At 36.4% G+C, this 72,089-nt stretch overlaps 1 protein-coding gene and 1 pseudogene across 3 annotated transcripts; one reads left to right on the top strand and one right to left on the bottom strand.

Annotated features, from left to right (window-relative positions):
- Window positions 1-22,946: 22,946 nt before the first annotated feature.
- Window positions 22,947-42,489, top strand: LOC114278316 (cell division control protein 48 homolog C-like; annotated as a pseudogene). The gene is made up of 8 exons (XR_014358409.1): window positions 22,947-24,088; window positions 34,315-34,917; window positions 36,471-36,623; window positions 39,475-39,541; window positions 40,197-40,261; window positions 40,368-40,569; window positions 41,242-42,029; window positions 42,169-42,489. The product of XR_014358409.1 is annotated as a cell division control protein 48 homolog C-like (transcript).
- Window positions 42,490-46,715: 4,226 nt separating this feature from the next.
- Window positions 46,716-54,824, bottom strand: LOC114284284 (putative disease resistance RPP13-like protein 1). 2 transcript variants are annotated; one of them, XM_082915096.1, is made up of 5 exons: window positions 50,261-54,746; window positions 49,880-49,945; window positions 48,993-49,188; window positions 48,083-48,171; window positions 46,716-47,105 (listed from the first exon to the last, which is right to left on the bottom strand). In XM_082915096.1, the coding sequence occupies exon 1, from the start codon at window positions 54,578-54,580 to the stop codon at window positions 50,276-50,278; it is 4,305 nt and encodes a 1,434-aa protein (XP_082771222.1). In that variant the 5' UTR covers window positions 54,581-54,746; the 3' UTR covers window positions 46,716-47,105; window positions 48,083-48,171; window positions 48,993-49,188; window positions 49,880-49,945; window positions 50,261-50,275. The 2 variants fall into 2 exon arrangements, with proteins under 2 accessions (XP_082771222.1, XP_082771221.1); XM_082915095.1 differs by lacking the exon at window positions 48,993-49,188 and having other exon boundaries at window positions 50,261-54,824.
- Window positions 54,825-72,089: the final 17,265 nt, after the last annotated feature.

Raw genomic sequence — 72,089 nt, forward strand, 5'->3', positions numbered from 1 at the left:
AACATGCAAGTAACAATCTTCCATGAAAACAATTTCAAACTCATCAATATAGGCATGCATGCATGGAATGAGCTTCAATTCAGCATATAAGAACCAATTCTAGGCTTAAATCACTAGAGGCTCAAGAACCATGCAAGAATCAACTCAAATGCACAATCAAGAAGGTAATTACTCTACCTTAAGTCTTGTGTTCAAGTGTAGAAACTCAACTAGGCAAATCTCCTACAATTTCTTCAAGTCTTCCAAGTCAATTCTCTAGATGAACAATCTTCTCTCAAGACTCTCTCTCTCTCTCTAGTCGGTTGCTCTCAAGGAAAAAATAGGCTGATGAAATGTTTTGTTGTAATGTAATAAAACTGAAGGTGTAATACAAGTGGCCCACTAGATGGCACTAAGGTAAATAAGTCAAACTCTTTCAATTTGGCTTAAATTAATCTAGTTTAATCATACCAAATCACATTTCAGATAAATATGCTATAAAATCTTATAAATTCTAATGATCATAAATCACTAGCCAATTTCAGATTCGGCCGCCGATAAGGCCTTCAATTCGCAATTTAAACATAAAACATGGACAGATAGGTTTAACAATCAACAGATAGATATGCATTTAAACTAGCACATTTAATCAATCAGTTCAGTATTTCAGTCGATTCAATTATTTATCATAATCAGTCTCAGTTTAGTAGTAATCAGTTGGGTTATCAGTAATCAGTGGCGAGTGTTATTACAAGATGCCATAACATACATGGTAGTTAGAAATATTTAATGAGATGCTTTTTAATTTTTTTTTATTATCTGGTGTTTTATTATACTTTCAATATTTAAAATTGAATGTGTTAAATGAAAATAAATTGTTTTTATTTAGGTTTTCATTTATATTGATAATTATGGTAGACTAAAGTGGTAATAGGGTGGTTTTGGATTATAGCGAGAAAAAGAAGAGATTTTTTTATGGAAAAAAAAAATAAAATTATGGGTCTTATAGTAAAAGAAATTGAGGCTGGGTTAAAAAGAGAAAGCATTGAGAAAATAAATAAATAAATAAGAAGTAATGGTGGTGGGTGTAGACATTCCATTTTGATCGACCCTAAGAGTTGAGCACTTTTCTACCCCTTTCTATATATGTCTTTCGGATTGGATCACCCCTCACTGAGAGACCGATGATCATGGAGAAGTCATAGTAGGTCATCGTCATCTCCCTGGTGGATGAGAAGTGAAAGGAGTTGGTGGTGTCCTACCATCTCTCCACCAAGGCGCCATGAGAAGCCCTCAAATAGAGATGTTCACTTGGCAGAGGGTGAAGGGATGTACATCAGTGCCTAGTCAAGCTACTTCATTAGTAGGCTGGGGTATATTCCTGGAATGGGATTGGGAAAAGCAGCAAAAAAAGGTATCGAGCAGAAAAAAATGAAAAAATGAAATTGAAAAAAAGAAAGAGCTCGCAAGGTTGAAAATCAAGAATGACGATTTTAGCAAAAGTTAGGGCATGAAAGGATCTTTTTTCAATTATGTGCAATGTATGAGATATGAGATTTTCAAATTTGATCAGTGGGTTAGGCATATCATTTTGAGTCGAGTCCCGGGTGATATTACAGTGGGTTTGGGTTAGACAGAGAAAATAGAGCGTGTTTGTTTTGAGGGATAAGGGTGTGGGATTGGACTATTAGTCCCACCGGACTAATAGTCCATTGTTTGTTTGCAAAATTTTGCTCCGGACTATTAGTCCCACAAATATAGGACTATTCTATCCCATGGGGGGGGTGTGGGATAGAAACCATGGGATTGCTATCCCATGGGATTATTTGGTGAAATGTCCATTTTACCCTCCATGCTATTACTTAGTAAACAATTAGAAAGGGTAAAATAATCTTTTGAACATTTATAAATTATTTTTTTAGTGTTGTTAATTTAAAATTATATATTAAATAAAAAAATTAAATTATAAATTATAAATTTAATTTAATTAAAAATAATAAATTAAAAATTATGGCCTTATAAATTAATTTTTTTTAGTGTTGTTAAAAAATTAAATTTACATATTTCTCTAAAATTATTTTTTTAGTGTTGTTAATTTAAAATTATATATTAAATAAAAATTATAAATTATAAATTAAATTTGTTTAAAAATAATAAATTATAAATTATGGCCTTATAAATTAAATTTTTTTAGTGTTGTTGAAAATTTAATTTATATATTAAATAAAATTATTTTTTTATTGTCGTTAATTTAAAATTATATATTAAATAAAAAATATAAATTATAAATTATAAATTAAATTTAATTAAAAATAATAAATTATAAATTATGGCCTTATAAATTAAATTTACAAGGATAAAATAGTCTTTTGAACATTTATCCTTATCCAATCCGTCTAACCAAACATTGGATTCATTAAAAATAGTCCAATCCAGACATCTAATCCCATGACTAAACAAACATAGGATACAAATCCAGTCCAACTAAATAGTCTGGAGACAATGTATCCCGAGACTAACAGTTCAATAGATTACAATCCCCTCTTATTCAGTCCGTCCAAACAAACGCACCCTAGAATTTAAAAAAGAAATCGATGGAAATTGAAACGGTTGATGGAGGTGGGTTTGGGTTATACAATACATAAATAAATAAAATAATTGTTAAGAAACATACGGAGACAATTGGCTGAACACATTTATGGTGGTAGTCTTTATAGATGTATAGCCTTTCTAGCATAGTAAATATTTCTACTGTTTGATTGTTGTAATAGAAATTTCACTGTTTAAATTTCTCCTATAAATTGAGGAATTATTCCGTCAATCAGAAAAATAAGAAGTGAAGCAGAAAGGGCAAAGTAAAGATCAAAAGAGAGAGGGTAAGAATTACACTCAAATGTATAGTTAAATTATTAAATAAAATAACATAATTAAATGCTGAAGATCTATAATTAAAAATTCTTTAAAAAATCAAAAAAGGATTCTGAAAAACTCAATTATCTTTATATCTTGTATTCAGTTTATTATTTTGTTTGCTTTAATAAAAATAGTATGGTGGAGGGATGGTGGCACAGGTGGTGGATTTAGGTAAATGAAATAAAACAGATTGAATAAAAAATAGTGGTGAAGGTGGATAATGTGGAAGTTTGGTTGGAGTCAGGGTCGGCCCAACCTTCTTGGGCCTTAAGGCAAAAAGTGAGGCATTTTACTATTTAAATGTTAATTATAATTTTTTATATTTTATTTTTATTCCAAATTCATCTTTCTTGTTTTTTGTGATGCAAAACTTTTGCAATCAAAATTTTCTAATGTGTTTTTTCAATTGATAGAATTAATTCACTTAATCTTTTTTTTTTTTTTTTTTTTTGTAACATAGTTGATTCTATGTATGATTTTATCAATTTTAATTTTGAAAATTTTCTTTATGCATAAATAATTGTTATAAGTATTGTTAATAAATTTCAATTGATAAAATAGTTAATCCAATTGATCAAGTTTTTTTTTTTTGGTAGTATTTCATTAGTTTCTACATCTTTTTAGATAAATTTTCACCTTAACTTTTTGTTATTATTAATATTTTTTCTGTCAAATTTTTTTTAATGGTTGATAGAATTGTGAAAGTAATTATACCATATTCCATGAATTCCACGTTGGTTGTGTACCCAACTAATAGTAAAAGGCTTTTAGGTGTCGTTTGGTAACACTTACGTTTTCAGTTTTCTGTTTATATTTATAAAAATTTAAAAAACTCAAATAAAAATTTGTTTGGTAAAATTTTTGATTTATAAATCAGTGGTCTCAGTTTATAAATTTGGCTAAAAAATGAAAACACAAAAAATATGTTTCCATTTTGAGTTTTCAGTTTTTTTTTTTTTATCACCCAACATTAGCCACCACCCGCCACCATTTTCCACCACCGTCTTCCGCCACCACCACCCACCCTCCACCACCACCCACCTACCCGCCACCACCCGCCATCCGCCACCCACTTGCTACCACCACCCACCACCCACCGCCACCACTACCACTACCACTACCACCACCATCCACTCGCTACCACCCATCACCCGCCACCGTCACCCACCCACCCACCATCACCACCCATCCGCCACCCACCCGCCACCACCACCACCACCACCGCCACCATCACAACCACCACCACTACCCATTCGCTACCACCCGCCACCGTCACCCACCCACCCACCACCACCACCACCCGCCACCTACCCGCCACCCACCACCACCCGCCATCGGCCACTCACCACCCGCCACCTACTCGCCACCCACCACCACCCGCCACCCACCTGCCACCACCACCTCCTACTTACTACCACCCGCCACCCGCCACTGTCACCCACCCACCCACCGCTACCGCCACCACCCACTACCACCAGTTACCCACTACCCACCGTCACTACTTTCCACCACCGTTTTCCGCCACCACTTGTCATTTCTCACTCTTTTTTATAATTTTAAATTTTTTTAAACATTTTGTCAATTACCAAACGCGTTTGTAGTTTATGTTTTTCTAAAAATAAACAAAAAATAAACAAAAATCAATTTATAAAACTTTTATAAATATAAACTGTACGGGGAGGAAATAATTCTCCTCGTATAATCCTGTTGACCAAATCCACGCTCCTCCGTATGACGTCGCTTTGTCACCTGAAAACACAAACGTGAGCTAGCCGGCGGGTGTGTGCCGGAAACCTCTCCGATGCCTAAGTCAGTAAGCTTGACAAATAGACAAAGCTCTGAGTTCTCAGAAAGAATGTGTTCAATTACCTCCTCCAAGGTGGTGTTTGTGAGCTTTTATAAGTTTCCCGTGGCACAATCCTGGTAGGACTTGTATTTCTCCATGCAGAGTCCTCCTAGGATTCATTCTCCTAAGGATAATGCTTATCCTTTTACACCCTCCCCCACTGCTTAAACCAAGTGGGATGGTTTTCTTCATGGCCGAACTTCCACATGACCGAAATAACACTGACTATGCTGAGCCACATAGAAGGCCGAACTATCCTTAGCTCGGTCTTCTCCTCTAACTCATTACTTCGGCTGCCCTTGTTCAACTTTGGTGTGCTTAGATCAAACTTCCAAGTAGCAAGTTCTGACTGACTTAACCAGAGTGTGTCACGACCGGACTAACTTCGAAGCCGGTCTTCCCAGAACATATAGCGACCGGACTAACTCTGAGACCGGCATAACTCCGAGTTGCCTCTCGACCGGAGTAGCTTTACTCCTCCTTGGGCCGAAGCAACTATCTCTTCTTGAGCCGGAATAAACTCACCTCCTCGGGCCGAAGTAACTTTATTTCCCCAAGGCCGGAGTAACCTTGCCCTCCAGGCCGGAGTGTTCAGTACGGCCTTTTTACCTAGTCCTCTGCGTTTTGGGCCTCAAAACCCAACTCGAAGCTCGGCCCAATTTTTCCCAAAAATTACCCTCTCAATTGCCCCTTAATCCCATCTGTGCAACATGATTGGGATTACCAGCCTTCTGGCCGAGCTAGAGTTTGTTACGCTTTCTCAGCCGAGCTAGAAACCCTTTAGCCTTTCCAGCCGAGCTAAGTTTACCTCGGGTATTACTATGTCCGGTCAAAACGTCTCTTCAATCACGGCGACTGTAACGCTTCCCATTCCAGTGACACGTGGCAAGCTCTGATAAGCTGTGGCCAACTGTCACGCCGTCCTTCAGAATTTTTGTACTATTCCCGCTTCTTTTTGCCGCCTTTTTCTCTCTCCCTTTTACACAAAATAACTTTCCCACTTCTGAATCATTTACCTGCATCTACCTTCTCTCTCTGTCTTCATCTTCTTTCCGTGCCTCTTCTTCCCTACTTAAGCTTGTGTTCTTGCTGCCACCGTTTCCGACTCCAGTCTCCTTTCTCTCTTTTCTGGTAAGAAAATCTAATCATCTTGCTCTCTATGTTTTCGTATTTTACTTTCCATGCCTTGTATGTTTTTTGCAAACATTTTTCTCCATTTATCTGCTTTGCTCTCGTACTTTTTATGAAGAAACCAGCAGAACTCCATGTATGTATGAACTATTCTGTAGGAAAATAGTCTTAAATCCAAAATCACCTAGCAACCGGACTAGGATACTGTTTATGTCATGTATGTAGATAGATTCAGAAAATAACCGAACTAGAACTTGTAGGAATGTCAGTAGCTTCTTCTGACCCACTCTAGCCAAGATAGGATCCCCGAACAAGCTTGCACTTACTGAACTAGGTACTTCGGTCTATAACCGAGCTAAGATTTTGGGGCCAATCCGGCTTTCTTAGTTCTTAAACCGAACTCAGAAAGCCGCCCCTAAGGGCTCAACCGAAGTAATTTTCCTCATACTGTAACCGATTTAGGCCTTGGGACTAAACCAGCTTTCTTAGTTTTTTAGACCGAACTCAGAAAGCTGCCCCTAGACGTTAAACCGGTCTAAAGTGCTCAAAACCGAGCTAACAAACCTTCTGAAGAGCCGAGGTAGAACCAGCCCACTAAGCCGAAGTAGGATTTGTATATCTTGCTTATAATTTGTAGCGCGGTCCAATCGATCTGTGCTTAACCCCTTTGTTTTCTACCTTGCAGACTTAGGTTGCCCAGGCACTCCTGCGTGTGCTCAACCGAGCTACTGAGCCAAATTTTTATACCGAAATAATTTATTCGTAATTTATACAACAAATGGGTAAGTATAGATATTTAGTCGAAACCCCTGGTGGCATGGCCGAATTTAGGCAAGACTACCAGATTCCTGATGATGTCCAACTGGTGTTGGCCAAGAAAGATGCTACTCCCTGGGACAATGAAGGCTTCGTCCCTTTTACCCTTCAATCCATAATAGAAACCGGACTACGGTTTCCTGTCCAACCGCTAATCTGCGAATTTCTTAGACAGACTAGGTTGTGCCCCACCCAACTGTCTACCAATACATATCGTATCATAATGGGAATAGCCGCATTAAACCACCAAACCGGACTAAATCTTGGCCTAGCCGAAATATTCCATCAGTATTCCATCGGCTCAAAGAATGCTGGGTGGGTCTATTACCTTAGAATTCGCCGCCGCCGAGAGAAGATAATTAAGCACACTCCGGACAAAGATCTTAACGACGATGATTTTTTTTGGGTCTCTGGGAACTTTGAGGATTTTCAAGCTCAAATTCCTGGCCGACCTATAAATTGGAAAATGGGAGAGCCTGGTAATTTTACTTCGGTCTTCTGCTTTGTGTGTTATCTCGGTTGTTTAGTCTATTAGCCGAACTAACACTTCTCTTTTTTGCAGATTTCGCCCATCTCCATTCCTTGTATAGCTATCCCAACCTCGGAGTCTTGCGGGCTGCATTTCGGATTAAAGAAAGAGACTGGGCCAAGCTTCTAAATTTCGAACCGACCTACCGTTACAGCGGTCGACGGAAAGCAAAGGTAACCGATTTTCTTCTCGAGGAAGCACCGGAGCCGGACCCAACTTTGCCCGAGATAAGACTTGTCCCTCTAACCGCAGAAGAAGAGATGGCGAAAAGGAGCAGAGTTAGGGCCCTTCTCACCGAAACAACTAGGCCCGAAGTAACGCCTCCCAGTCAATCGCAGCCTGCTGTTGTCGCCCTCCCTTCCCAACAGCCATCCTCTTCCCGCCGAACCAAACGTGCCCGAACTGCCGAAACCGAACGAGTTTTGATTGATGAAGAACCTCCTATTCAGCCGAGCTTACCACCGAGCCCCCAACCGGAGTCTTCCGACCGAACCATCGGCTGCTGGGCACCGAAACTAACCTTCAACGACCGAGACATTCTAGACACAGACTCGGTCGTTGCTGAGAAAGACCATCTGTTGGCCATCAACCTGGCCAAGAGCGTGTGTCTGCCCAAAGACATGGAACATCACCAAAAACAGCTAACCACCGAGCTGAAGTCCATCCGGTCTGCTACTAAATCCATGATTCTGGTTAGTGACTTCGGTTGTTTTTCTGTTTATGTTTCTTTTTCTTTTTAACTCTTTCTTCGGTTAAAGGGAAGTTGTTTGCTTTGTCAGGCTATTCAGAAAAACCAAATCACCCACAGGAAAGTACTGGAGCTGAGGAAAGTGACTAGGCAAGCAGCGGCCGAGGCAGGGGCGAAATCGGCCGAACTAGAAGAAGCCAGAAAGGAACTGGCCGAACTCCGAGGTGAGGTCGGCCGACTGACCGGAATGGTTAGTTCGGCCGAAGCTGAAAAACAGAAGACTGCCATAGTTCTGAAGGACAAGTACTTGCGCGAATTGTTAAAACTTGAAAGAAAGAAGGATGCCGAAATAAAAGAGAAGGTAAAGGAAGCTGACAAACAAGGCTTCAAGAGGGCAGAGGATGCTTATGCCCAACAATGCAATGCGGCCAAGGATCTGTTCTTTAAGTGCGGCTGGAGGGGAGCCGTTGAGAAGCTCGGTCATGATCCTCAGACCGAGGTTTTCAACCCTCCAGCCTACTTTATACCGAACTCCCTGATGGAATATGCCACGGCCATGCAACAGCAGTTCCTTGAGGGCTCAGATGATGAAGATTCTGATGAAGACTCTGCCCCTGAGGATACTTCGGTTTTGAATGCAGATCAGGTAGTTCGGTCGGAGCCCGTGGTGGAAGATCTAACTCTTGATCAACCAAGTGAAACCGTGGCTCCAGCCGAACCCGTTCTTCCTTCTGAAAATGTTGTTGCGCCCGAAACCGGTCTTCGGGTTGACGCCGATGCTGCCTTCGACGCCGAAATAGATGAACTTTTCTCTTAATTTTCTACTCTTTTCTTTGTAACCGAACTAAGCAGCCTTGTAATGACTTCTTTTTGAATGAAAATTTTACTTCAACTCTTATTCCGGTTGTGATATGTATGCTTGTACTTTGTAATGCCTTCACTTACTTGAACTGTTGTTTCGGTTTTAGGCGGTTTAAACTATACTTACCAGCCAACCACTCCTTAGCCGAAATAATTACTTCGGCTGAGGAGTACACAGTGTTGGTTCAATCCAGCCAACCACTCTTCAGCCTTACACTTACTTCGGCTGAGGAGTACATAGTGTTGGTTCAATCCAGCCAACCACTCTTCAGCCTTACACTTACTTCGGCTGAAGAGTAACAAGAGTTGGTTTATTCCAGCCAACCACTCCTTAGTCATGCACTTACTTCGGCTAAGGAGTACAAAGTGTTGGTTTATTCCAGCCAACCACTCTTCAACCATACACTTACTTCGGCTGAAGAGTAACAAGAGTTGGTTTATTCCAACCAACCACTCTTCAGCCATACACTTACTTTGGCTGAAGAGTAACAAGTGTTGGTTTATTCCAGCCAACCTCTAAGTTAGTTTTTCCGGCTAACTTATAGTATTTGGTTATTCCGACCAAATGTCCTGCAGCCTGGATCCTTATCCTGGGCTTAGGAAGGGTGTTGGTTTAATCCAGCCAACCTCTAAGTTAGTTTTTCCAGCTAACTTAGAATAACATGTTTGCAATATACTTAAGTCTTGAAAGCTAACTTTTACAAAGAGTAATTTGTGCCAAAAAGAATTTCTCATTTTATTGAAGGAAGAGAAAATTACATGTTTGAAAAAGAAAAGCTAAAAGTAAAATAACTTGAGATTGGCCGTATTCCATGGCCTAGGGATTGCCTTGCCATCCTTGTCTTCTAGGTGGTATGCCCCTTTGCCTGCTAATCCAACCACCTTATAAGGACCTTCCCAATTTGGGCCTAACTTGCCGTCTCCTGGGATTAAGGTGTTTCCCATTACTTTGCGTAGTACCCAATCCCCAATCTTGAATTGTCTTGGATGAACCTTTTTGCTGTATTTTCTGATTAACTCTCGTTGATATGAGGCGATGTGGACTAGCGCTCTTTCTCTTCTTTCTTCTGCAAGGTTGAGTTCTAAGGCTATGGCTTCTCCATTTAAGTCTGGATCAAAATTTTCGCTTCGAATTGTGGGGAGGCCAACTTCTAGTGGGATCACTGCCTCCATTCCATAGGCTAAGGAGAATGGTGTTTCTCCAGTTGATCGCCGAGGTGTGGTGCGGTAAGCCCATAAAACATGAGGAAGTTCGTCCGCCCACTTGCCTTTTGCTTTCTCTAGCCTTTTCTTTAGTCCATCCAAGACGACTTTATTTGATGCTTCAGCCTGCCCATTTGCTTGAGGATATGCCGGTGTGGAATTGTAGAACTCTATCTTGTATTCTTCACAAAAGCTTCTAAAGATCCTGCCGTCGAACTGAGTTCCATTGTCTGAGATCAGTGCTTTTGGTATGCCAAACCGAGTGATAATATTCTGCCAAACAAACTTCTTCACATCTTTTTCTTTGATTGACGCCAATGCTTCTGCTTCCACCCACTTTGTGAAGTAGTCTGTTGCTGCGAGAAAGAATTTTCTGCCCCCGGGTGCTGTTGGAAGTGGTCCTACTATGTCCAAGCCCCACATTGCGAAAGGCCATGGGCTAGTTAAGGGTAGGAGTTCTCTTGCTGGTTGATGTATTTGGTGCGCGAATTTCTGGCATTTTTCACACTTCTTCACATATTTCTCTGAGTCTGCTTGCATATATGGCCACCAATATCCTTGCGAAATAGCCCTGTAAGCGAGCGACCTTCCCCCTTGATGACTTCCACACACCCCTTCATGTATTTCGAACAAGAAGGCTTCTACTTTGCTAGGATGAACGCACTTGAGGTAAGGCCCAGAAAATGACTTCTTGTATAATGCCAAAGATGGAGATAGCCAAAATCGCTGCGACTTTGCCCTTATTTTGTTGGCTTCTTTTTTCTCTTCTGGTAGGATGCCGTCTTTTAGGAACAGGATGATGGGATCCATCCAAGAAGGGCCTAATTCAGTGCAATATACTTCTTCTGCTTCGGGGTTTTCTATGCTTGGTCTTGGTAAGAAGTCGATGAGTAATGGATGAGGGATTGATGTATCTGCCATTGAGGCCAGGCCTGCTAGCTCATCCGCTCGGCTGTTTTCCTCCCTGCCAATTTGTTCTATCCTTACCACATCAAACTTCTTGATCTCTGTTCTGACTAACTCCTGGTACTTGGCCATTCTGTCGTCCTTTGCTTCGTATTCGCCAGAAATTTGGTTTACCACCAGCAGAGAGTCACTGTATACCATTAGTTCGGCTGCTTTCATGAAGTGTGCTGACTTGAGTCCTGCGATAAGCGCCTCATACTCCGCTTCATTGTTGGATGCTGGGAAGCCAAGGTTGATTGCTTGCTCTATAACCAGACCGTCTGGAGAGATGAGGACTATGCCAAGCCCTGCGCCATGTCGGTTGGATGCTCCATCCACAAAGAGCTTCCACATCTCTCCAACGAATAATTTCCAGCAAGTGGAAGGATCAGATGATGCCGTGAGGTCTAGAATGGTATTTTCTTCAAGGTCCATGTTGGCTATCTGTCCTTCGTCCTCTGTTTGAACTGTTGGTGAGCCTTTGTTTGTCTCTTCCTTGCTGTTCTTAGCATGGTCTGCCTTGGTGCTTGATTGACTACCTTCTACTAGGGGTTGCGCTATTCCGGCGTCAACTTCCGTCCCTAGTTCGGTTGTGTCAGTCAGGTCGACTGGGCAGATATGATGACTTCCAGGGGTGAATTCTGCGACGAAGTCTGCCAAGGATTGGGCTTTTATTGCGGTTTTAGGTTGGAATTTGACGTCGAATTGTCCCAATTCTACTGCCCACTTCAAAATTCGCCCACTAAAGTTCGCTCTTTCAAACAGAGCTTTTAGTGGAAAGGCTGTGAGGACGACTATGGTGTGGGCGTGAAAGTAATGTGCCAACTTTCTGGATGCCATCATTAATGCTAATGCTAGTTTCTCTAAGGGCAAGTACCTTGTTTCGGCTCCCAACAATGTCTTGCTGACATAAAAGATGGGCAAGTGTTGTATTCCTTCTGCACGAACCAACACTGCGCTAACTGCGTGCTGAGAGACTGCCAGGTATAAAAAGAGTTCTTCACCAGGTACTGGTGTAACAAGTAGTGGTGGGGAAGACATGTACTCCTTCAAGCTTTCCAAAGCTCGGTCGCATTCTTCATCCCACTCAAACTTAGTTTTTAAGGCTTGGAAGAATGGTCGTAGTCTGTCTGACGACCTGCTTATGAACCGGTTGAGTGCAGCTGCCATACCAGTGAGATGCTGCACTTCTTTGACTGAGTTTGGTCTCTCCAACTCCTGGATTGCTTTGATCTGGGAGGGGTCTGCTTCTATACCTCGGTTGGTCACCAGGAAGCCCAAGAATTTGCCCGATCCAACTCCGAATGCGCATTTGGATGCGTTGAGGCGCAGCTTGTGTTTCTTCAGGATCTGGAACATCTCGCCTAGATCTTTCAGGTGGTCATTCTCATCCTTGCTTTTGACCACCATGTCGTCGATGTAAGCCTCCATTGTTCTGCCTAACAATGGTTCAAACATTTTGGTGACCATCCTTTGGAATGTCGCCCCTGCGTTCTTTAGGCCAAAGGGCATGACCTTGTAGCAATATAACCCCCTTGGTGTTGTAAAGGATGTAACCTCCTGGTCTGGTTCATGCATGGCGATCTGGTGGTAGCCTCTGTATGCATCCAAAAAGCTAAGTCGGTTATGCCCTGCCGTTAAGTCCACCAGTTGATCTATCCTTGGTAGAGGAAAGCTATCTTTCGGGCACGCCTTGTTGACTGTTTTGTAGTCGACGCAGACACGCCATTTACCATTCTTTTTTGGCACTACCACTGTGTTGGAGATCCATCTTGGGTAGTGTACCTCTCTTATTGCTCCTGCCTCCAGCAGGTTGCCTACCTCTTCTGCCACTATTTCGGCGTGGTGGAGTGCCGATCTGCGTATGTGTTGAATGACTGGTCTGGCGGATGGGTGGACATTGAGTTGGTGACTGATAAAGTTTGGATCAATACCTGGCATATCGTATGGCGTCCAGGCAAACACTTCGATATTAGAGGTCAAGAATTCCAAGACCTCTAACCTCTCAGCGCTGGATAACGATGAGCCAAGCAAGAAGAACTTATCCGGGTTCTTCTCATCTATCTTCACCTCCACCAAGTCCTCCACCGCTTTCTGATTAGCCTCTTTGCCGACGTCCGCGAATAGTTCATTACTTTCTGGTTCTTCCACCGAATGAACGTGTCCTTTGGCAGCTCGGCTTCCATTCGCTGTGGCGAAGCATTGTTTTGACATGATCTGATCGCCATAAACTTCTTCAATTATGCCGGTGTCGTTAGGGAACCTCATTACCTGATGGTATGATGACGCTACCGATCGCATGGCGTGCAGCCATGTTCTGCCCAGGATGATGTTGTAAGTGGAGGGGACCTTCAATACCCAGAACTCCACTTGTTTTGTTACACTCCCTGCTCTGACTGGAAGGATTATTTTGCCGACAGGCCATTCTGGCATGGAGTTGAATCCAATCAGGGGAGAAACTGCAGGCGCTAAGTCTTTGTCTTGCAGCTTTAGTTGCTTGAATGTGTCGTAATACATGATCTCACATGAACTACCCTGGTCAATCAGAATCCGTTTGACGTCAAAATCCTTGACTCGGAGAGTGACAACCAGGGCATCATTATGGGGGCAGTAAATTCGATCCAAGTCCTTATCTGAAAAGGACATGACATTTGTGGCCTCTGTCTTTCCTTTCTTGATGGCTGGTTGGGCGCTTCGTACTTCTTTGAAGTGCTCAACCTTTTTGATCGAACCTCTCAGCTCGCATACATGCTCGGGTTCTACAACTCCATGTATTACATTGATGATACCTTGTGGAGGGGCGTTAATTGGCATTCTGTTGGGATGGTCATTATGATCTTGGGGGGCCGGTTGCGCTCCTCCTTTAATGTATTTGTCCAAGTGGCCTGCTGCCGCCAATTCTTCCAAGTGCTGTCTTAGTGGCGTGCAATTCTCAGTTCGGTGCCCCTTTTCTTTGTGGAAGGTGCACCGTGATCTGTCGTCGTAATTCTTCTGAGCTTCCCCAAGCTTGGCTGGCCACTTGACAAAAGGCTCATCCTTGATTTCGCTCAGAATCCGATATATTGGTTTTTTGAACACCGTGGTTATGGCAGTGCGGATTCTCAGCCATCTTTTGTCTGGGTCTTCTCCGTTATCTCGTCTGCCACGCCCGTTTTTGTTACTTCGGTCCACCGTATTAACCTTTGCTGAGGTTTTCTTTTCTGGTACCGCGGCCGCACTTGATTTGGCCTTGGAACGTGCGCCATCTTCTTCTACCCTGATGTGCTGATGCACTCTCTCCATCAGGGCCTCCATGGTGAGGGGTGGCGTCATTGTAATTGAATCCCTTAGTCTATTCCCTACTGGTAGGCCTCTTTTATACTGTGCAATGGCCAGATTGGTAGGGCAGTCTCCAATCTGGTTGAAAGTTTCCCAGTAGCGACTGTTGTAAGATCTGAGGGTCTCTTTTTCACCCATGTCAATGGAGAGCAACTGATCTATCTCCACCGGTGTTTTAGTATTCGTCCGAAACCTCGTTACGAACGCTTCTGCCAGTTGGGCCCAGGAGGCTATGCTGCCCTCTGGGAGCTTTTCGAACCAAGTCAAGCCTAGGTCGCCAAGACTTGACGGGAAGAGTATGCACATTAAGGCCTCGTTTCGCCTGTACACAGCCATGACTTGGCGAAAGTGGCTTAGGTGTGAATACGGGTTCGTCTTCCCTTCATATGTATTGAATTTTGGCTGAAGGAAGCCTGATGGTAGGGGTGCGTTTTCGATCGCTGGGACAAACGGCGAAGTCTGTAGTCTTGCCAATGCCTTGTCCGCTGGTTCGTAGGCCGGTCGCGGTATTGGCATTCCAACCTCGATGCTTCCATGCGTTCGAGGAGCCAACCGTTGTAAGGCCGAAATTCGGTGTGGATCCCTTGCCCTGGCATCCTCCTTGCATCGTGCTTTTTCTTCGAGCACGGTTCGTAAGTCGGATGATCGGGGTAAGTCCGTCTGTCTAGATCTGGTTTGGTGCGAGTGTGAAGGCCAATACGTGCTCCCTTCAGTGTATGATCTTTCGGACCTCGTCCTCTCAGGCCTGGAGTGACGAGTTCTGGAAGATAAGGAGTGAGTGTCGCCTGTCCTGAGGCTTCTGCTCTCTCCTTGGGAGGGTGTAGTGTTCCTACTACGATTCTCTGAGTGGCGAGGGGGCGTTTTGTGCTTGTGCCCCTCTCCTGTCGCCACGTCTTTAGTCTTCATCTGGTGTTTCAAAGCCTCCATGTCCGCCGCCATCCTTCGAATTAGTTCATCTTGCTCCTTCACGCGATCTTCCAAGGCCTGAGGATCAATCCTCCTCCTTTGTCTGTCAGGACTTTGAGAATGGCGAGGGCTGTTATTCCGCCTTCCCCTGCCACTCCTCCTGGAGTTATGTTGCTGGGGCTCTAGATCTCCCATTGGAGGGACAGGGGGTAATCCTTCTCACCTTGCGCCCCCGTCTGGTGTTAGCCCGTCGACGGCGGACTGTGGTGGTTCTTCAATGTGTGCCATTGATTTGAGAAAAAAGGAGAAGCTTGGTCAAGAGGTTTTTTTGTTCTTGTCTGTTCTTCCCACAGACGGCGCCAATTGTACGGGGAGGAAATAATTCTCCTCGTATAATCCTGTTGACCAAATCCACGCTCCTCCGTATGACGTCGCTTTGTCACCTGAAAACACAAACGTGAGCTAGCCGGCGGGTGTGTGCCGGAAACCTCTCCGATGCCTAAGTCAGTAAGCTTGACAAATAGACAAAGCTCTGAGTTCTCAGAAAGAATGTGTTCAATTACCTCCTCCAAGGTGGTGTTTGTGAGTTTTTATAAGTTTCCCGTGGCACAATCCTGGTAGGACTTGTATTTCTCCATGCAGAGTCCTCCTAGGATTCATTCTCCTAAGGATAATGCTTATCCTTTTACATCCTCCCCCACTGCTTAAACCAAGTGAGATGGTTTTCTTCATGGCCGAACTTCCACATGACCGAAATAACACTGACTATGCTGAGCCACATAGAAGGCCGAACTATCCTTAGCTCGGTCTTCTCCTCTAACTCATTACTTCGGCTGCCCTTGTTCAACTTTGGTGTGCTTAGATCAAACTTCCAAGTAGCAAGTTCTGACTGACTTAACCAGAGTGTGTCACGACCGGACTAACTTCGAAGCCGGTCTTCCCAGAACATATAGCGACCGGACTAACTCTGAGACCGGCATAACTCCGAGTTGCCTCTCGACCGGAGTAGCTTTACTCCTCCTTGGGCCGAAGCAACTATCTCTTCTTGAGCCGGAATAAACTCACCTCCTCGGGCCGAAGTAACTTTATTTCCCCAAGGCCGGAGTAACCTTGCCCTCCAGGCCGGAGTGTTCAGTACGGCCTTTTTATCTAGTCCTCTGCGTTTTGGGCCTCAAAACCCAACTCGAAACTTGGCCCAATTTTTCCCAAAAATTACCCTCTCATAAACTAAAAACGTAAACGTAAAATCCATATAAGTTTAAATTTTTCCGATGGATACAAATCCCTTCTCTACATCCAAATCAACAGAATCAAAAAATCCGTTTAAATGCTACTTTTTCCCAATCCCAATCGAACACGGCCCATTTTCCTTAATAGGCTGTTTCAAAACTTTATTCTCAAAATAAGGTGAATTTTTACTTTATTTCCAACATAGGAGTTTTGAAAACACGTTTTTAAAAAAACTTGCTTCCAAAAAATTTATTTTCAAAATACATTTTTTCGATTTTAAGAATGATTAAAATAATAATAATAATATAAATTTATTTTTAAAACACGTTCTTACGGAAATTATAAATTACCAATTTTTTTATGTTTTATTTTCAGTTTAAATATTTTTATTTTTTTAGCAAAAATGTTTTGCATACATAAAGCGGGTTTTGTAAGCACATTTTTTTAAAAAATATTTATAAAACGTGTTTACAAAATATGTTTTTACAAATTTTATTTTTATTTTTATAAAATAACTCACATTTTTCTCCAACACTTATTGAGGCCAAAATAAAAGAAGTGTAGCAGCAGACGAGAGGGAAGAAAGAGAGAGCAGGAGAGAACAGAGAGAAGAAAGTCCACTGGCAAAGGAGAATCTGCAATCAATTGCTTGACAATAATTGCTAATGATAAGTGCTTCAAATTTGTTTTAGCCCATGCACTTAAGTTGAAATATTAGAAAAATGTCTAATATTTGCATGTTCATGTATATATATAAGATTCAAGTGTAAAAATATATTTTGTAAATACGTTTTCTATTGTCTTCAAAAATGTACAATTTCGAATGTTTTCTAGTGTTTTCAAAAAGAATAAATGTAAAAATGTACATTTCGTAAATACGTTTAATAAAAAAAATAAAAAGTGTGCTTATAAAACTCGTTTTATGTTGTATTTTTATTATTATTTTAATCAAATTTGAAATTGAAAACATATTTTTTTTTTAACTTATTTTTGAAATCTCCTTTATATTATGTTGGGAATAAAATAAAAATTCATTCTATTGTGGGAATAAAGTTTCATGAACATCCTACTAAGGGAAATGGGCACACTATACACCCCGAAACTCCTCCAAGTCTAAAGATGCTCATGAGGTGCTGTCATCTCCACCTCAATCCAGACTTCACATTTAAAGAGCTTGCACGTGAGTGGGCGCGGGTCGGTTGCGGCCACGAAACCTCCAATTCGCCATCCGTCCGTCAGATTGGCGAATTGAAGAAAATCAATCCGCATCCGTCCGCCAATCCGGCGGATGTGGATTGAGCGGATTGGCGGTTTGGCGGATGGATGCGAATCGGTTTGGCGGTTTAAAATTTTATAAATTTTCAACATAATTCAACTTGTGCACTTCCTTAAAAAAAAAAAGAAAAAAAAAAGTATTACAGTCAATGACTTAAAAAAGTATTACAATCACTGTATGCCTTATCCAAAGAAAGAAAGTTTGAAACTTTAGAATATCACGATCACTGTATGCTTCATCCACATATTACAATCACAGCATGATTCATCCCTATAAAGTATTACAATCTGTGATTCTTAAAATATAATAACAATTCAAACCACCAAAACCATAAACAGAGCAGTAGTAGAGATTGAATGTCTCTATATTGTTACATCTACATATGTTTTTGAAAACAAAAACCAACCAGCATATATCATATTTTTTATTTATTATTTTTAGAGTTAGATTTAAAAACTAAAAAATATAGATGAATAATACGTTTATTTTTTTCAATTCAAAAATATATTCAAGTTGAAAACTTTTTTTCAACAGAATATTTAAACTCTTTTTCAATTGAAAACACAAACATAATATTTAAACAAATTGAAAATACAAAGTCTTATAAATTACTACAGGTGCTCGCGATTTGGCGGTTTGGCGGTTCGGTTGCGGCCAAAAAATCTTAAATCCGCCATCCGTCCACCAAATTGGCGGATTGGAGAAAATCAATCCGCAACCGTTCGCTCATCATCACGCATCCGTCCAAAATGTGGCGGATCGGTTCGGTTCGGTCGGTTTTGGCGGATCGGTATATCCGCTGCTCACCCCTATGATCAAGGTTCTTCCTCGACCAGATCCATGTCCTTATAACTTGAGATAGCCCTTGCATGCTTTGGTACATATCAAAACAATTGATTAATTATATATATTAAATAATGTTTCAAATTGTAAAAATAAAATTTTCATTTTCACATCTCATCAATTTTAGTGGACAATTTTTTAGTGAATTTGTATCGTAGTTGATCCTCAGGCTGAATTCTTTCATTACTGTCACGACCCAAACTCGTCCCTATGGGTTTAGCACCGTAACCGGCCAATAATCCGTGATTACCGAAGGTCTGCTTAACAGTAATGATAGTAATACAGAGTAAAGGGGCTAGCGGAACCCAAAACAGTAAATAAAAGATGTCCAATGAGCTGTGACAGTCTGAATGCAAAAAGATTTTTTATAAACATGCCACATTGACAACCAAAACATATATATATTCAACGTATACACAAACATCCATGTCAGGGATCAAATCTCTAACTATAACTGTACAGTCAAGTCTTGTTCAACTATTACAAAACAGAAACAAAAGGGTAAATCTGAACACCCCAAAACAGCCGTGGCTTGGATGGACTTGGAACCTCGAGGCGAGGCACATAGGTTGGCTTGACAAAACAAGAGCTAACCCGACGTTCCTAGCTCCGGTCCGGTGCCTGGACACCTACATATATATATATATATATATAAACAGTGAGTTAAAGCCCAGTGAATAACAGTTATGTAAAGGGGTTAAGAATGAATGCCCTTTCAGTAATTAAACAGTCATATCAGTCACTTAGAAACCATAGCAGTTATATGTGGTGCATCCCATAGCAAAACAGTACAGTAGGTCTTAATAGACCGAACAATTAGTTGATGGCCATCATAACAGTAACAGTAGTGGTTCCAAACATGGGAACCGACAGAGATCTCTGTGACAGTAGCAGTAACAGTACAGTAATAGTAAATTGCTATGGATGCCACAGATACAGTTTACAAATCGGACAAACATTCATTCATTAAACAATAATGTTTCAGTAAGTAGAACAATTGATCATTCAGAAAATAATCATAATTGAACATATCTTTACAACATTGTTACTCACAGAGCACTAGGCTATAGACAAGCTAACGAGCGTCTTCGGATGCCAACCCTACAGTTGCAGAACGAGCACACACTTGGGATTAATAACTTAGCCCCTAATTATACATGGTGTGGTTTTATAACATTATCCTCATTAAGATGCCTTAAAACTTGGCCTAGGATGGAATGAGGATGCAAAAATGCACTTTAAAACACTTTTCAAATTTTTGCTGAAACAAGGGTCTCGCTCGAGCGTGGCTTTCTTCGCTCGAGTGAGCTTGCCAAAACAGAGGGGTCGCTCGAGCGTAGACTTCCTCGCTCGAGCAGTCTGTAAAAATGCAAAAGTACTGAATGTTGAAAATCCCCGCTCGATGCACGCTCGAGCTTGAGACACAACTCTTCGCTCGAGCGTAGGTCTCGTCGCTTGAGCGTGCGTCTGCGTGCACCAAAAACCTGAGAGCTTGCAATCTACGCTTGAGCCAGCATTCCGTCGCTCGAGCGGAGCTCTGAACAAAACAATGGTCGCTCGAGCGTGGAAGCCAAATATGGAATTTCCAGATTTGCCTTCAAAGCTCAAACCAAGCATTCAACACATCAAAACTCAACCTTTTTGGGCCAATTTTCTGGAAAACACTTGCAAACTCATAGTATAACATGTCTTTGAAGATCAATTTGTAAAATCAAGTCCAAAGGTAAGCCAATTTGAACACAATTTCAAGGAAACTTGAAGAACAATGTAAGAATATTACATGCAAGTGTTCTAATGAATTCCAATGCTCCAAAATGTAACCAAATGCAAGTTTGAACTCCAAAACATGGTGAATTCATGGACTACAACCAAGATGTGGACATGCATGTGGAAATTCTCATGAAAACAACCTCAATTTCAAAAATGTGTACATGCATGCATGAATAAGCTACTCAAATCAACTCTTTAAATCAATTATTGACTCTAAACACCAAATTTCCATGAACCATGTAAGAAATAGCTTAAGTTCACAATTAGGAAGATGATTCTTCTACCTTAGGCCTTGAATCTCAAGTGTGCTAGCTCAATTTTGCAATTAACCTTCAAATCTTCTAAGTTCAAGCAAAACTTGTTGAATTCAACTTTGTTCTCCTACTCTCTCTCTCTCATATGGTTTGGTCTAAGAAAATGGTTGAATAATGGTGCATCAAATGTATAGATTAAGTCCTCAAACAATGACCCTAAAGTGGCCCACTCAATGGCATTAAGGTAAATAATTAGGTTCAATTAATTTAACATTAACAATGCTAATTTAACCATTCCAAATCAACTTTGAATTAAACCTACCATAAAATCACATAAATTCTAACTAGCATAAAATACTAACCAAATTCTGATTCGGCTGCCGAGAAGGCCTTCAATTTGCAGTTCGAAATTAAAACGTGAACAGATCATTTAATGATAAAACAGATAGAAATTCAACTAATGCAACACACTCATGCAATCAGTTCAGACTTTCAGCTTAATCAATTACTTATAATGCTGAATCACAGATTAGCACTAATCAGATGTGAGTGTTGTCACAATTACACTCTATTTGAGAATCTAAGAGAGAAAGATAGAAATAATTTCATAAGTTACGAGCAAAAAAAATAAGTATATATATATTTTTGTAATTTCTTTTCCTCTTATTTGATTAAATAGGAAGAAAAAAAAGATATTGATTTATCTCCTATCTTATTTGGTTAAACAATAAAAAAAATATTACAAAAATAATCTTTTATAAGTATTATTTTTTTTTGTTTCTTTTATATTTGAAAAGACAATTTTGATATTATAAAAAATAATATATTCTTCTAATCTCTCTAATTTAAAAAAAAAAAAAATGCATTCTATTTATCAATACTCATTTAAAAACAATGAATTAAAAAAAAAGGAGAAAATATTATTTTGTTTCCAAACTATCATTCAAAAAATCAATTCGATTCTTGTTTTTTTTAATAATGTCAATTTTACTCGTATACTATTTGATTTTAAATCAATTTTATCTCTATCGTTAGCTATTGTTTATGATCAATTGTACATAGGGTTATCCAAACCACATAACCCGCCCAACCAAAATCGATTTGCATGCAAATTGACGGTTTCGCAGACACAATGCGGGCGGATGCGGTTTAGAATATGGCATGATTGTGGGTTTAACCCGCATTCGCAAGAACCTGCCGCACTTAGACTCTTTTTTTTAAAAAAAAATTATTTATAAAACCTGGACCGTTATTATTTTATTATTACATTTTGGATGAATGTAAAAGTTAATGAAGAATTAATTTTAGGTAAGCCTAGGATTTTGAATGATTTTATTTTAATTGTATTGCTGGGTAGTAGATAGTAAATGAGATTGATGATCTAGTTTAGGATTTTGAAAGATGCGGTTGTGTTAGTTTATGAGTTGATTTAATTTACTTTAGTTGTATTGTTGGGTAGTAGATAGTGAATTAGGTTAATGATCTAGTTTAGGATTTTGAAAAATGTTCTTGTGTTAGTTTATGATTTGATTTAAAAGTTTAGAATTTTAAATGATTTGTTTGTGTTAGGAATTGATTTTGTTGTGTTTTTAATTTTATAAGTTTTAATTCATTACTTATTATTGTTGGAATATTTTAAAAAATGGGGGGAAAATGACCAAAAATAAATATTTACAAAATGAAAAAAAAATGCTCCAAAATAAATTTTTAAAGAAAAAAGTCTAATCCGCACACTACTCGCACATCTGCGAACTCTATCCATACAAACTGCAACTTGTACTGCGGGTGGTTGCGGGTTAAATTTTCCCCAAACCACATTCATGCGGGCAGGTTCGAACCGATTCGCAAACCGTCCAAAACTGAATCGCGACCACCCCTAGATCAAACGGAAATTACCGACGTGACATTAAAATTTTGTTTGATTTTTTTTTAACTCTCAAACTATCTTTAAAATATCAATTAAATCCTCAGATTTCATTTTATTTAAGGGTTTAATTGATATTTTGAGAATAGTGTGAGAGTAAAATAAAATTTGGGTGCCATATTAGCACATTTTATTTGATTATAGACATTAATTGACGGTGAGATAGAGTAAAATTAAGTAATTTAGATATAAAATTGATATTATTAAAAAAAAGAGATTGAGTTGATTTTTGAATGATGGTTTAGGTTGGAAAATCCATCATATTTTCTCTAAAAACAAAATAGTGCAAAAAAAAGCTAGTTTATTATCTTTTTTTTTTTTGACTTTCTCTAAAAAGCCGTGTAAAAAAAAAAAACATAAATAAATCAAATAAAACTATACACATTAACTGATACATCAATTAATATATTAACAAATATTGCATAATTTTATTAAATTTAAATATTTATAATTTAAGTAAAATAAATCAATAAATTAACTTTTTTTCATACTCTCCAAAATGGCAAAATTTTCGTTTCTCAAATCGCTGGAGTGAACTGGTTCAAAACAAAAAAAAAGAATCGCTGGAGTGAACCTGCCCCCACTGAACTGACTCACCCGAGTTGCCAAAAACCCTAACTCAGTTAAAAACCCTTGAATCCTTCTCACGTTTCTCTCACTCTCTCTCTCTCTGCACTTCATTTCCCTCGAGGCTTCGATCTGAAGCCCAGAGAGATGAAAATGGGAAGTAGAAGAAGAGGCGGTGGCGGCGGTGATGGTTCGCCGTCGACGGTCTGCGAACGAGTTCTCTGCCGCCGCATCGAGTCCTGCAAGAGCAATCACGCGACCGTCGACGAACTCGTCGCCTACCTCCGCATGAACTTTCCCGAGTATGGTTGACACAAGCTTCAACCTTTCACCAGAACCGTTCAACAGACCCTAGAACACCACATGAAGTCCAAGAAAACCATCAAATCAAGCAGTCTAGGCCGTCCTTCAACATCAAATCACCACGAACACGAAGATAATCATCGTCCCGCTCGTAAGAAGACGAAGAGAATAGATTCGAGGGACGAGAGGCTGCAGCAATTGGAGAATCAGCACATTCGGATGAATCAAAGGGGCCAGTCTACATCTTCATTGGAGTGGGTGTCGGAGTCGGCAGATGGGACAGACGGTGCGGTTTCGACCTTCGAAGATGCGGTTTACGGGCAGAAATTCGAGCCGGAGTTCGATTTGATGAAGTCGATGCTGCGTGATAGGTACAGCGAATCGAAGGACGCCAGTAAATGAAGAATGTGGAATTGGAGGTTGTTAATAATAATAATAAGGCTACCAAGGAGGTTGATTTGTTTGGAGGTGATAGTGGTTTTGGGAAAAGAGATGCAAAAGGTTTTAGTGGTGGTGGTGAGGAGGAGGAGGTGATGGGTAAGGATGGGCTGAGATTTAGGGACTTGGGTGGGATGGAAGGAGTTGTGGAGGAGTTAAAGATGGAGGTGATTGTTCCACTCTACCATCCTCAGTTGCCAAGGTGGCTTGGGGTGAGGTCGATGGCCGGGATTTTGTTGCATGGGCCGCCGGGGTGTGGAAAGACTAAACTGGCTCATGCCATTGCTAATGAGACCGGAGTTCCATTCTTTAAGATTTCAGCTACTGAATTGGTCTCTGGTATTTCAGGTACTAATTGATTTTTTTGCTTTAGTTATTTATGAACTATATAATGTTTTTATATGGAAATGCTAGGTATTTAGTTGTTTGATTGTGTAATGCTGAACCCCCTGTATTTGGATGTGTCATAGGAATGGAGTTAGGCAACAATTGTTAAGCCACCACTTTCCCATTAAATGATTAAAATTATCAAATAATATATATATGTATATATATATTTGTATAATTTAATCTTTGAAGACTCTTATATAATTTAATCTTTGAAGACTCTTACAAGTTACAATCATCCAAAATATTTAAAAGTCATCTAAGTTACACATAAAACATAAGGAAAACATTGTGCATCTAAGTTACAGTCATCCAGAGTTTTTTTTTAAAAAAAACTTGCAGTCATCCAAAACATTGTGCATCCAAATAATAGTATTATAGTCATCCAAAAAGAAGCAAAAAAGCCATTCATTTCCTTGAGCCAAACCATGAGCCATCTAAAATGAAATTATTTAATGAGGAAAATACTAAAGTCTTAAACTTAAAACAAGTAAACATATATTAACAACATTTAACAAAGGGGAAGTATTTTACCAATGATATTAAACTTCAATAAAACTACTCTCTGGACCCGGACTTGGACTTGGACTTGGACTTGGACTTGGGCTTGGGCTTAAACATGAATTTGATTTGGAAATAACTACACATAAAATATAACACAACAAAAACAGGTGGAGTGAAGATAATGAATTTTGAATAATACAAAATAAATGAAATTTAAAACAAAATAAATAATGTATATATTATCCGAATCATATGATTGTTCAAATTCTTTAACATCATCCATTGCTTGTCGAAGGCATTTTGAAATGTTACTTCGGAGCCAATTTTGTGTACAAACAAGAACTTCCACCATCTTGAGAGCAAGTGAATTACGAAATGGATTAAGCATACGACGTCTTGTACTAAAAGCCGACTCAGAAGCAACAGTGAAAACAGGCATTGCCAACACATCTCGTGCTATAAGTGATAATACTTTATACTTTGTTGCATTAACCTCCCACCACTCCAAAATGTCAAATTGAGTATTTTTTCCACCTTTCTCAATATCACCAAAGTATTTGTCCAATTTCGACGTACTCTCACTATTAAAAAATTGCCCCTCAAAAAATGAGTTAAATTGAGAGTTCACAATAGAGTGTGAATCATTTTCATCTATCACCATATCTACTGTTTCATTTACATTGGAGGCATGCACATTTGTTGAATCAAGCGTAGCATAATAATCATACAATTGACTCAAACAAATTTTCACATTGTCTAACATTTTTTTCACTTTAACCATATCTCCACCAAAAATTGTTGAAAAATAAAATTGCAAGTATGTCATTTTTTTTTGAGGATCAAGCACAACCGCAACATACAAAACGAGATTGACTTTATTCCCATTTTTCCAATACTTGTCATACTTTTCTTTCATTTTCTTTGCCATTGAAGACAAAGTAGGATCATTGTCTTTGATTAATTGTCCAATCATATTTTCATTGACAAAAATTTCAGTGTAGAATGTATTTGAAGCAACAAATAAAGATCCAAAAAATCTCTTTGTTGCATTGTAGAACATTCTAAGAAATTTCAAAAATACCCTACAATTATCCCAATCCTCGGCTGTAGGCATCTCTCTCCTCTCACCCCCTTCATTATCTAAAAAGTAGTGTTTATAATTGTAGTACTCCTCACCCATTCTTTGAAAAGTACTCTCAAATTTTTTTGCCACCTCCGACATAAGATTTGTGGAATTCTACCGTGTTGGCACATCTAGGTACAAGAGACTCTTACTCTCAATTTTCAAACTTTCCACATACTTTTTAAAAGTGTCAAGGCGGTTTGGAAAAGATCTCATATACCTCACTACACGACTCACATTCGCTATACGAGACTCAAGATCCTTCAATCCATCACTAACAATGAAATTTAGAATGCGCACAACAGCGCATATGTAAAAATTCATGGCCCAAGACAGTTCCCTTTCACAGTTTTGTAGTTCGTTTCAAGAATCTAATGGTTCGATTATTGGAACTTGCATTATCAACAGTTAAGGTAAAAAGGCCATCAATGTCCCACTCTTTTAAGAGTGCCTAAATTTTTTTATGAAGAGTTTCTCCTTTGTGGTCTTCAACAGTTAAGCAAATTCTACGCCTCTTCACAATTTTTTTCAACCTCTCTCTTTCATTGGTGTATATGTCTACAATGTCCCTAGCAACGGTATATCAAGATGAGATCTTGAACTTAAGTTGCATGACATTACAAAACCTCTTAAAATCAACCCCGTCCACAAATTTAAAGGGCAATTCATCAATTACTATCATTTCGGCAAGATACCTCCTAGCAACTTCTATAGAAAATGACGTAGTCACAACATCAATAATACCCTCCCCACCAACTTCTCTAGGTTGAAATTCCAATGTTTGTTGCCCATGAGTATCCCTATATGGATACTTTGTACAATTTTTCAAATGACTTAACAAATTACTTGTTCCATGGCTCTTAGAGCCTGCCGTATATTCTTTCTTACAATACTTGCACATAGCCCTATCTTTTCCATCAATATCCTTAATCTTTTCAAAATGATCCTAAGCCTTTGATGTTGTTCTCCCACTACTACTAGTTTTGGCTAGGGATGGTCTAGGAGGGGGAGCATTAGGTTGGGTAGAGGAGTTAAAAGAAGATGATTCAGGCTCAACATTAGGACTCACAAAAAATGTTTCTTCGCTTCGAAGATCCATGACCAAAAAATTATTAAATAAACTGCCAAAAACGAATTAAAAATATTCAAAATATGCTTTTGAAATCCAGACACTGTACACAACTTATAAATCATGTTCATACAAATTTGTGATTGTTTGCAAATCTCCACTTAATTGCAGTTCATGAATCTATTAAAACATAAATCACAGTGAAAATAAAAAGAGCAAGTACAAAATATCAAACACAAAATAGAAGCCTAAAAAATGAAAGTGTATATTATTAGCAGAGACCTCAAACACAAGTTCATAACTTTGAAATTGAAGTGAGGTATTCCAAATTTCTCATACCAACATTTTCATTTATATTACACTCATCGCAAGTCCAAACAAATAATGATTTTTGTCCGAGTCAAGAATACAAACATTATTGGAGAACTCAGAAAATTAGAGGAACAACAGATCAATTGTAAAACAACAATCCCATGGTTTGGCTACAAACCCTAATTTGCTCTCTCTCTCTCTCTCTCTCTCTCTCTCCCATCAGAAGGATTTTCCAGCCACACTCCGGCCGGTTAGACTCACCGTGTCTTGTCTAATAGACACCACTGTTTGTCAGAAGAAGAGGAAAGAAGAAGAGGAAAGAAGAAGAGAAGAGGAGGAAAGAAGAAGAGAAAAAGAGAAGAGAAGAGAATACCTCAGTGTAGGTCGCCGTTCAGTGTAGGTCTATTGCTGTTCAGTGTAGATCATTGGTCGGCCGTTCAGTGTAGACCGTTGGACGATGGGTAGGGTTTTTGAGAGAGAGAGAGAGAGTCTGTGTTGTGTTGTGTCTGTCGAAGAATTAGGGTAAATTAAGGGTAAATTAAACTGAGTGAGAATCTTAGAAAGAAAAGGGCTTAGGCGTAAAAAAAAAAAAGAGAGAGATAGTCATGGTCGGGTCGGGTTTGCTGGGTATAATGGCGGATCAACCGCAACCCGACTTGAACCCGCCAAACCATGAAACCTGGGTCCGCATCCTGCCGCCACATGTCACACATCCACCCAATAGTGGTCGGGTTGGGCAGATTTGGCGGGTTAGTGGATTCGCTACACAGCCCTAATGATAACACATGTTTAACTCTGAGGGTAGCCTTGTTGCGCAAGTATTGCCAAATATTACATCTATAATTGGTCCATCCCTTCAATTTCGTTGGATTAATTACTGTTCTTTTTAATGGGCGTGGATTAGATTATTGATAAAAGCTTAGTCTTCTAAGGATAAGAACAAACTGAGTCTTGGCAGCCACTTTATTCAAATAAAGCCTAAGGTAAGGTATGTGTCCAATCCTCCCAACACTTTGATTAATGGGGACAAACACTAATTATGTCATTTGATATCCTTTATCTTGCAACTTGATGTCTATTTTAGGCCTTACTAGTTACTGCAAGCTAATAACTTTCAAGTAGAAAATTTTAGGGCAAACTACACACGTGGTTCCTATACTTTGCCTCATGTCAATTTGGCTTTTGAAGTTTCAGTTGGATCAACTTTGCCCTTTAATTTTGCACATTGTGTTAGTTTAGTCCAATTGATAACATTTGTTAAGAAATTGGAGGATATTAGAAATTTCAAGCACATTAATTTGATTGGGGTAGGGGGCTTATGAGTTATTGGCTAAGGTCCTTGTTAATGGTCGTTAACTGTCTTAAGGAGGTGTTGCCTTCAATAGTGTCTTATTCTTGGAAAATTTTTGTCGGAATTAGGCAAATTTTTGATGTGGCTTTGGTGGGAAATGAGGTGGTAGATTCTAGGCTGATGAGTGGTTTCCTACATCTAACATGCAAATTGGATGTTAAGAAATCATATGATATGATCATGTTAACTGGGAATTTCTCCTTGGAGCATGTGTTTTTGGTCATAGATGAGATCTTGCACCGGATTCTATATCTCTTCAGTTAGATTTCTTCGAGGGGTCTTCACCATGGTGATCCTTTGTTCCCACTTATTTTTTATCTTAATTATGGAGGTGTTTAGTAGGATTGTAGGGAGGGAGGTACAGGGGGCTTCCTTGAAGATTTAGAAATTGGGTAGCTTAATGGATCTACGATGGCAGTTTCCCATCTTCTTTTTGTTGGTGATATCATTATCTTTTGTGGGGTGGAGGCAACACAATTGGACTTTTTTTAGTTTTTGCTATTGTGTTCTGAGACAGTTTTAGTTTTGAAGGTGGGGAAAGTTCCACATGTGGAGGCCTTGACAAGCATTCATAGGTGTAAGGTTGAGATTTCACCTGTTATTTATTTTGGTCTCCCACTTGGATACTCTTTCAAGGCGGGAGTGGCTTGGGATATGGTTTCAGATATGCCTTCCAAATTGGAAGAGGCATTACTTTCTAGAGGTGCTAGATTGACTCTTATTAAGAGTATTTTGGCCATACTCCAAACCTATTTCATTTTCATATATTTGTTTACTATCCTAGTTTTTGTGGCTAATTAAGCCTCGTTTGGGAAGTGTGTATTTTAGCCTAAAAGCCAAAAAGTCAACAAATTATACAAAAAGTCAAATTTCTCTCTCTACTTTTTGCACCTTATTTTTAAATTTTTTTTTTTTGTAAAAAGCTAAAAAATATTTCAAACGTACTAGTTTTTTTTTTATCTCGTATTTTTGCCAAAAAGTCAAAAAATTACTAAAATAGCTGGATCCCAAACAATGCCTTAATTGCAGAAGTTGCAACGTGATTTTCTTTCGGGAGGGATGGGGGAAGAGTTTAAATTCCACTTGTTTGATTGCAACACAATTTATTTTCGGGTTAGGGAAGGGGGCTTGGCCATCCGCATGCTTGTTGTCTTTAAACTTTAATCAAGCTTAGTTCAGGATGTGGTTGTGGAGGTTTACGTGCGACTAGGAGATATATTGGCAGAGAGCAGTGGAGTATAAATATGAGGTGTGGAGGATGAGGTCTTGGACCAAATTCTATATGTCATCGGTTAGACTTTTTTCGAGGGGTTTTCACCTTGTTGATTCTTTGTCCCTCATTCTTTTTTACCTTAATTATGGAAGTGTTTAGTAGGATGGTAGAGGAGGAGGTATAGGGGGCGGGGTTTGCAGGTTTAGAAATGGGGCAGTTCAATGGATTATCATGGCAGTTTCCCATCTTTTTGCTGGCGACACCATTTTCTTGTGGGTGGAGGCACAACAATTGGACTTTCTCCGGTTTGTGCTATTGTGTTCTCAGACAACTTTAGTTTTGGAGGTGAATTATTGCTATTGTTGGGAAAGTTCACATATTGGAGGCCTTGGCAAGCATTCTTAGGCGTAACGTTGAGCTTTTATCTGTTATTGTTTGGGTCTCCCGCTTGGGTCTCCCGCTTGGATTCTCTTTCAAGGTGAGTGTGGTTTGGGATATGGTGGTCAATACATTTACAAATATATATATATATATATATATATAAAAGAAGAAGATCTTGATAGATTTCAGAAACGGCTTATAGGTTGGAAAAGGCAATAACTTTCTAAAGGTGCCAGGCTTGCTATGATTAAGAGTATTCTGGCCATCCTCCCTACCTATTTCAGGTATTTGTTTACTATTCCAGTTTTTGTGGTGAAGCAGTTGGAGAACTTGCAACATGATTTTCTATGGGGATGAATGGGGAAGAGTTTGAATGCCACTTGGTTGATTGGAACACAATTTATTTTCTGGTTAGGGAATGGAGCTTGGCCATTCGCATGCTTGCTATCCTATCAAACTTTGTTAAGGATTTGCGGAGGTTTACTTGTTGGGAGAGATATTGGGGGTGGGTTGGGATAATGAGGTTTTGCTACCTTACGGTGTGGATTTATAGAAAGGCAACTGCAAGGGATAGGATCCTTTCTCTTGTCAGCTAGGAAGCACATGTTCGGGTGTAGGTACATAATGGGACATGTCGATACAGCCCCAAAAAAAAAAAAAAAAAAAAAGTAGAGTACAGGTATGGTCTAGTACGTCCATAAATTTATTTTTATTTTTATTTTATTTTGTTTTTTAAATAATTTGTACTAGTACAATACATATCATAATTAAAAATCAAACGTGAAAAAATAATTAAAGTATTTTTGTAATGGTCAGAAAATGATTCTAAGTATTTTTTATTTTTTCAATAAATGTAAAAATATTCTATATTTAATTTTTTTTATAAAAATATGCACTCTAATTATTCTAGTATCCCTTTTAAAAAAAAAATTATATTTCTACCCCAAAGTACTCATAGAAGTACCCGCACTGTATGCAAGGCGTACTCGTCCCGCACCCATGCTGTACCCAAAGTATCTCACCTATCGGATATGTATTTTGCATACCCAGACATGTTAGGCAACTTATTTTCTCTTGGAAAGGTGTTCATGCAAGGAGGAGATGGAGGAGGGCTTGGTGCTCTACGGCCCCTGATTATATAGAAGATCATTTGATGGTAGAGACCAACCAATTTTTTGGTTTAAGAGTTTATTTTTGTCTATATTGTATAGTTGGTGGCGGTTTACCCATACTCGAATCAATTTTTAGAGACACTTAAGTCGGCATTTGGTGTATAGTTGTTTTGTCTTTTCTTTGTATACGGGCTGCACACCTTGGTGTAATTCTTATACAAAAAGGGATTGGATAGCCACATGTTCTTATTGATGCTTATTGGGTTGCAATTGCTTGGAAGCCACCTTCAATAGAAACGATCAAATTCTATCTCAATGGGTACTTTTGAAATCCTAAGGATATTGATATTTGCGCTCTACCATGAAGGTTTTTTTTTTTTTTTGAAAATGTATTGCTGCTTATTGGTTGTGTTGATCTGTTTGAGATTTATATGCCCTTGTTTATGGTTGTGAATGTCAAAGCGAGTGTTGAAAGTCCTAGTGGTAGAGGATACTCTTCTACAATTGCTTTGTGGTTTACTTTGGCTGGTGATGCTAGTTGGAAGCATTGATACTATTTGGAGCACATCAGTACCTTGCCACATTAGTTAGTAAACATGGGGTGCAAGCCTAAAGTCACAATTTTAGAAATCTTCAATGTCCTTTGTTATAGTAGTGTTGCCTTCTCTATTTGATGGGGGTTATTTGGACAAGTGCCCTTTAGATTTTCTCTTGGGCATTTTTGGACCATGGGGTTCATTTTCCTTGTTAACATAGTGTTCTGGTTCTAAAGAAGAGATGAAAATTGTGAAACTAGGCAATACCAAGGTGTCATCTTCTGCAGAAAAGATATGCAAAAAAATTAAGGTCTGGTGTGTCATTTATTTATTTTTTATTGTTTTCCCATTCCCTGCCTTCCTGTTTAGCCATTTGTCTCATTATTACATCTTATTTCTAAGGTTGTTAAGATCGGGATCCTACACAAGATCGTTTAGGGGGTCTGTCGGATCGGATCGTAGGATCGGATCGAGGATTGTAAGATCCCGGTAAAATGATAAAAAAAATGCAATAATTTTTATATGGCTAAATAATACTATCAAAATATATATAGAATAAGCCCCCAAAAAAAAGAAATATAGCATTTCAATGTAGCATTCAAACATTTTTTTTCAAAAAAAGAAGTCAATGCCGTGTTCCCAACCAGGATCAGATCTGTGACCAACAACATTTTTCCTCTTCCTCCCTCTTTCTGAACTAGAGGCCGACATTCCTGCAATTGCAAATTGTATACATTAAAAGAAATTCCAAGCCCATGTAAAAATGATTTAATTTCCATTCCCAGGAGCTAATGAAGACATCAGTAGCATTATAATTTATAGCATTGCAGGCAGCAAAGAAGAACAAGGAAAATTGAAGAAGAAAAAAAGAAAACAAAAAAGAGAAACAGAACCACAATGAGAGCTAATGAAAACAACATTAGCATTACAATTTATAGCATTGCAGGCAGCAAAGAAGAACAAGGAAAATAGAAGAAGAAAAAAAGAAAAGAAAAAAGAGAAACAGAATTACAATGATAGCAAAAAAAATGTATATTTACAGTCTTACAAATGTTGAAATTGGGTAAAATTGTGAGTCATTGAGAAAGAGTCACTAGATCATTTATTAAGGACTATAAGGCACATGATAATCTTGAATTAAAATAATGTGCAGGGTCATTGATGTGCAAGTTCATGTGAAAGACCTAGCATTGAGACAGACAGATAGGATGTAAACAAATGGTTCATGCTTTGCATACCTTACCTGTTAGAGAACCTAAGGGAACAAAAAAGACAACAATTAATTTATATTTTAGGTGACTTTTAAAATAATCTGTATTGCCTTACAGAGCAAATATATATATATATATATATAATATAATTTATATATAAGAGAAACATCCAGAAATATATATATATATATATATATATATAATATATTATACAGAAACAAAAATAAATTTAAAAAAAAAAAAAAAAACCGAACAGGTGATTCAGTTCAGTGAAGAAAGAAGCAAAGATCAATGAAGAAAAAAGAGCTGTTGAGCAGAACAGCAGAGGAAGAACAGCCTACAGCGAAGAAAAAGAAAAAAAAGAGAGCAGCAGACAGTCTGAACAGCAGCGAAGAAGAGAGAGGAAGAAGGAGGAGGAGAAGAAGAAGAAGAAGAAGAAGAAGAAGAAGAAGCAGTGTACCTGGAGTCGCAGGCTCGTAGCAGGTTAGGCTTCTCTGTTTGATGTTGAATCTCTTTTTCCCCAATTCGTATTTGCCCTAATCGCAGTAGGTGAGACTTCTGTTGCTTTGCTTCTCTACTTCTCTCACTTTTGCTCCTAATTTTGCTTTTAAGTGGCCAAAAAAATCCTTCAAATCTGGATCGCATGGAGTCGCGATCCAGATGCGATCCTAACGATCCCAACGATCCCACCACAATCCTGATCTGGGGTCGATCCAAAGTACGAGTCGGATCGAATGGTGTATATTGTGTCGTAGGATCGTACGATCCTGCGATCCGGATCGCGATCTTGACAACCTTGCTTATTTCATTGGGTTGCCCCTTTTATTACATCTTATTTCAGATTCTTTTGAAATGTTCTGGTTTTAAATGCATTGCTGTTAAGTTATAGATGTATATTTGCCTCAGCCGGAATACCTTCCATCCCCTGCCGTCCTTGTTTACGTAGTGTTCTAGTTCACATAATCTTCTAATCAATGAGGCATCATTTCAATTGTAAAATTGTATAATGGCACAGCATGTGCTGAAGCCCAATCAAATTAAAATTTTGAACTATTTGCTTTTTAATGCTACCAACTTTTGGATGCTGTTTTTTGCTCTACATGGAATTGATACCGTAGTGAAGAGCTACCGTGAGGAACTCCATTTGAACAATATTGATTTTGACATTTTACCTCTTGAACTTATTATGCATTTCTTTGGAAATTAAAGCTAACAGTCTTTCACAATTTTAATACTGATATAACTTTTCCCGACGAAGCTTGTTTTGAGCCAAAACCCAACCTTTTTATTTGTTCGACTAAATCATTTATTGGTTTTCCTTCTTTCCTGGGGTCGGCATCATGATAGAGAAGCTTTCGAATGCTTATCATTTCAGGTGCATCGGAAGAAAACATTCGGGAACTTTTTGCGAAAGCATATAGGACAGCACCGTCTATTGTATTTATTGATGAGATTGATGCAATTGCTTCAAAAAGGGAGAATTTACGGAGGGAAATGGAGAGAAGGATTGTGACTCAGTTGATGACTTGCATGGATGAATCACACAGGCTTGTACAACCGGTTGATGTTGATCCAAATGCAGAAAGTTCCAATAGCAGACTTGGCTATGTTATGGTAATTGGAGCTACCAACAGGCCTGATGTTGTTGATCCTGCATTAAGGAGGCCTGGACGATTTGATCGGGAGATTGTTTTGGGTGTTCTAGATGAAAATGCTTTCTGTTCTTACACGCAATCTCAGACTTGAGGGTGGTTTTGATCTTCTGAAAATAGCCAGGTCCACGCCAGGGTTTGTTGGAGCAGACTTGGCAGCCCTAGCTAACAAGGCTGGTAACTTTGCTGCGAAGAGAATTATTGACAGAAGAAAGTCTGAGCAATCTAGAGAACCCATAGATGAGGATCATATTGAAGATTGGTGGAGGCTTCCATGGTTGCCTCAAGAGATGGAAAACCTTAGCATCACCATGGCTGATTTCGAGGTACCTGGAGACAGAACACTGTTATCTATGCAAAATTTTATGATTCTATTTTAAATGAATACTGTCTACACGGTATCTTACTTATTCGAATTGTAATAAACTTGGGATTTTATCATTGCTTGTTCTGGATGCATGCCTGTACACATTTATCACTTGTGATTTTATCGTTGTTTGTTCTGCATACATGCCTGTACTCATATATCACTTCTGATTTTGTCATGCTTGTTCTGCATATGTGCATGTACTCATATTATGTGATATATGAGTATGGGAGATCGAGTTTGCTTCTGGCAAGATCGGTGGTGTGGGGGCATCACTATGGCTCCATGTTTCCTTTGATTTATGCTATTGCTGCTGATGGAGAGGAGTTGGTTGCTTCAGTTAGGGTGAAGCCAGGGGAAGCAGTGGTTTGGAATGTTCGTCTTCGCTGTGATATACAAGATTGGGAGCTCAACCAATTGGTGGATCTTCTTGGCTTTTTGTATGGATTGCAGAATGGGGGGGATGGAATGGATTCTTTAGTATGGGATGTCCGGGGCTCTAGGGGTGTTTTCTTAGTGTCCTCTTTTTATGGGGCGCTAGCAGGGGGAGTTGGTGGTGTGTTTCCTTGGAAATGTATTTGGGCAACAGGTTGCCCTTCCTAGGTTGCTTTCTTTGTTTGGATAGCTGCTTTGGATCGTATCTTCACCATTGATAATTTGATTCGGCGGCGGCATGTGTCGGTCAATTGGTGTTGTATGGATGCGAAAATGGTGGATCATTTGCTTCTTCATTGCCCGGTCGCGTCCAGCCTTTGGACTTTTCTTGTTGCTTTGTTTGGTGTAGTGTGGGTGCAATCAGGGTCTTTACTGGGAGTGTTACAGAGTTGGGGTGGGGCTAGGGTGGGGAAGCGGCGCCGGAAGGCTTGGGTTCTTGCTTCCCATTGTTTGCTTTGGTTGGCATGGTTAGAACGGAATAGGCGTGTGTTTCAGGATGAGTGTCATTCTGTTTCCTGGCTAGAGAGTAGGTTGTTGATGGTGTTGGGTAACGGGTACAGTCGACCCCAATGTTTTGGTCTTTGTAGATTTTGTGGAGGATTTGATAAGTTAGTTTTGTTTAGCCCTGTGGTGGGTTGCATTTTTGTATTCTTTGCATCACGTTGATGCTTTCTAATAAAGTTTGATTATTTATCAAAAACTATTATGTGATATATGAGAACATTTTTGTCTCATCCTTTCCACCCTTAACAGCATTATCCTCTGGAAATCGTACCTTATTCTTTTTGATAATTGAGCTACCTAAATAGTAATTAATTTATATTGTTTTGCAGTTCGGTATGTGTGTGCTCCCTTGACTCAATTCTCTAATCTTAATTTGCATGCAGCTGAACATATAAAAGTGGTTGATGTTTTTATAATGGTTTTGTGACCAGTAACTTTGTATCATTTTTCATACCTAAAGCCCAGTTTGCCTACTCATGTTATTGCCAATACTTATTGCCGGTTTTAAAAGTTGTTTTATGATTGATTTACTTATACCATGGTGCATATAACCTTTTTACATGTTATCTGCAGGAAGCAGCTAAATTGGTTCAACCCTCTTCTAGAAGAGAAGGGTTATCTGCCATTCCTAATGTAAAATGAGAAGATGTTGGGGGCCTCCATTTGATAAGGCAGGAGTTTGACTGTTACATAGTTATGCGTATAAAATATCCCGAGGATTATGAGGTAATTTTTACATCTGAATCTCATTATTTAATTAAAATAAGGCATTACAAAGGGATATCAAAAGAATTGGGTAGAGTCTTCGCCCCATAGCTGTTCTTTTTAAAATCTCTCTCTCTCTCTCTCTCTCTCTCTCTCTCTCTCTCTCTCTCTCGCGAACGTTTCTAGTCTAATGGTTGACTAAATTGGGCAAACCATGGATTCCAGTCGGAACTCCTGAATTTATTATCCTGAAGTGCTGCTTTTCAAGTTGGTCCATGTGCTGTGAGCCGAGCTTCCATATTCGAATGGCAGCATTTATTATGTATATATATATGTTTATGCTTTGATTCTAACTAAATGGTTAAAAATGCTAGTTCTATCTCTGTCACTTAATGGAGATCCCTAGTGATTTTGGTCAGACTTGTTATGAAACTGATGAGTGCTGGAACAGCTTACACATATATATGCATATGTATGTTAGTGTTATTATAAACTGGGTAAAAAGCAATCCCATCTCCTTGTTCATTGTGGGGTTGCATGGGATTTGTTGACGTTGACTGTTGTTTGTTTGGGTGTTCCCTAAGGAGATGGTGGACCTCCTTTTTGCTTGTAAGGGAGTGTGGATAGGGGGGAGAAGGATCCTTGGGATTTAGTCTCTTTGACTCTTATGTGGATAGTTTGGGGAGAAAAGAATAGGCTAAGCTTCAATTTTGATTTTAAAGAATTGATTGCTTTCCATTTTGTATAGTTGGTTTTCTGGTTCGGTTAACCTGTCTTTGAATCAATTTTTGGACTTCGCAGAGGCCTTTGAATAGGCATTTTGATTTAGATGCAAAAAGGCATTTTGATGTATAGATGATATAGCCTTTTTGTACATGGGTTGCACCACCGAGGTGCCTCTTTTTAATCAGGAATATGAAAATTTCTATCCTGTTTATATAGATATTTCATTTCATCTCATCTCAACCTGTTGACTTCCCATATGTGGTTTTTTCTCATATATAAACACCTTAACATTTTTATTTCCATCTTTTGCTAATATATAAATTTGCAGTGTCATAAGCTATCACTTATATATTTATTCCTACCCCTTTAATTGTACTCAATAATAATAGCCATCTTGCTGCTTGTTATATGTATACACCAACAAATATGGAGCGCTCCTCCCTTCACATAAATATATACATGTGCAAACTGTATGTATACTCATATTCTTACATTTATATTTATTCCTATGATAATTTTTAAATATAAGAAAATAAAATTTAGACTCATTTTCAAAGGCAGAACATTATTTTGTTGCATCAATAGTTTTCTTTCTATTAAACATACTGCTATTTTTAATTTGTCCCTGGATGTATAGTTTATAGGTTTTGGGCTTCTAATGTACAAGGTTTGCTCCCCCTTTTGGTGCTTGTTTATATTCCTTGTAGAATAATATAAATCAACCAGCATTCTAATAAATATATTTTTTATTATTTTAAATTTTCTGTCAATCACAGGCATCCATGGTCTTGTTTTTGCTTACTAATGTTTCAAATTACTGCTCATTCTATTAAAGTATATTTGCTTAGCCAAATAAAGAAAGATATTATATATGGCATCAACAAACATCTAGATATTGCTTTAATTTGCTTATCTACTATATATAAAGTTAACAACCCACTTAATCTCCTAAAGCTTCTTCTCTCTTTTTGCCAAGTGGATTTTTTTCTATTGAAAACAAAAAATTAAATGGTAAGGTGAATAAGACTTGAACCTAAGACCATTGGTCTTCTCAATAACAATTTTACCACTTGAGTAACACACAATACATGTTTTTAATTCAAAATCAAATTTTATATTTTACAAATTTAACAGCACACCCATTGGGTGGGCACACACTTGCTAGTATATTATATGCAGACAGTTATGGAGTGTCATTTTAATGTATATTTGTTGTATCATTGTTTATTGTTGGGTTCTTGTAGCCTAAAATTCAATTTGCTTCTTTGCTACTGTCTATTACAGTATAGAAAGTGAGACATGCCTTCTACATTTCAGGGCAGTTATGAGGCCATAATTTTCATATTTGCACAACATTTCCTTGATATGTTTAGTTTAAACAGCACCAATTGACAAGATTTTGGCAAAATTGTAATTCGATATGTACTGAGTCTACAGACAGACCCATGTTTGGAGTGATTTCCCACTTCCTGCCAAAATATGGAAATTAATTATTTTGGTGTCCTCCATTTGGTAGAGGTTTGCTTATGTGCACGCGTGCGTCGCTGTTGTGATCCTCCAGTTATACCAAATCACTCAATCATTATGTTTTTTTACTCTTTAGAATCTTCTTAGGCTTCTTCTGCGTATCAGCATCATATGAAGGAATTTGTGGTTTCAACATTGTAAGATTTGTGTCCAACACTGTGGATGTAGGTGGACGGAGTCATTCACAAAAGCACTTTATGTATAAATTATTATTTTTTTACTCAACCTGTTTGCAGTGGGAGGGGCAGGGGGAAGAGGGTCCCACAGGATTAGAATTCAAGCCAACTATGTAACATTGTTATTTATGGTATGAGAGTTTAACAAGGAGGTCTCTCTTCTTCTTCTTCTTCTTCTTCTTCTTCTTTTTTTTTTTTTTTTTTTTTTTTTCCAGTAATGATCTGCAAATTGGGTTTTGATACTTTTTTTCTGAATCATTTTCAGCGTGCTCCTGAATTGAACTTGACTATGAATAGATGATTTTTTTGGGGGGTTTGGGTGGTAGTACTAGTAAAAAAAAGGTGTACCTTTGGCATTGGCCTTAAGGAGTACTGTTTGTGTATCAACAATAATTATCCATGTTCTTAACTTGGTTTTGGAACTCTTGCTTCAACTTTTGTAGGTGGATGCTTTGACTACAAAGCGTGGCAAAGAAGGGGGGCTGGGTTGTTGAGCGGCTCCTGAACCAGGTCTAATAAATTACAATTTCAGTTTCTGAACTCAGTCATTCACATATACTTGTCTTATGTCTCCTTGGTTTGGTGCAATTCTCTGGTCATTATGATTTGGTATTGCTTCAATAAATAGTGGTTTCACTTTGTTTTGGTTCAGTCCCAGTTTAAGGAGTTCGGTAAACCGAACCAAATCAAAAGTCAATGGTATATATATGTGTTTGTCACAGAGACATATGTAATGACTCAATTTCTATACATGGAGTCATATCCTACTAAAAATAGGTAATTTATTGTGTTTCAGGTTACTGCTTTATGCTTCTTCGTTCAAGTTTGATAACATTTATTTTTTTATACCAGTGCTTATTATAAAATGCTTGGGTGACCTGAAAAGAAAATATTTCACAAAGTGCCTTTTAATTTTCATAATCTTTATTTTCAAACTGTTTCAATTGGGATTTGTGCAATAATAAGAGAAAAAAGAAGAGAGAGAGAGAGAACTGCACATGGATTGATTCTTGCTTGGTTTGTGGATGGTTTTTGGATCAGAAAATGAGAATTGAACCTACTATGATATAGTTTAAGGTGGAGGGTAAGCTGAACCAAATGGACGTTGAACCCTAATTCTACTATGTTGAAACTCCATTACGAGATGTCTTATTACTTATTGCAGCTACTGGTAGAGCTGGATGGTGCAGAGCAGCGACAGGGTGTTTATGTCATTGGTGCTAAAAATAGGTGAACTGATTGTCTCTCTTTTCTTGAAGTTTGCTTCTATGACGCTATTAATGTTGTTTTGTGTCTGTAAATTTATCATCTATGATTTTGCTAAAATATGTGCCAGACCTGTGGTGATGGACCGCGCTGTCTTATGGCCTGGAAGGTTTGGGAAACTCCTGTATGTCCCTCTCCCGAGTCCAGATGAGCGGGGGTTGATCTTAAAAGCTCTTTCTAGGAAAAAGCCTATAGATGCCAGTGTGGATTTAATTGCCATTGGGAGGGATGAAGCTTGTGAAAACCTTAGTGGAGCTGATCTTTCTGCACTGGTTTGACTCTTTTTGAACTTCTGTTTGCATAATTTGTTTCTGTAATTCTCTCTCTCTCTCTCTCTCTCTCTCTCTCTCACACACACACACACACACACAGTGACAGTACTAGGATGCAACTTGGGCAGGTTGACAGGTTATCTAGGATCAACTTACTCGAGCTGTACTGAGAGTTGCCCAATCCCGGCTTGCAATCCGAGATTGTCTGCTCATGCTCATGCCAAGCTTGGCTTGTGGTTGGGCTTTTCCTAACTGCGTATGGTTTGTTTTTGTAATGAAGCAGTCATGGCTGCACTCGAAGAGAAACTGATTGCCCGAAGTGGTAGTTCAGATGCCATCGCCTAGGTATGTCATTGATGTGTACTAGGTAAGTGTAAATTCACCCTCACCTCAAGAGTTAATTTTGGGGTTGAGTGCTATCTAAGGCCATCTAACATGATATTAGAGATCAGGCTGGAGGAGGTCTTTTGGTTCAAGCCTCTCCATTTGCATTCAATCTGTCTTCTAAGGAACAAAAGTGCCGAAAACACCATGTACCATGTTTTCGTATATGTATATATTTTTTATAACATCTCACCCCTACTATAATTATTTTTAATTCCGCCCTCCTCCCCCCTATTTGTAGTTATTTCTTCTAATTATTTACTTAATTTTATGTATGCATGTGTGTAGGTTCTCATTTCAGCGGCTGGGCAGCTGTCAAAGCCTTTCACTTCTGCCATCCTTTATGGCAACAGCAACAATTTTGATTTTAAGACAGTCTTTCGGTCTGGAGGGTTCCCTTCTACCCATTCCTCCGTAATGAATACTTTGTCACCACGTATTCATTCCTCTGTAATTAATTTTGATTTGTCAGTTGCAGTAACAATATCATGGTTCATTTCGTTTTCAATAGAATTTCCTATAATTTATAGTCTTCTCCAATTGTGACAGGCAGCTGTGGCCACCGCGATGTCCCTTGGCTTTGAATGGTGGGTAAAATTGGTAAAATGCTGCATTTAAGGTGGATGTTTGGAGATTCTGTGATGTTTGCAGATTCTGTATTTTTTTAACATTTGAAAGTGCATGTTGATTGGTTTGGTGTGGGTGGGTGAGCAAGTTGCTGATATATTTCTCGAGGAGGTTTAATATCTACTGTTGTTCTTATGATTGCAGAGGTCTTTCGGACGCAGTTTTTGGTTTAGCAGTTGTTTATGCTAGCCTTATCATGTATGACGCTCAGGTATACATGTAGTGTGTTTTTTCTATTTTATTCTCATCTCATATAGACTTATGCAGATCTCCTACTTCAGAAGGAAAAGTGTTTTATATTCATGAATCACAACATTGCATTGATGCAATTCAGTTTGGCTGCTTGGTTTACCAAAATCTGGGCACAAACCTACTTGTGTCACATAAAATTTTATCTAATACATTTTGAGCAGGCTCTGGAAAAAATCTCTCCATCTGTCTCAAGCAAGGTATGAGTTAATAATGATTTTAGCAGTCTCTTTGTATGCGAAAACATGCATGTATGTTGGCCTTAATCAGCTCAGTTATATTTATTTATTTATTTATTTTCCTCCCTCCACCTAATTTATGAACTTGTTTGGGGTGCAGCAAAAACAATACTACCAACTTTTGTCAGCAAGCTTCAAAGCAGTGCGAGAGTAGACTTGGGAAAATGGACTATTTGTTGATAGTTTTTGAGATAATCTGATTTTTTTTTTTAATTTATATTTTTTATAATCAATTTTGTAGATATTGTGGATTGATTTCTAGTTGCTACTATGCGTGAGATTGCAACAAATAATCTCGAGATAACTTATCTGGCCTGAATATAGTTTTCATCCCTATGTTAGGGAAAGATTTTGTAGTAGTGAAGAATGATGTATTTGGCTGACATGGTACACCATCATTCATAAAGAAGGTTTATTCTCATTATTTGGCTTACATGGATAATTCAATTTTCAGAATTTACTATTTTGGTTTTTGGGAGGTTGGTAAATGGAAAAAAAATGTACAGATTGAATTGAACTGTGCCAAATTCAAATAGTGCAATACTTGAACTCCGGATTTTATGTTCTAGTTTTGTTATGAAGATAGTTGAAACAGCCTAAGCTATTTGTTGGTTTACCAAAAGGGGTTGTGTATTATAGATTTTTTCTATAGAATTTCTCATGTATATATATACATGCATATATACATTGTACATTTCTGTTGAGTGCCAAAGGAAATTACCCAAAACGAGACTGAGGCTTACATTAAAGTTTTTAGCTGGTTCATGGTCCTGGTGAACAGCCCTGGAGCTTTTGGAAAACAATATATTATCAGAAATGGTGGCCGGCGGTGGGTGACTGCCCAGACGTCACAGGGTGGTTAAAGGGTGGAAGTTGGCCTAAGGCTTGCCCGAGGGTTGCCAAAGCTTGCTGGAGGTCACAAGGTGATTAGAGGGTAGCTGGAAGGTGGCTTAAGGCTGCCAGAGGGTGGCAGAGGTGGGTGGTGGCCGGTAGTGGTGAGGGTGGGGGAGGAGAGTGAACTTATTTTGAAAATAAAAAGTATATATATCATAAAAAAATAAAAATAAAACTGAAAATGGAAATTGAAACTTGTTTAGTACTCCCTTGTTTTCAAGTTGTTTTTTTGATCCCGAAAAGGAGAATTAAAAAATATATATTTTTAAGTTCTCATTTTTTATGTCGAATAAACAATTTGAGGTATGGTCTACCTTTAAATATTAATATGATTTTATCAAAAGAAAAAAAAAAACCTCAAAGTTGTGGGTAATTGGGTCCAAATCTGAGTTCAGTTTATTATATTTAGGGTAGGCTTAGGCAAATAAATTTATTAAACGTAAGTGTGAAGTTTCATCCTTACAATTTAGAGTAATATTAGGCATCATGCAAAAAATATCATAAAATGTTTCATGAAATTTTTTCGTCATTTGATTAGTATGTGATGTTTTATAGTATGTGGGATAGAGAAAATCCTTCAATTAAACACTGTAAAATACACAAATCTCATTGAGCCAAAACTCATTCAAGGGCCACTCCAAAACTCGTACCCCTTCATATCTACAATATATACTCAGATATGTGATATTAACTTCATCATTGCATATATATATATATATATATATTCAAATCAACAATTTCATGCAAAATTTTGAGTGAAGAGAGAGAAGATCAAAGTGAGCAAGCTGGCCTTGAAGATAATACAAATAAACATAAGCAATACTATAATAAAAAAGAATGACACTTACCAGCAATGGAAGCCAAAAGAACACTGCCATAATTTGAAGTTTGATTTTGCACCTAATAGAAAAAGCAGTTGCCTATAACTTGTTTTCTTTTTAAAGTTTTGTTGGATGTTTGAATATTAATAGGCTATTATAATTCATATTGAATGTGTGGTAGATTAGTAAGGAATTTTTTAAATTATTTTCATGAATATTGACATACTCCTATATATTAGGAAAAATGGATTTAAACACAAACAATTCAAAATAATTTTACTTTTATGAAGGTACAAGTGAGCTTGTGTCTGGTGAAAGTGAAATATGTGGTATGGGATGCACTTCTCACATTGCTCTGACTTACATTTCCATATAAGTGCAATTACTTTAAGTTATTCACACTTTAATGTATTTCTTCTATTCTATATATTATCGTTTTGGGTGTTGATATTTAAATAAGTTACCCTTATGAGCTCGTTTGTTTGGCCGCGTGAAGGATGCGAAAGGATTGTGTATGATGTGGGGTCACCAATGGCATGTTTGGTATAGTAGCTCGGGTTTAGATCCGACCTTTTTATATTCTTTGATCCAGAATCCGGTACTTATTGTTGTTGTTTGTACTCCTTGTTGTCTTGTTGTGATGTGGGAATGGTTGTTTGGAGTTATTGGTCGTGTTTGAACAGGTTGGGAATTGGAATTTCAAAAGAATTTGTATATGTTTGTTGTTGAGTTCGCTCGAGCAAGCTTTGGTTCCACATAGTATCTGTGTTTGCAGTCTGAACTTCTGGGAGTGGAGTGTTCTTCACTTGAGCTATGGGTTAGTTGATCGAGCAGTATTTTGTGTCTGGCACTCTCTTTTGCTCGAGCAGTATCTTTGCAGGTCTGAACTTTTGGGAGGGGGCTGTTGTCATCGAGCCATGATTTGGTTGCTCGAGCTGTTCCTTGTGTCTGACGCTCGAGCGATGTTTTGGTCGCTCGAGCGGTCTGTGCTTATATTAATACGGAAAAAGATATTTTCTTTCACTTTTTGATCTCTCTCTCTCTAATGTGATGTGAAACAAGTTTGCTTGAATTAGGATGTACAATCTGCTTATAATCTAAAATAAATTCTAATGCTAACCATGTTAGTCGTGTCATGTTCGGATTGACACAATTACAAGAAGGTTAGGTCAGCATGATATTTAACATGTATAATTAAACGGATCATGTTAGTGTTGGGTGTTTTGGACACGAACCCGTGATGATACGATATGACATGACATGATTCCTATCCCCACTTGGGATGAGGATATTCTTAGAGTGCGTTTGGATAAAGGACTTGAGGGGGATTTTTGGAAGAAAAGAAAAAAAGAAGGGAAAAAAATGAATGTAACAAAAGCTAAAATTTTTCACTTTCACTATCAATTTTCTCCCCCTCCATAATCCCAGAATTCTTAATCGAAACACAGCCTCAAAGTTTCAAAGTGAAACACTGGAAATAGCTATCTCGATGAGCTGCAATACATGAGTTCAATGGTTGCCTTGTTGAACTACATATGTAAGACCTTAATTCCAAAGGGTTTTGGTTCATTTGGACTAAAAAAAAAAGAGCAAAAGAAAAAACCAGCAAGTAGATAGAGTATTAGTTAATAATCCCAGTGGATTCTAGTTTTTAAATATCATTCTCCTAATGCTTTGTGTTGTTACTTTAAATGCCCGAAATTAAATTGAGAAATTTTTTCGAATTCTTGAACTTTTGGATGATGCATGGAAATGTCATGGAGATTTCTCAAAATTCTTAAAACTCAACAAGTATTAGGTTCTGTAGTGTGTTGAGAACAAGTATTAGAATAGAAAGACTTGAGTTTGTACTTAGAAAATTGAACAAAAAATACTACTCTAACATTAGCTTGAGAGTCATTAGAAGCAAAAGAAAAATTAAATTAGATCCGCGAGTGCTTTTAATTCTCCATATAACCATAGAAAAAACAAGAGGCCCTTCAGCATCATATTAATTCCTATATTGCAAAGAATCATTCCACAACTACAATGCCACAATAAGATTAGAGTTGATACCTATAGAATGAGGAATAATATTATCAGCCATTATGACAACAATTGGAAGAAATTAAGAGATAAATGAGATCTAGGGTTTGAATATAGGTATATAAATGGTATAGATATATTATGTATGTCCACATACATGTATTTCATTCCTTTGACAATTTTTATACTTGACTCAGAGCCCGCTTAGAATGTGGGTTGGCTTTTTGACTATTTTAGCCTGGGGTTAAAAAGCCTCGTTTGGGATAGAATTTTTGGCTTTTTTGACTTTTATGAGAGAAAAAATGAAATGATTATGGGTTGGATGTGACATTTTGTCTTATTTGGCTAAAATAGCCTATTTTGTTTTTAGTTTTTATTTTTTTGGGTAGGTATTATGTTGCAAGTGCCTAACTAGCATTTTGCCTCAGAACATCAACTAAATTGAATACATAATCAAAACTTTGTTCTAGTCATTGTGCTTCTACATCATCTATATGAGCTAGTAACAAAACATACTGTCAAGAATGATCTTGAAAAGTGAATAACATTTGAAAACTCAATTAGGCCATGTGGCACAAAAAAGAAGGAAGTTAAGTTCTAAAAAAATCAGCCGCCTAACCACACCTACAAATGAAGAATGTGAAGGATTACAATGCTAACATTGTCAATCACATTTCCGCTAATGAACAAGTTAGCAGTCATCAAATTGAATTACTTTGTAGCTACTCAAGTTTCACTGAACATGAAGGATATTCGAACAGATTTTCCATATGAAGATTATACTTTATTCAGAATTTTCAGCGGCCAAATCTTCTTCCCAAATGCACTTTCAAAACTCGCACCATCTGAAGAACTGACTTGTTTTTCTCTTCTTTGCAAATCCATCTCCAAATGATATGCAGATTAATAGAAAAAAGAAGGCCATTTTTAGTAAAGTGCCAAACCAGTATGTCATCAGCAAGCCTTGGGCAAAAAGGGATTTTACATATCAACTCAGCTTCAAAATACAAAAAAACATTATCTAATGAGAGCTTCATTCCATTCCAGACACTAGTGCTTTTATCAACAAGAGAGCAAACTTTAGCATCAACATGGAATCCATCTAACTTTCCAAATCATCACAGACCAGACATTCAAATCCTTTCTTGCAGATTGCACACAAAATCTATTGCCTTCGATGACAAGGGAATTCTCAGATGTGCATGGATATTTCAGCCTGCACTTCCATTTTTTTTGAGTCTTCCCATAACAAACCTCCATATTCTTGTGCACAGTCTCAAGCATCCTCAAAAGCTACCTGCAAGATAAGGAAACAAAACCATAAGCTGATAAGAGGTTCAAAGTAATATACATGAACACAATTGTAATCGAGATGAGAAGGCAAGAAATTTGCTTAATAACAAATAAATTGAAATTAGCAACCCAACTCAAGCTCACTTAAAAGAAAAAGGACCAAACTTCATCATTTTATTAACTATTATTGGAAAGTCTTAACTACTCTATCAAGTAAAAGATGAAATGACCAATTCTTCCATATTGCCATTTTTGGAGTGGCAAAGTAACCATAGATTGCCCATATGGATTTTGACCAGACTAGGTGGCTTCCTAACCAAGGATGGATCTAGGGGGGTGCGGATGGGGGTGACCACACCCCAAAAAATTTGAAAAATTTCATATATTATACTAAGAAATTTAAAATAATTTAAAATTATAGGGGTTTGCACCCCCAAACATACTTTCGCACCCCCATAGCAACAAAGTTGGATCCGTAACTGTCAAATATAGAATAGCATATGAGCAGAAAGGCTTAAGAACACAAAGTGATTTTTTGCAATGTCTGGAAATTTAAATGATCAAAATTCTTGCCTAAGAGTGTGCTGGAGGGAGGTTTTTTTCAATTATGAAAAGGACTTCTTCTCAATTATGTTGATATATCTCTTACTCCTTTATCATTTTTTTTTTCCTGACTCTTGTTCCCTTATCTCCTATGAGAGTTTTCAACATTACTAGATAAAGCCTTAATTTTAGAACAGAGCAATGTCTGGAAATTTAAATGATCAAAATTCTTGCCTAAGAGTGTGCTGGAGGGAGGTTTTTTCAATTATGGAAAGGACTTCTTCTCAATTATCTTGATATATCTCTTGCTCCTTTATCATTTTTTTTTTCCTGACTCTTGTTCCCTTATCTCCTATGAGAGTTTTCAACATTACTAGATAAAGCCTTAATTTTAGAACAGAGCATCCAAAGTACTCATCAAGCAAATTTCAGGCATACCTTGAGAACAAGTGCAAAAACTTGCAATGCAGTTTAGATGATGAGCATGTGTACATCCTAAAGTTTGTTTCAACAACAACAACAAAGCGCTGTAAACAAAAAGGTAAATGCAATAGTCAGTACATTTTTCTATTTAAATTTTCAACAAAACAATGAAAAAATACTGAAAAACACAGTTTTACAAGCTGCAATTGCAGGTTTGTATCAGACTGAGGAAGTTGTCCTCTTTAGGGTTAACAATATTGTCGAAGCTCATAGAGGTGTATCTGTATTTGGTGGAATAGGCGAATGTACTCATGAAGCAAATGAAAAACAACGTCAGCATTCAAGTGAAATGGAACCACTCATTAGCTCTTGTCTTGGCAATTTCAAAAGGAACAAATAACTCGAACTAATACAAATTACTCAACCATTTATTTTGTAGCCATTGGAAGCATTATGTAGCTAGCTAATACATCATGTGTCAACATTTCAATTGCTGATGTAATAGATTAATTTTCGCAAAATACATTCCATGCTGCCATGGATATTGCTATATGTTTTGCATAAATGGGACACACCAAATTTTTATGTCCCACCTAAGTCCAAAAAATTGCAAGAGTGGAATACATAATTCTAATTCAATTGAAATGAACTTGGAAGCCATGGTATGGACTACGAATGGATAACATAATGAAATTAAAGACAATGAAAATTTTGTCTGCCAATTATGTGGAATCGAAGCAGCATTACAGGAAAAATGAAAGATCAAGAGAAAAGGCACCGTCTAGCTCAGATTGTGAATGAAGCACCTGAATTTTTTTTCTTCTTTTTTTTTTTTTTTTTTTTTTTTTTTTTTGTTAAGTTGGTGACAAGGATGAATTAGAGAAATAATGTGTTCCTAAAGTAGAAGTGAACCATCAAAACCTACAGAGTAGATTTTGATTGTCATCCATAGGTGAGCATGGAGGACCGTGAACATAGTGGCTAAGATTTTGGATGATGGATGAGCTCAACATCTTTAGAGATTGCCATTGATACGGTTTGGGAGAGAAGCATTGTTGTCTTTTAAGGATAATAAGATTCTTCAACCTGCCAGCTATTCATTCAGAGCAAGACCCTAATATCTGAAACTCAAAATTTATGCATAAGCCCATCATCAGTAAATTTTGAATTTACTAAAACTAGAACCTGAAACAACTCAAAATTGCAATGATGGTAACAATAGAAGAATTATGTTTGAGCAAGTTACTGTCGTGAAGAGTATCAAAAAGTGATGCTATGCTTTTCAATAGACTTTAAAAAACTAGATTTATATAGTTCAAAGCTTGTGCATGCATTTTTTTTTTTTTTTTTTTTTTCAAGAATGAGATTTAATGTATGTTAAATGCACAACAGTAAAATAAAGTCTCTCTTAAGGTCCTAACAAAAAGGCAACCTCGAGATATAATTGAAACATGGCGCACAAGTAAAATTTTTCCTTCCATTTAGGTACTTTACTTGCAGAACAAAAATGTAAGGATTCTTTTGTTTACTTAAGCATGGATGAATTAATGTGGGAACAAGTAGAATTTTAGAAGAATGGTAGTTGATTATGCATGAATTGAGCTCAGGGTAAGTAAAAACAGTCATCAATGTCTATCCCTTTGACAGAATATTTGCTGAACCTAGCAAAAATTCATCTCTTATGCATTGTTTGTTTCGGCGGAAAATATTTTTTGGAACATTTTATAGAGATCATTTTTTAGAGAGAACATTTTATAGAAAGATAATTTCCGTAGAAATGCTTGGTTCATAAGGTGAATTAGTTAATCTTACCTTGTAGAAATGTGTGAAGATTACTAGTGGTGGTAATAATGAATTGGGCAATTTTTCCATCGACACCTATGAATAATATAAGATAAAATAACAAATGAGAATGAGAATGAAAATTATCCATTCATTATTCAGGGAAAATTAAGAGAAAATGAAATATTTGAAAGGAAAAGACAAAGAATGAATTGAAAAACAGAGCAGTGTGTTTAATCAGTAAAGTATTGGTAATTTCAACATTCACAATAAACTGAAACTCTCTTACGATCCAAAAGAAGTAGATAGTAAATTTTCAGTTGTGATAAAAATCTGAGATGATATTAGGAATGAGAAAATAAATAAATAAAAATGTTATGACAGAATTTGTGTTTGTTTGTTTGTTTGTACCTTGCAGTAGGCTGCTTAATTTAAACATAAATATACATGAGGAATGTATTGGATGATGGGCCAATATTCTTTCCCCTTTTCACACTTCTGTTTCAGTATTGGATTACATCCCACGATCACCAGTGACAAAAGCGAGGGAGGGAAGCCTTGTTCTGGAAAGGTCGCAAGCTCAGGGCAGCCAGGATGGATACCTAGATGCAAAAGAGAAGGAGGCAACCCTTCCTTTGGAAAGGACGCGAGCCTAGGGCAACGCGAGATTTCAAGAGTTTGGAGAGAAGTGAGGTTTTGAAACTCCTCAGAAGAGAGTCCTTCCAGATTTCGGAAGTCTTCGATGGACAATTCGATGAGAGAGGTGGGCAGGAACATCCCTTCTTCTGGAAAGGACACCGTATCTTCCCAAGGATCTGGGCCTTCAAGACGGAGTGTTGTAAGAGAAGAGAGTTTGTGCAAACCCCACTCTAATGGAGATGGAAGTTGATCGACGTCGTCCACTCTGAGATTCCTGATTTCAAGTGAAGTGATGTTGATGGGGAAACTCCCTTCCTTGACAAAGTAGGAGACCATTCCTGCTCTGCATTTATATAAACACAGCTTTTGAAGCGAAGTGAGTTGGTTCATGTTGTTATTCTCATCACGACCACCAAGTGACAGGGGCTCCAGATTAGAACAATCGTATATCTCCAATTCACTGAGATTCCTGAGATTATTGGCTTCAGGTAAAAATTTGAGACTGCTGCAATGCGTAATATCAATATTTTCAAGAGATGGACAATCAATTTTGATCCCTTCCTCTGCAAAAAGTGACTCCAGATTTCTGCAACCCTCAATCCCAAGTTGTTTTAGTGTGGATGGTAGCCCACCTCTTGACAATAAATATCTGAGTGATGCACATTCAGAAACCAGCAACTCTTGCAGATTATTAAGTGTCATCAACTCGTGTAGGGACTGCAAAGCACCACACCATGAAACACTAAGTTGTCTCAGCATAGATGGCAAACCTTTCATTGGAAAAGAGATCAGACTTGCACAACCCTCGATTCTAAGCACCGCAAGAGATGTGTATGTGTGCATATCTTGTGGCAGTTTCTTCAGCATTCCACAGTATAAAATTGTTAAATACTCGAGTCTCGTCATGCAAGACAGCCCCTCATGTTGCTGCTTTTTCGAACCTTCTCCTCTTTCTTGCTCTTCTTCAAACAAGCAAACCAGTTTGGGGCAATCAGAAATCTTCAAATGGCAGAGGGAAGGGAGACATACTTGTATTCTCATCTTGTTCCGCCACAATGTTATGAGTTCTTTGCAGTTAAGAATGTCCAAGTTCTTGAGTCTCGTCAAATCTCGAGTAAACCATGCCGGTAGGAACGCCAGTTTTTCAACATGAGAAATGCTCAAAGCAGTTATTGAAGTCAAATGCTTAGACATTTCATTAGCCAGTAACTCTTCATCAGTTGTGCTTAGATCGCAGTGGGAGTCGAGAACTGTAACATGTCTAATATCCAAGGTGAGGGAACCAAGTTCAATCGTGTTCTTCGCCCCTAAGAGTGCTGGAAGGCTTGGGAGCATAACATTTTTCATTGACAAGGACGCAAGTGATGGGTGAACGAGGCTCGAAACATCAATTAACAATTGCGGACAACCATCAATTTTGAGAGAATTCAGACAAGGAAGATCATTTGGTAATCTTCCAACAAGTTTGGGACAATTTATGATGGAAAGCTCATTGAGATGACCGAACGGCTGAACTCCCTCTGTTTCAAGAGCAGACCAATCCTCCCATTTTGGCATAAACATAAAGCTCAATCTCTCTAGAGAGCGGAAAGGTTTGGCACCACACTGCTGCCCATAGAACTCACAACCCAGGTGCTTTATTGCACTCATTCCTTCAATGTAAAGGTCTTTAAGCAAGGGTAGTTGTCCAAGTGGTGGCAAAGATGTGCAACATTTGCTACCTTTCAATCGCATGAACACCATTTTGGAGAACGAAACATCTCCAACCCAGTTTGGAAATTTTGTACTGTGATACCCACTGATGGTGAGTCGCTCCAACAATTTGAAAGGTCTCATCACGTCAAGCACATTCCTCTCAACTATGTCATTCTGTGAACTATGAGATTCATCCCATTCTAGTGATAACTCTTTCAACTCCTCCTTAGACATTAAATTGGCATCCCTTGCATCCTTAACACCACTGACATTCTCTAGTCTTGATATGCGTATCGCCCCTTGAATGTGTGATAGATTTTTCAACTCTCCTATTTTACGCCCACAATCTTTACCCACCATAAAATTTGACAATGTTTGGAGATTAATTAATTTACCTATATGTAGCGACATCTCTTCTGATGATGGAATATGCACGCCAGTCATGTCAAAATGTCTCAAGTTCACCAGCCTCCCCATGCTTAGAGGCAACTTCTGAAGTTGATGACAAAATCTCAAAAACAAGACTTGTAAATTGTAGAGAGTTACCACTGTATCAGGTAACCTTGTAATCCCAGAATTGGATAAATCAAGGTACCGCAAATGCTTTAGATCTCCAATGGAATCTGGTAGCTCATTTATTCCAATACTACACAAACGCAACTCATGCAAGCATTTTAACTTTGGCAACAAATCATGCATCAAGTACTTCGTTACATAGTGATATCCTCGTGGAAAAAATTCTAAGAATGTTCGTAAGCATTTGGCTTCATCGAAAGCTTTAAATTTTTTGATTCCATCATAACGGCTAGCAACATAAGATGCATGACGTGCTTTGTCCAAAATCTTGTTCTGCCTGCCACCCTCTAAATTACTTTCCAACCTAAAACATTTGTCCCCTGCAACATCTTGAGCCAAATCATTGATGAGGTCATGCATTATGAATTGCGATTTGTTACCACTTGACGGTTGAAAAAATGATCTTGACACCAATTCGTGAAAATACTCGTGGCCTAAATCTTCCATTTGGTCTCCACCTTTTGGTTGCTCAATTAAACCTTCAGCCATCCATAGCAAGACTAATTCCTTCTCCATGAATTCGTAGTCCTTTGGGATAATTGCACAGTAGGAAAAGCACCTCTTCAAATTGACAGGGAGATGAAGGTAGCTCAATTTCAATGCTGTGAGAATACCACTTTCCTCATTCCATATATTGCTGTTCAGTATCTCTTTCCATTCATGTTCTTCTTGTTTACAGCATAATAAGCTGCCAAGTGCCCTTGCTGCCAAGGGTAAGCCTCTGCACCTGTTCTCAACAATTTTCTTACCAATTAATGCCAATTCTGGGCATTCCATGATATTTCTGTTCTCAAATGCATGTTGGGCAAAGATTAACCAACAATCGTCATATGATAAGTTGTGCAAATTGTGATATTTGTCCATTCCCATCTGCTTTGCAACACCTCTGTCTTGCGTTGTCACAATGATTTTACTTCCAGGTGCTCCAGCTCCAAATGGGGATCGTAACAAATTCCACCCATCACGTCCATAGTCCCACACATCATCTAGGACAAGCAAAAACTTTTTCCCTGCCAAAGTTTTGCTAAGTTGAACTTGAACCTCATTTAAGTTACTTAAATTATATGAACCATGAGTGAACGAGTCGAGAATTGCCTTTGATATTCTCACAACTTCGAAGTCATCAGATACACATACCCATGCTTTTAGATTGAAACGATTTTCCAGTCGGTCGTCATTGTAAATCTGCTGAGCTAGTGTGGTCTTGCCGATCCCACCCATTCCTACAATAGGAATTACATCAAAAATTTTTCCACTAGGTGCATCCCCAAGTAGCAATTCGACAATTTGCTTGATGTCTTCATCTCTGCCATGAATGTGAGGCTCCCTCAAACATGTAGTTTGTGATCTCTGCCGTAAATCTGTAGACATCCTCCCAACAAGTCTTTTATCTAAACCAAGATCTTTTCCTTTTGTAGCAACTGCTTGTAATTGACTAGTAATCTCATTTAGCTTTGACCCAGTTTTTAAATTGAATGGAACAATAGAAGAGAGACGTGGAAACTTAGCTGGTCTTCTTCCCATCGTTGTCTCCTCCGCCATTAGCTTCCTTTCGAGAGCTTCAGTGGCAAAATCATCCAATAAGTCATCTGCATCATAAGCCAAAGGTTGAACCTCTTCTAGCCACTTTTTGATATCCTTGTCGTACACTTGTTTGTTCTCTGCATCAGCCAACAAAGTCTCTAAATCCTCTAATGCCTTCTTCAGATTCTGGATGCCAGTGCCAACGTCGGCTGTGCTCACTAAGTTGCTAAAATAAGAGTACAATTTCTTAACCATATCTTTTACGAGTGGAGAGATAAAGATCCCATATACATCCATGGTGTTTGTTCTGAAAGAAGGAAAGGTAATGAAACCAAGCAATACAGAGATCAAAAACAAGGTTGAACAACCTCTGCAAAGGTAAGAAAGGAAGTAATACAGGGATGGAAAAACAGGCTGAAGGAACAACTTTGGTAGGTAAAGGTTGTAAACTCAATACAAACCAAGCAATGCATAAATCAAAAACATGGTCAATTCATGAAGACCCACTTTGCACTCATGTTGTTTGTTAGTGTCTGTACAATTCTTTTTCTGTGTTGAAGTTGCAATGTTTCGTATATTTGCAATCTCCCCTACTTTTTACTCGTTTATTCTTCAGTTTTTCTTTTTTTGTTGGATTTTCCTTTTCAATGATTTTATTTTATTTTATTTTATTCTTGAGTTCTTCAAAAAATTTTGAGAAGAAGAAAAAAAATGATGAATATGTTGAAGCAATTAATTATAGAGTCCATTTAATAAAATAAAATTAGAAGAAAAGAAAGGAATTAGAATAAATTATTTAATAAGAAAATAATAGATCTAATAATATGTAAAAGATATAATTGACTAATGATTAGATAAAGAAGAGAGAAATTTCTTAAATATTTCAATAGATTATCAAATCATTAAATTTGACAGGCAATAAGTCCCCGACCTTATTTTACTTTTTAATATAATCCTTTTTAATTCTTCCATGGAAGCACATGTAACTGTTTAATTTTTTTTTCCTATTTAAATCTTTAACTTTAACCATTATAAAAATTTATTTATAAATCTCATTTAGAGCACTTATAACCTAATAAATCCGCAAAATATTCTTATATTTTACCTAATACCATCCCTTTGACCTTATATTCTACAACAATGATAGAAACCACTAATTTTAGAGCTCTAAAAGACCACTAATGACATGACACTCAATAAAAAAAGAAAAAAAATACAACACCAAGGCCAAAATATCAAATCATTCCTGGTGGGACCTACTGCCACATCATTAGTGATAGCACTAATTAGTGCCCTCACTCATTTTCCTATATTCTAATAGATCTTTTACTTGTTGACTTGTTTTATCGGTTGACTTTTTTTACTATCTGTTGAAATTTATATCTATCTGTTCAATTTTTTTTTTTCTATTTGTTCAAATGTTTTTTCTATCTATTCAATTTTTTTTTTGACTATTTGTCTTTCTTTTTTTTTTTTTTTTTTTCTATTGGTTCAAATTGAAGGCCCATTTTCCTATCTGTTTGAAATTTCACAAACTTGTTTTCTATATGTTGGAATTATCCACAACAACAACAACAACAACAACAACAACAACACACCAACAGATAAAAAAAATAACAACACACCAACAGATAAAAAAATGACAACACAAAACAGATTAAAAAAAACAACAATTTTACAAATCTGAACAGCTAAATCCAACATATATTTGTTCAACAAAGAAAAAAAAAAGTTATCATTAGGGAGGCATGATCAATAGCAACAACAACAACAAAAAAAAAAAAAAAATTATCTGTAAAAACATATCTGTATTCTAGGGTTTTCGTTCAACAGATCTGTATTTTAGATTATTTTGCAATTAAAATGTATTTGGTCTTATAGTCATCTTAAATGCCAAACTCTGAGTGGCCAAAGACCTCGCCAAAGCAGATCTAGCGATGTATATAGTCACATAGATCACATGAATACAAAGGTTGAACCCTAAACCCAAAATTATGGATTACTTGGATCCTTATACACATATGCTGATACACACACTACGGAATGCTCATCTGATGCGTCTATAATGCATCTATGCAGACATTTGGAGACCCTGCAAGATAGGATTTAGTTGAGATTTGAGGATGGATAAGTCGAGATATTCAGCATTGACGGACCCCGGACAGAGCATTACTCACTAGAGTTGACTTCTATTGCCGGAGTTCGCCATAAACCACAAAGGGAGGAGTTGGTGCGTAGATGATCGTCTTAGATTAAGGTTTCTCTACAGGTGAAGACCTAGAGTAGACTGAGAACTCTGAAATGCTATGTACCAACGCCGAAGTGAACTAGCGCGATGTTATTTTTGTCGAGCTTTGAAGGATCTAGATCCATCACCACCGCCACTTTGTTCATCACCGTATAAGAGTACAACACTGACTCCACTAGACAGAACAGTTGTTGGTGGCGAAGAGTTGCTTCTAATCTTTTTCTTCAGGCCTTCCGCGATAGAGGACAACGGAAAAGGAAGAGGTGCTGCGGTAGTTCGCCAGTGGTGCGATGCAATTGAGAGATCGAGCAGTGACTCTGATGACTCCGGTGACTACAAGAGAGAGTTAGGGGCATGTTGGTCATTCTGTCCAAGCTTGTCCTTTTGGACAAAGTATTCTAGCACCCTGAACCTTTGGCTAAAAAAATTTGAAAATTAGACTTTTCGCCCAAGTGCCCTATAAAATATTGTATGTAAATATAGAAGATTATTATTCTTAGTGTTTTGTTTGCCTCAATGCGAGGGATTCACTTTATCAAAGATCTTCATTCACCATTATTTTACAATAAGCTTCTATCATAGAAGACCATTTTGAAGAGAAGATTAGTTGTATATATAAACTGATGATAAAGATGATGGTGGACTCGCAATAGAGATGTTGACAAACTGGTGATGAACAATCATTTTTTACTATTGTTATACTTAAACCGTAGTCTCCCAGTCGGTTTGTGTAGTCATCAATATTGTGTAGTTTATTCACTAGTATTATGCCAGAATTGATTATATACAGATTTTTCTAAAAATGTGCGTCAATATATGTATGAACTATTTGATATTTTTTATATATTGTTTGTCACTATACTTGTTGGTTGAACAATTATTTTTATCACCATCGCACAATCAAAGTCAATTTTTTTTTTTTTTTTTTTTTTTTTTTTTTTTTTTTTTTACATTATTCAATTTTATTTCATGTTTTCACATTGTAGTGTAAATGTTCATATTGGTATGAATTTAACTTTTTTAAGGCTAGTTGTATGTTAATTTAAACTGTAAACATTCACGTTGCATTTTGATATAAATTTTATTTTTTCAAATATTAGTTGTATGTTTGTTGTTTTTATTACTATACTTGTTGGTTAAACAATCATTTTTTGTTACTATTAAACAATCGAAATAGTCAATTTTTACTCCTCTTTTTTTTTTTTTTTTTTTTCATGTTTTCACGTTCCAGTGTGAATGTTCACATTGGTATGCGTTTAGTTTTTTTTAACGGTACTTGTATGTTAATTATAAACTGTGAACATTCATATTGTATTTTGATATGAGTTTTATTTTTTTAAAGATTAGTTGTCCGTTTATTATTTATTGTGAACATTCACATTGTACTTCGATATATATATATATTTTGTTTTGTCGAATGTTAGTTATATATTTGTTATTTACTGTGAATATTCACATTGTATTTTAGTTTTCGTTTAGATTTTTTGTTGCGTTATTTTTAAATTTTCACATTATAAAAAAATGTGAAAATACGATATTTATTAATCTTCATAATTTTAAAAGAGTAAGATTTTAAATATGATATTGATTAGCTTTCATGATTTTAGATTTACAATTCATCTTTCATATTTATAGTGCCTAACTCAAATGTGAATGTTCACACTTTTGATGTTGAATGTGGTTCGGAAAACAATGTTGAAGTAAGATAACTCAACTAGGATGATAACAGATGCCTGTCGAAATTGCTGTGAAATTTGCAGTAATAGGATTCCGCAATGAGACTGAAGTATTGGTTTATTCGTAGCAACAAATTCATGTTTGGAGATTTTAGAAAGTTACCTTTCTAGTATATCATTAGTTAGGAGATTACAATTCGAACCCCAAAACATGTGTGATTGAAATATTTGAGTGTTTATATAATTACATGCCACATGATTAAATGAGTTATAAGAAGAAAAAAAGAAAGTAAGAGTTTTTAGATAGATAAGTCCCAATACATGGGATTTATGAAAAAAAAATTCCTCGTAATTTGTATATTCTTGTCATATATTTCAATATATATATATTTTTACCCAGTGGTTATCATTTTCCTATTTGAAATTGTTCAAACCTATTATAAATTGAATAAATTGATAAAGTGGTATAATTATGATTTAAATTCTGTCTTCATTTAGAATTTAGGATTTTAGTGTTTGTGTTTATTTATTTATGGATAGGGAGGATTTTAGCTATTATTTAGTTTTTAATATTTGTCTTAATTCATAAAGTGGTAGTTGAAGGTGTTTTTCAAGAAAGTGTGGTGGCCGAAGGTGGTTACCGCCAGTAAGAGAAGGCAGGTGGTTAGTGATTGAGGGAGATGGTGATCGAAGGTGGTTGGCGAAGGAGGTCATTCAATGGTAGCTGATAGCGATGAGTAGGGATGGCAACAGAGCAAGTTTGGAACAGGTTTGTCATCCTCTATCCCCACCCCCACCCTATATCATAGTGGGGCAAGGTGAAAGTGGGGGCGAGAGGCGAGTTAATTTTGTAACTTTACAAATAATTTTTTAAATAAAATTATAAATAATAATTTATAATTAACGAGAGTTAAAAGATGTATTATAATAAATAAATGAGTGAAAATGAATACTAACTATAATATTTTACTTTTATTATATTGAAAAAAAATTAAGGGAGATTTATTTATAAATCCCTTTGAGTAGATTTATAGCTCAATAAATCCGAAAGGTTTTATTGTGTTCTATCAAGTCCCATATATTTAGACTTGTATTCCGCGAGGTCATTTTTTCCTGATTTATAATTTGTTTTGGACTATTATACTCTTTGTTCTATTTTGATGGTATGTATTATACACAATAAGATATATACGTTTTTTAGATTTTGTTATTTCTATGTTGGAAGTTTTGGTGATTAGATCTTGGATGAATCAATAAATACGTTTTTGTAGGAGTTTCATTTATACGTTAGTGGTGAGAAAACATTCGAATATTTTATTTTTTCATTGTTGTGATTCGAAACTCTATTTTTTTTTTTTTCGTTTTTACAGTTTTGAATTTCTATTTTCTTCCATTGTTGCAGTTTTCAAGTTCAGAATTGTTGGACGAGGGTTAGAGAACATTCAAATACTACATTCTTCCATTGTTGTAGTTCGAAACTCTATTTTCTTTCATTGTTGCAGTTTTGAAGCTTTATTTTCTTCCATTGTTGCGGTATGTAGGTATGCGTTTAGGTATGCCTTTGGTAGGGATTCACGTTCAATAATTGATTAAAGTTGGATTCGACCTTTTGTTTCGAGATGAATTGATATGGTATTATGTATCAGTGTGTGTATGCTTATTGAGTGAATATTTCAATGACTTTTTTTCTCCAATTTAACTATTATTTTAATATTAAAATGAATATTTATTTAATTACATTGAAATTAAGTACAAAAGTGTCATATATATATATATATATATATATATCCAAAATGGGTATATTACACTTTGCCTCCTTTATGTTTGGTCACTTTCCTACTTTGGTTCTTGAAGTTTGTTTTTTCTCACTTTGACCCTTATGGTTCAAGTTTTTCCCAGTTCACTCCTAAAGCTAATTTCTGTTAAAAATTAGATAGAAAGTAATGTATTGACAATCATGTGCCATAAAAATATTTTGGAGTAAATTACACTAACACCCCTAACTTTTTGGAAACTATGTTCACACCCTTGTGGTAACACACAAACCCCTTACTTATATAAAAAGTAACAACTCCTAGTAAAAAAATAGAAGAAATTATATTAAAAAAAAAAGTATAGCAAACGAAAAGGAAAAAAAAATAGAGGAAGTAAAGCAAAGAAAAAAAAGAGAGTGTATGAGTACATTGTCTTCATTTCGTCTAAATAATTATAATGACAGGGGATTAGTGTAATTTTCCAAACGTTCGGGGTGATATGTATTAAGCCTAAACCATAGCTTGTATGAATGGAGAGATAAAGATCCCAAATACATCCATGGTGTTTGTTATGAAAGAAGGAAAGGTAATGAAACCAAGCAATACAGAGATCAAACACAAGGTTGAACAACCGCTGCAAATTTTTAACAATTTTGGTATGTAGGTAAATGATAAGAAAGGTAAGAAAGGAAGCAATACAGGGACGGAAAAACAGGCTGAAGGAACAACTTTGGTAGGTAAAGGTTGTAAACTCAATGAAGGACACACACACACACAACCCCCCCCCCCCCCTCAAAAAAAAAAATAAAAATAAATAAATAAAAAAATTATTTACATTAACAAAGGGCACACTAGTAAATAACTGGTTTAATTATTCAAATGGACAAATGATTTTTCGGCACCTTTAACTAAAGTGAAAGCAGGGCCCTCCCTCCCTCTGCTTTGCAATAATGAAATGAAAGAAGTCAATAAAATAAAATAAAATTAGAAGAAAAGAAAGGAATTAGAATAAATTATTTAATAAGAAAATAATAGATGTTATAATATGTAAAAGATATAATTGACTAATGGTTAGAGAAAGAAGAGAGAATTTTCTTAAATATTTTAATAGATTATCAAATTATTAAATTTGACAGGTAGTAAGTTTCTAACTTTATTTTAGTTTTTAATATAATTTTTTTTAATTCTTCCATGGAAGCACATGTAACTATTTATTTATTTTTTTTCCTATTTACATCTTTAACTTTAACCATTATAAAAATTTATTTATAAATCTTATTTAGAGTACTTATAACCTAATAATTCCGTAAAAATATTGTTATATTTCACCTAATACCATTCCTTTGAACTTATATTCTAATAGATCTTTTATCCTATATTACAAGTATTATGTGGACTATTTTATCTTTACAGACTTTTATTATAATATATATATATATATTATATACCATATATCTAAGAGAAAAAAATCATTTATTAGATATATTTCATTTATGATATATATAAAATAGGAAAAATTAGTGATAAATCTAATTCAAGGAGGGTATAAGACATTAGGTCCGGTAGATATTTTTTGTTGGTGAGAGGTTCACCTTTTGTGAAATAGTTTGCTGAGAAGTCCTTTTGTTATTCTGGGAAAACATTTTGTTTTCAATTTTACTCCCTTAATTTATTTGTTGACTTTTTTTATTGGTTGACTTTTTTGACTATCTGTTTAAATTTATATCTATCTGTTCAAATTTTTTTTCTATTTTTTCAAATGTTTTTTTCTATCTATTCAATTTTTTTTGACTATTTGTCCAATTTTTTTCTTCTATTGGTTCAAATTGAAGGCCTATTTTCCTATCTGTTTGAAATTTCACAAACTTGCTTTCTATCTGTTGGATTTATCCATTACAACAACAACAACAACACACCAACAGATAAAAAAATAATAATAATACACCAGTAGATAAAAAAAAATGCAAAACAGATAAAAACAAACAACACAAAACAGATAAAAAAACAACAACAATTTACAAATCTGAATAGCTAGATCCAACATATATCTGTTCAACAAAGGGGAAAAAAAAAAGTTATCATTAGGGAGGCATGATCAATAGCAACAACAACAATAACAACAACAAAAAATTATTTGTAACAACATATCTGTATTCTAGGGTTTTCGTTCAACAGATCTGTATTTTAGGTTATTTTATAATTAAAATGTATTTGGCCTTATAGTCATCTTGAATACCAAACTCTGAATGGCCAAAGACCTCACCAAACCAGATCTAGCGATGTACGTTGTCACACAGATCTGATGAATACGAAGGCTGAACCCTAAACCCAAAATTATGGATTACTTGGATCTTCATATACATATGTTGATACACACACTACATAATGCTCATCTGATGCATCTATAATGCATCTATGCAGACATCTGGAGCAGGACCGCCCTTGAAATTTAGGAGACCTAAGGCGAACTTTATAAATGGGGGCCCCTCTTACATTGAAAAAAAAAAGAGTTTATGGATAAAACGATAAGTGACAACAATTTTTTTTATTTGCTTGTAGCCACAAAAAAATTTACTTGCACATATAATCATTAAAATTATAAACAAAACAATTTAATGAAACAAAATCAGGGCAAAAAAATTAGGAAAAAATTATTCAATTAAAATTGATAAAGATATAGGCAAAAAAATTAGGGCAAAATTATTTATTCCACTAAAATTTAATAGATAAAGAACGTAAGAAAAAAATTTAGGGCCTATAACATGGGCTAAACCATACATGGACCCAATAAAATTAGGGCAAATTTTTTATATATTTTTTCATTTTAATAAATATGGGCCAAACTTCACTTATAAACAAATATGGGCTAAACCATGCATGGATCCAATAAAATATTTTTGGGTCCTTTAAATTAATCCTAAAAATAAATAAATAAATAAACAAACATTGGGCGTATAACATTTTACTAAATTTAGGTGCCCTATTTTTGGGCCAAAATTTTGGGACCTAAGGCACAGACCTTACTGGCCTTAAGCTGGGGCTGACCCTGATCTAGAGACCCTGCAAGGTAGGATTTAGTTGAGGTTTGATGATGGATAGGCCGAGATATTCAGCGTCGACGGACACCGGATAGAGCATTACTCGCTAGAGTTGACTTTTATCGCTGAAGTTCGCCATAAACCAAAAATGGAGGAGTTGGTGGGGTAGATGATTGTCTTAGATTAAGGTTTCTCTAGAGGTGAAGACCTAGAGTAGACTGAGAACCCTGAAATGCTATGTACCAACGTTGGAGTGAACTAGTGCGATGATATTTTTGTCGAGCTTTGAAGGATCTAGATCCACCACCACCGCCACTTTGTTCACCGCTGTATAAGAGTACAACACCGACTCTGCCAGACAGATCAGGTGTTGGTGGCGAAGAGTCGCTTCTAATCTTCTTCTTCAAGCCTTTGGTGATGGAGGACAACGGAAAAGGAAGAGGTGTTGAGGTAGTTCGCCAGTGGTGCAATGCAATCGAGAGATCGAGCAATGACTCTGACGACTCCGGTGACTACAAGAGAGAGAGGGTTAGGGTTTGGAGAGAGAAAGAGAGAGGGTTAGGGGCATGTTGGTCATTTTGTCCAAGCTTGTCCTTTTGGACAAAAGTATTCTAGCGCTTGGATCTTTGGCTAAAAAAAATTGAAAATTAGACTTTTCGCCCAGGTGCCCTATAAAATATTGTATGTAAATATTGAAGATTATTATTCTTAGTGTTTTGTTTGCCTCAATGTGAGGGATTCACTTTATCAAAGATCTTCATTCACCATTATTTTACAATAAGCTTCTATCATGGAAGAACATTTAGAAGATGTATATATAGACTGATGATAGAGATGATGGTGGACTCGTAATAGAGATGATGGCAAACTGACGATGAACAATTATTTTTTACTATTGTTATACTGAAACCGTAGTCTCCCCATCGGTTTGTGTAGTCATTAATATCGTGTAGTTTATTCACTAGTATTATGCCAGAATTGATTATATACAGATTTTTCTAAAAATGTGTGTCAATATATATGAACTAATTGATATTTTATATATATTGTTTGTCTCTATACTTGTTGGTTGAACAATTATTTTTATTGCCATTGAACAATCAAAGTCAATTTTTTTTTTTTACTTTATTCAATTTTATTTCATGTTTTCACGTTGTAGTGCAAATGTTCACATTGGAATGAGTTTAACTTTTTTAAGACTAGTTGTATGTTAATTTAAACTGTAAGCATTCACATTATATTTTGATATAAATTTTATTTTTTCTAATGTTAGTTGTATGTTTGTTGTTTTTGTTACTATTGAACAATCGAAATAATCAATTTTTACTTTTTTAATTTTTTTTTTCATGTTTTCACGTTCCAGTGTGAATGTTCACATTGGTATGAGTTTAATTTTTTTAACGGCAGTTGTATATTAATTATAAACTGTGAACATTCACATTGTATTTTGATATGAGTTTTATTTTTTTAAAGATTAGTTGTCCGTTTATTATTTATTGTGAACATTCACATTGTACTTCGATATATATATATTTTGTTTTGTCGAATGTTAGTTATATATTTGTTATTTACTGTGAATATTCACATTGTATTTTAGTTTTCGTTTAGATTTTTTGTTGCGTTATTTTTAAATTTTCACATTATAAAAAAATGTGAAAATAAGATATTTATTAATCTTCATAATTTTAAAATAGTAAGATTTTAAATACAATATTTATTAGCTTTCATGATTTTAGATTTACAATTCATCTTTTGTATTTATAGTGCCTAACTCAAATGTGAATGTTCGTTGAATGTGGCTCAGAAAACAATGCTAAAGTAAGATAGCTCAACTTGGATGATAACAGATGCCTGTCAAAATCACTGTGAAATTTGCAGTAATAGGATTCCGCAATGAGACTGAAATATTGGTTTATTCGTAGCAATGAATTTATGTTTGGAGATTTTAGAAAGTTTCCTTTCTAGTATATCGTTAGTTAGGAGATTACAATTCAAACTCCGAAACATGTGTGATTGAAATATTTGAGTGTTTATATAATTACATGCCACAAGATTAAATGAGTTATAAGAAGAAAAAAGAGAAAGTAAGAGTTTTTAGATAGACAAGTCCCAATACATGGGATTTATGAAAAAAAATTCCTTGTAATTTGTATATTCTTGTCATATATTTCAATAAATTTTTTTGCACAGTGGTTATCAGTTTCCTATTTAAAATTGTTCAAACCTATTATAAATTGAATAAATTGATAAAGTAGTATAATTATGATTTAAATTCTGTCTTCATTTAGAATTTAGGATTTTAGTGTTTCTGTTTATTTATTTATGGATAGGGAGATTTTTAGCTATTATTTAGTTTTTAATATTTGTCTTAATTCATAAAGTGGTAGTTGAAGGTGTTTTTCAAGAAAATGTGGTGACCGAAGGTGGTTACCGCTAGTAAGAGAAGGCAAGTGGTTAGTGATTGAGGGAGATGGTGATCGAAGGTGGTTGGCGAAGGAGGTCATTCGATGGTAGCCGATAGCGATGAGTAGGGATGGCAACGGAGTAGGTTTGGAGCAAGTTTGTCATCCTCTATTCCCACCCCCACCCTACATTATAGTGGGGCAAGGTGAAAGTGGGGTGGGAGGCGAGTTAATTTTGTAACTTTACAAATAATTTTTTAAATAAAATTATAAATAATAATTTATAATTAACGAGAGTTAAAAGATGTATTATAATAAATAAATGAGTGAAAATGAATACTAACTATAATATTTTACTTTTATTATATTGAAAAAAAATTAAGGGAGATTTATTTATAAAACCCTTCCAGTAGATTTATAGACCAATAAATTCGTAAGGTTTTATTGTGTTCTATCAAGTCCCATATATTTAGACTTGTATTCCACGAGGTCATTTTTTCCTGATTTATAATTTGTTTTGGACTATTGTACTCTTTGTTCTATTTTGATAGTACATATTATACACAATAAGATATATACTTTTTAAGATTTTGTTATTTCTATGTTGGAAGTTTTGGTGATTAGATCTTGGAGGAATCAATAAATACATTTTTTGTAGGAGTTTCGTTTATACGGTAGTGGTGAGAGAACATTCGAATATTTTATTTTTCCATTGTTGTGGTTCGAAACTTTATTTTATTTTATTTTATTTTATTTTTTTCCGTTTTTACAGTTTTGAAGTTCTATTTTCTTCCATTGTTGCAGTTTTCAAGTTCAGAATTGTTGGACAAAGGTTAGAGAACATTCAAATACTACCTTATTCCATTGTTGTAGTTCGAAACTTTGTTTTCTTTCATTGTTGCGGTTTTGAATCTTTATTTTCTTCCATTGTCGCGGTATGTAGGTATGAGTTTAGGTATGCCTTTGGTAGGGATTCATGTTCAATAATTTATTAAAGTTGGATTCGACTTTTTGTTTCGAGATGAATTGATATGGTATTATGTATCAGTGTATATATGCTTATTGAGTGAATATTTCAATGACTTTTTTAAATGACTTTTTTTCTCCAATTTAACTATTATTTTATTATTAAAATGAGTATTTATTTAATTATATTGAAATTAAGTACAAAAGTGTCATATATATATATATATCCAAAATGGGTATATTACACTTTGCCTCCTTTATTTTTGGTCACTTTCCCACTTTGGTTCTTGAAGTTGGGTTTTTCTCACTTTGACCCTCATGTTTCAAGTTTTCCCTAGTTCACTCCTAAAGTTAATTTCTGTTGAAAATTAGATAGAAAATGATATATTGACAATCACTTGCCATAAAAATATTTTGGGGTAAATTACACCAACACCCCCTAACTTTCTGGAAATTATATTCACACCCTTGTGATTAATAGTCTCATTTCACAAACCATTTACTTATATAAAAGGCAACAACTCCTAATAGAAAAACAGAGAAAATTACATTGAAAAACAAAAAGAGTAAAGCAAACGAAAGGAAAAAAAGATAGAGGAAGTAAAGCAAAGCAAGAAAAGAGGGAGTGCATGAGTTCATTGTCTTCATTTCGTCTAAATAATTACAACAACAGAGGTTAGTGTAATTTCCCAAATGTTCAGGATGATATGTATTAAGCTCAAACCTCAGGGGTATAAGTGTAATTTGTTCAATATTTTATTATATAAGACACAAACTCAAATTTCAATATATATATATATATATATTTTGTACACAAATTTTTTTATTGCAAAACTTTTATAAATTAAAGAGGTTCGAGATGAACCTCTCGTAACACAAAACAGGAACAACAAACGCCAAAAAAAATAAAGAAAATCATAAGCAAACGACATCATCACCAGACAGAGGCAATGAAAGCACCAATTGATATGTACAACATAACTTACACTAACGATACCCTCAGATGATCCATTCAACGATTGGGGACAACTTCATAACAATCAACAACAAAATGTTTCATTAAAAAATTCATTCATCCATTAAGCATAAAAAAGAATGAAACTGGCAATGGAGAACCAAAACAAAAGAGTCACTCTAAATCTTATCAACAAAGGATTAAAACCGAATCCAGTAGAAAAGTCACACCACATCCACAATAGAGACAAGATGAAAAGAAAGGGGAAAGGATTATGAAGTGGCCTACTACTTCAAACTAATTTTACAGTTTGAGATTAGCCAACAAAGTGTACCTTAAAAATAAATTATATTGTAACAGTGAGTTATAATCCATTGAAAAGCAAAATGATATTGTAACAATGGGTTACAAGTTTGGTAGGTGGGTAATTGAATGAAGAACATGATTTTGGAAGGTTCTCTTTGTTCTCTAGCAAGCAGGGTATAATGGAGACAGGGCCCTCCCTCCCTCCTCTCTCTACTGTTGAAATCATAATCATACAGAAAGAAAGAAGTCAATAATGACGTCTCAATCTCATTCTCAATGATGTTCCAAAAAAAAAAAAAAAAATTCTCATTCTTAATGGCCCATTTTGCACTCAAGTTTGTTTGCTGCTACTTTTTTACTCATTTCCTTACTTGAGTGGTAGCTAGCTAGCACGACTTTAAAAGAAAAGTTTGATAGAAAATAAGAACACTTTTTTTCTACAACTCCATGACGGTAATTGTTATTGCTAAATTATAATGAGAAAATTTTAGACCAGATAGTTCAAAAAAAAATTATTATAAATTTATATTTTTAATTATTCATATTTATAAAATTTATTATGTATTTATAATTATTTTTTAAAATCATTTCTGACTTAAAATTTCTCTAATTATAATTACTATGTTAGAGCATCTCGAACTTACCTTCTAAATATTCATATATGAAGGATTTTTACTTCCAACTCATCCTCTAAAATCATCTCCATTTGGGAGGAGGGGATGGATTGATCCTCCAAATATAGAGAGGGAATGAGAAATGAAGGAGTATCTTTATAACACTATTTGTTGGAGTGTTTACCAAAATAAATAAATAATTATAGAGTCAAAATAAATATAGGCAATAATCATTACCATGAGAAGACACTAGATTTATGTGGTTCGGCATAGTTGCCTACATCTAAGGATATTACCATCCGTTTCACTATATTAAATATCTATATAACAAAACAACTCTGTTTTTTACTCCTGATGGAACTTTTGTCCCTTTGTCAAAACATAAACCATTAGATTGAATTCAATCCAAGGGCTCACAATTACACACCATCTCTCTCTCTCTCTCTCTCTCTCTCTCTCTCTCTCTCTCTCTCTCACACACACACACACACATACACACACACACACATTGTAACGCTCCGACCCTTTACACGTCATCGATATTGTCCGCTTTGGGCCACGCCCGCACGGATTTGTTCTTTCCAGTGGGTCACCCATCCTAGAACTACTCCAACCTAAGCACGCTTAACTGGGGAGTTCTAATAGGGATTTCACCACTTGGGAAAAGGCCTCGATGCTATATAAAGGTCCAGGTTTTTACTTTTATAGCCCAGGAATTCCCCCTCCATTCCCGATGTGGGACATCGGGGCCTTACAATCCACCCCCCATAAGGCTGCACGTCCCCGTGCAGTAGCCTGCCAGCTCGCAAGCCCACCCACATGCACCGAGAGACGCCAGGGGCCCACACTCGGTACTCCGGAGAGTCGGCTCTGATACCATTTCTAACGCCCCGACCCTTTATATGTCATCGATATTGTCCGCTTTGGGCCACGCCCGCACGGATTTGTTCTTCCCAGTGGGTCACCCATCCTCGAACTACTCCAGCCTAAGCACGCTTAACTGGGGAGTTCTAATAGGGATTTCACCACTTGAGAAAAGGCCTCGATGCTATATAAGGGTCCAGGTTTTTACTTTTATAGCCCAGGAACTACCCCTCCATTCCCGATGTGGGACACCGGGGCCTTATACACATACTCCTCTCAAATTTTGAACACACTCCTCTTTCAAATTTTGAGCACACCCTCTCTCTCTCCCTCCCTCTTCTCTCTCTCTTTCTTTCTCTCTACCTCCATCGGAGCCCATTCCTGTGCTTCCCTATTGAAGCCCAACCCTTGCCGGCGACTGAACCCCAAACCCCCTATTACTCTCTTCATTTTCTCTTTTCCTCCATCTCTCTCTCCGCCATCCCAATCGTTATCAACAGTGGCAACCCCAAAGACGAAGATCGAATACAAGGGTGTTCAACAAAGGAAGAATCTGGTAGAAATATTGTTCAGGTGAGCAAACCCATCTTATTTGAGAACAAAAATTAAAACCTGTGCATGTGTATTTGGGAACCAAAATTGGCTTGAAAGCATATGAAGTTGTATTGGAATCATGTGCCCGTGTATGGATTTCATGAAGGTAAATGTCTAAAAGATTCACAATTGCTTGTTTCAGATAATTATAAATATTTTTTAATATTTTTATTTTTTTAAAACCTGTTTTGCTTTGGTTTATTAGTTCTCTCAGGTTGCTAGCTTCTCTTTTGCTTATTTGGTTGTATTAATTTCCTTAATGTTTACAAATGGAGTGCTTATTTGGGGACTATGATGCTTTATTTTGCTTCACTTCACATTGTGTTCATATGATGCTTTTTAGTTGGTTTATTAAACATCAGTAGTTTTGGAAGTGAAAATTTTTCCCATTATATTTTGGAAATGTAAACATCAGTTAATACACTTTATATTTGAGCAAACAATGGGGAAAATGGAAACCTGGGCTTTGATTTTTCTTGAGTATTTATATTTCTATCTTTAGATATCTTTTGTTTCAATAATGTTTCAATGATCTTTATTCTAATTTTTGGATATCTTTTGTTTCAATAATCTTTAATTTCAATAATCAACAGGTTTGTCCAATTTAATTGTTTTATTGATGCTTACAGTTTGTGATTGAAACATTGTGTTTGATGTTTATAGTTTATAGCGACTCTAGTTTACATCTGACTTGTTGATGCTTTGGATCCGAGTTTCATTGTCTTAAATGGTTGTTCATGTCTTGTTTCCCCTTATTCCTCATTGATTTTGGGTATTGGGGTGTGTTGGTTGCATTTGGAGCAGATTGGTTGCATCTTTCTAAATCTGTTGTTGCCCGGAATTCTGTCTCTACGCTTGAGCGTAGCTTCTTGTGCTCGAGTGGTGTTTGAAAACTCTCAATACTTTTACAGGTCTACAAAACTACTTGGAGGTTGCATTCTTCACTTGAGCGATGATTCATACACTCAAACGGTGTCATTTGTTGTGTCTGGACACTCGAGCGACACTTCTTGAGCTCAAGTGGTTTGTCCGAATTCAGCAATTATAAAAGTTACATTTGGTCACATCTGGATCACTTTTTTTTTTTTCTCTCTCTCTCTCTCTCTAAAATTCTGAAACTCTTTTATATTCCTTGACACAGAGGTGTTGTTGCTGATGTTTCTATCTAATCTCTATCTATATATATAGTAGGTGCGACGGTTACCAACGGAGAAGAGCCTTTCAAAAAAAAAAAAAACTTTCTTCGTGGTTTCATCGTCTTTACACTGTGCATTCGATTCATCAATTTGATTTCAGTAAATATTTAAAAAATAAAAATAAAAAAGACAAGTAAAATATAAATAAAATAGAAATTATTTTTGTAAGGTTCATGATATTAAGATTTTGTAAGATAAAAGACATATAATATTTTCATAATAGTTAAGGTCACTCAACATTTCTACAGAGAAAATTTAACTCAGAGAAATTTCATCCCGACATAGAGAAATTTCAATTTTCACAAAGAAATTTCTCTATGGTCATACCAAAGAAATTTTGAAATTTCTTTGAGTTAGGGCCGAAATTTCTCTAAGTCGGACAAAATTTCTTTGAGTCGAATTTTCTCTGTAAAAATGTTTAGGAACCTTAGTTAATAAAAAAAATATCTTAGACTTTTCCAACTATACAAAGTTGGAGAGAGATGTTTCACTAATTTTCCCAATATAGGTACTATTTGGTATGACTTAAGAAAGTTTTTATTTATTTATTTATTTTTTTAAGTCACATTACTTTTTTACTTTTCTGTGTATTTTTTCGTAAAATGTTAAAAAGTACACTTATTTAAATTATCGCAAACACTCTCATGATTATATTTTAAATATAAACTCTCTTTTCTTTTTTAAATTTCTTCTCAAATTTATGACAAATATAATTTTGAGATTTATTTAAAATATTAATTGCTCTTTATAATTTTGAAAATTATGTCTTGTCTTTTTAAATTTCTAATTGCATAATAAATGACTCCATGTTATTAATAAATCATTAAGTCAATTAATAATTTTTAATTATGTCAAAAAATATATTTTAATTAACAATTCTGATAATTTTATTGTTGTATAGAAAAATGGTTACAAAATTCTTTTTTTGTTGTTGTTAATTCTGTTAAATAAAAAATTTTAGCAAGATATATTTATAATTTTCAAAATCGCATTGAGCAATCCGTATTTTCAGTAAACTAATTGTAATTTACCCTTACACCTTAAATATAAGTGACGTGAAATATATTACATCATGTTATTATTTAGGTAAATTACATAAGATTTAAATAAAATATAGTAAGTCTCACATAATTACCCTTACTTTTATTTTAGTATGGTTAAAGAGATTAAAATTAATACCGATAGTACACAAA

This window comes from Camellia sinensis, chromosome 2, assembly GCF_055761805.1.
Source record: "Camellia sinensis isolate YWXY chromosome 2, ASM5576180v1, whole genome shotgun sequence".
NCBI lineage: Eukaryota > Viridiplantae > Streptophyta > Magnoliopsida > Ericales > Theaceae > Camellia > Camellia sinensis.

What these genes read in the sequence shown, in the direction of transcription:
- LOC114284284 (XM_082915095.1), bottom strand. Translation starts at nt 54,580, where the DNA reads ATGGATGTATATGGGATCTTTATCTCTCCACTCGTAAAAGATATGGTT.